The following is a 67,633-nucleotide window of genomic DNA, read 5'->3' as shown; positions in this document are numbered from 1 at the left end:
GGGGCTGTGGGGTTTGTGGGCGTTGGGCGGTGTGTGGGGGTTCTCGGGGGTGTGTGGGCGCTGGGCGGTGTGTGGGGGTTCTGGGGGGTGTGTGGGCGTTGGGCGGTTTTGGGGACTGTGGGGTTTGTGGGCGTTGGGCGGTGTGTGGGGGTTCTCGGGGGTGTGTGGGCGTTGGGTGGTGTGTGGGGGTTCTGGGGGGTGTGTGGGCGTTGGGCGGTGTGTGGGGGTTTTGGGGGCTGTGGGGTTTGTGGGCGCTTGGCGGTGTGTGGGGGTTCTCGGGGGTGTGTGGGCGTTGGGCGGTGTGTGGGGGTTCTGGGGGGTGTGTGGGCGTTGGGCGGTTTTGGGGACTGTGGGGTTTGTGGGCGTTGGGCGGTGTGTGGGGGTTTTGAGGGCTGTTGGGTTTGTGGGCGTTGGGCGGTGTGTGGGGGTTCTCGGGGGTGTGTGGGCGTTGGGCGGTGTGTGGGGGTTTTGGGGGCTGTGGGGTTGTATGCGTTGGGCGGTGTGTGGGGGTTTTGGGGGCTGTGGGGTTTGTGGGCGTTGGGCGGTGTGTGGGTGTTCTCGGGGGTGTGTGGGCGTTGGGCGGTGTGTGGGGGTTCTGGGGGTTGTGTGGGCGTTGGGCGGTGTGTGGGGGTTTTGGGGGCTGTGGGGTTTGTGGGAGCTTGGCGGTGTGTGGGGGTTCTCGGGGATGTGTGGGGGTTGGGTGGTGTGTGGGGGTTTTGGGGGCTGTGGGGTTTGTGGGCGTTGGGTGGTTTGTGGGGGTTTTTGGGGCTGTGGGGTGTGTGGGCGTTGGGCGGTGTGTGGGGGTTCTTGGGGGTGTGTGGGCGTTGGGCGGTGTGTGGGGGTTTTGGGGGCAGTGGGGTGTGGGCGTTGGGCGGTGTGTGGGGGTTTTGTGGGGTGTGTGGGGGTTTTGGGGGCTGTGGGGTGTGTGGGCGTTCGGCGGTGTGTTGGGGTTTTGGGGGCTGTGGGGTTGTATGCGTTGGGCGGTGTGTGGGGGTTTTGGGGGCTGTGGGGTTTGTGGGTGTTGGGCGGTGTGTGGGGTTCTCGGGGTTGTGGGGGTTTTGGGGGGTGTGTGTGGGTTTTGGTTGCTGTGGGGTTTTTGGTCGTTGGGCGGTGTGTGGGGGTTCTGGGGGGTGTGTGGGCATTGGGCGGTGTGTGGGGGTTCTCGGGGGCTGTGGTGTTTGTGGGCGTTGGGCGGTGTGTGGGGGTTTTGGGGGCTGTGGGGTGTGGGCGTTGGGCGGTGTGTGGGGGTTTTGGGGGCTGTGGGGTTTGTGGGCGTTGGGCGGTGTGTGGGGGTTCTCGGGGGTGTGTGGGCGCCGGGCGGTGTGTGGGGGTTCTGGGGTTGTGTGGGCGTTGGGCGGTGTGTGGGGGTTCTGGGGGGTGTGTGGGCGCTGGGCGGTGTATGGGGGTTCTGGGGGTTGTGTGGGCGTTGGGCGGTGTGTGGGGGTTCTGGGGGGTGTGTGGGCGTTGGGCGATGTGTGGGGGTTTTGGGGGCTGTGGGGTTTGTGGGCGTTGGGCGGTGTGTGGGGGTTTTGGGGGCTGTGGGGTTTGTGGGCGTTGGGCGGTGTGTGGGGGTTCTCGGGGGTGTGTGGGCGTTGGGCGGTGTGTGGGGGTTCTCGGGGGTGTGTGGGCGTTGGGCGGTGTGTGGGGGTTCAGGGGGGTGTGTGGGCGTTGGGCGGTGTGTGGGGGTTCTTGGGGGTGTGTGGGCGTTGGGTGGTGTGTGGGGGTTCTGGGGGGTGTGTGGGCGTTGGGCGGTGTGTGGGGGTTTTGGGGGCTGTGGGGTTTGTGGGCGCTGGGCGGTGTGTGGGGGTTCTCGGGGGTGTGTGGGCGCCGGGCGGTGTGTGGGGGTTCTCGGGGGTGTGTGGGCGCCGGGCGGTGTGTGGGGGTTCTGGGGGGTGTGTGGGCGTTGGGCGGTGTGTGGGGGTTCTGGGGGGTGTGTGGGCGCTGGGCGGTGTATGGGGGTTCTGGGGGTTGTGTGGGCGTTTTGCGGTGTGTGGGGGTTCTGGGGGGTGTGTGGGCGTTGGGCAGTGTGTGGGGGTTTTGGGGGCTGTGGGGTTTGTGGGCGTTGGGCGGTGTGTGGGGGTTCTCGGGGGTGTGTGGGCGTTGGGCGGTGTGTGGGGGTTCAGGGGGGTGTGTGGGCGTTGGGCGGTGTGTGGGGGTTCTTGGGGGTGTGTGGGCGTTGGGTGGTGTGTGGGGGTTCTGGGGGGTGTGCGGGCGTTGGGCGGTGTGTGTGGGTTGGGGGGTTGTGTGGGCGTTGGGCGGTGTGTGGGGATTTTGGGGGCTGTGGGGTGTGGGCGTTGGGCGGTGTATTGGGGTTTTGGGGGGGGTGTGGGCGTTGGGTGGTGTGTGGGGGTTTTGGGGGTGTGGGGTTTGTATGCGTTGGGCGGTGTGTTGGGGTTTTGGGGGCTGTGGGGTTTGTGGGCGTTGGGCGGTGTGTGGGGGTTTAGGGGGCTGCGGGATGTGGGCGTTGGGCGGTGTGTGGGGGTTCGCGAGGGTGTGTGGAAGCTGGGCGGTGTGTGGGGGTTCTGGGGGGTGTGTGGGCGTTGGGCGGTGTGTGGGGGTTCTCGGGGGTGTGTGGGCGTTGGGCGGTGTGTGGGGGTTTAGGGGGCTGCGGGATGTGGGCGTTGGGCGGTGTGTGGGGGTTCGCGGGGGTGTGTGGAAGCTGGGCGGTGTGTGGGGGTTCTGGGGGGTGTGTGGGCGTTGGGCGGTGTGTGGGGGTTCTCGGGGGTGTGTGGGCGTTGGGCGGTGTGTGGGGGTTCTCGGGGGTGTGTGGGCTCTGGGCGGTGTGTGGGGGTTCTGGGGGGTGTGTGGGCGTTGGGCGGTGTGTGGGGGTTCTCGGGGGTGTGTGGGCGTTGGGCGGTGTGTGGGGGTTTTGGGGGCTGTGGGGTTTGTTGGCGCTGGGCGGTGTGTGGGGGTTCTCGGGGGTGTGTGGGCGCCGGGGGGTGTGTGGGGGTTCTCGGGGGTGTGTGGGCGCCGGGCGGTGTGTGGGGGTTCTGGGGGGTGTGTGGGCGTTGGGCGGTGTGTGGGGGTTCTCGGGGGTGTGTGGGCGTTGGGCGGTGTGTGGGGGTTTAGGGGGCTGTGGGGTGTGGGCATTGGGCGGTGTGTGGGGTTTCTCGGGGGTGTGTGGGCGCTGGGCGGTGTGTGGGGGTTCTGGGGGGTTTGTGGGCGTTGGGCGGCGTGTGGGGGTTCTCGGGGGTGTGTGGGCGTTGGGAGGTGTGTGGGGGTTCTCGGGGGCTGTGGGGTTTGTGGGCGTTGGGCGGTGTGTGGGGGTTTTGGGGGCTGTGGGGTTTGTGGGCGTTGGGCGGTGTGTGGGGGTTCTGGGGGGTGTGTGGGCATTGGGCGGTCTGTGGGGGTTCTGGGGGCTGTGGGCGTTGGGCGGTGTATGGGGGTTTTGGGGGCTGTGGGGTGTGGGCGTTGGGCGGTGTGTGGGGGTTTTGGGGGTTGTGGGGTTTGTGGGCGTTGGGCGGTGTGTGGGCGTTCTCGGGGGTGTGTGGGCGCCGGGCGGTGTGTGGGGGTTCTCGGGGGTGTGTGGGCGCCAGGCGGTGTGTGGGGGTTCTGGGGGGTGTGTGGGCGTTGGGCGGTGTGTGGGGGTTCTGGGGGGTGTGTGGGCGCTGGGCGGTGTATGGGGGTTCTGGGGGTTGTGTGGGCGTTGGGCGGTGTGTGGGGGTTCTGGGGGGTGTGTGGGCGTTGGGCGGTGTGTGGGGGTTTTGGGGGCTGTGGGGTTTGTGGGCGTTGGGCGGTGTGTGGGGGTTTTGGGGGCTGTGGGGTTTGTGGGCGTTGGGCGGTGTGTGGGGGTTCTCGGGGGTGTGTGGAAGCTGGGCGGTGTGTGGGGGTTCTGGGGGGTGTGTGGGCGTTGGGCGTTGTGTGGGGGTTCTCGGGGGTGTGTGGGCGTTGGGCGGTGTGTGGGGGTTTTGGGGGCTGTGGGGTTTGTGGGCGTTGGGCGGTGTGTGGGGGTTCTCGGGGGTGTGTGGACTCTGGGCGGTGTGTGGGGGTTCTGGGGGGTGTGTGGGCGTTGGGCGGTGTGTGGGGGTTCTCGGGGGTGTGTGGGCGTTGGGCGGTGTGTGGGGGTTTTTGGGGCTGTGGGGTTTGTGGGCGCTGGGCGGTGTGTGGGGGTTCTCGGGGGTGTGTGGGCGCCGGGGGGTGTGTGGGGGTTCTCGGGGGTGTGTGGGCGCCGGGCGGTGTGTGGGGGTTCTCGGGGGTGTGTGGGCGTTGGGCGGTGTGTGGGGGTTTAGGGGGCTGTGGGGTGTGGGCATTGGGCGGTGTGTGGGGTTTCTCGGGGGTGTGTGGGCGCTGGGCGGTGTGTGGGGGTTCTGGGGGGTGTGTGGGCGCTGGGCGGTGTGTGGGGGTTCTCGGGGGTGTGTGGGCGCCGGGCGGTGTGTGGGGGTTCTCGGGGGTGTGTGGGCGTTGGGCGGTGTGTGGGGGTTTAGGGGGCTGTGGGGTGTGGGCATTGGGCGGTGTGTGGGGTTTCTCGGGGGTGTGTGGGCGCTGGGCGGTGTGTGGGGGTTCTGGGGGGTGTGTGGGCGCTGGGCGGTGTGTGGGGGTTCTTGGGGGTTTGTGGGCGTTGGGCGGTGTGTGGGGGTTCTCGGGGGTGTGTGGGCATTGGGAGGTGTGTGGGGGTTCTCGGGGGTGTGTGGGCGTTGGGTGGTGTGTGGGGGTTTTGGGGGCTGTGGGGTTTGTTGGCGCTGGGCGGTGTGTGGGGGTTCTCGGGGGTGTGTGGGCGCCGGGGGGTGTGTGGGGGTTCTCGGGGGTGTGTGGGCGCCGGGCGGTGTGTGGGGGTTCTGGGGGGTGTGTGGGCGTTGGGCGGTGTGTGGGGGTTCTCGGGGGTGTGTGGGCGTTGGGCGGTGTGTGGGGGTTTAGGGGGCTGTGGGGTGTGGGCATTGGGCGGTGTGTGGGGTTTCTCGGGGGTGTGTGGGCGCTGGGCGGTGTGTGGGGGTTCTGGGGGGTTTGTGGGCGCCGGGGGGTGTGTGGGGGTTCTCGGGGGTGTGTGGGCGCCGGGCGGTGTGTGGGGGTTCTGGGGGGTGTGTGGGCGTTGGGCGGTGTGTGGGGGTTCTCGGGGGTGTGTGGGCGTTGGGCGGTGTGTGGGGGTTTAGGGGGCTGTGGGGTGTGGGCATTGGGCGGTGTGTGGGGTTTCTCGGGGGTGTGTGGGCGTTGGGAGGTGTGTGGGGGTTCTCGGGGGCTGTGGGGTTTGTGGGCGTTGGGTGGTGTGTGGGGGTTTTGGGGGCTGTGGGGTTTGTGGGCGTTGGGCGGTGTGTGGGGGTTCTGGGGGGTGTGTGGGCATTGGGCGGTCTGTGGGGGTTCTGGGGGCTGTGGGCGTTGGGCGGTGTGTGGGGGTTTTGGGGGCTGTGGGGTGTGGGCGTTGGGCGGTGTGTGGGGGTTTTGGGGGTTGTGGGGTTTGTGGGCGTTGGGCGGTGTGTGGGCGTTCTCGGGGGTGTGTGGGCGCCGGGCGGTGTGTGGGGGTTCTCGGGGGTGTGTGGGCGCCGGGCGGTGTGTGGGGGTTCTGGGGGGTGTGTGGGCGTTGGGCGGTGTGTGGGGGTTCTGGGGGGTGTGTGGGCGCTGGGCGGTGTATGGGGGTTCTGGGGGTTGTGTGGGCGTTGGGCGGTGTGTGGGGGTTCTGGGGGGTGTGTGGGCGTTGGGCGGTGTGTGGGGGTTTTGGGGGCTGTGGGGTTTGTGGGCGTTGGGCGGTGTGTGGGGGTTTTGGGGGCTGTGGGGTTTGTGGGCGTTGGGCGGTGTGTGGGGGTTCTCGGGGGTGTGTGGAAGCTGGGCGGTGTGTGGGGGTTCTGGGGGGTGTGTGGGCGTTGGGCGGTGTGTGGGGGTTCTCGGGGGTGTGTGGGCGTTGGGCGGTGTGTGGGGGTTTTGGGGGCTGTGGGGTTTGTGGGCGTTGGGCGGTGTGTGGGGGTTCTCGGGGGTGTGTGGGCTCTGGGCGGTGTGTGGGGGTTCTGGGGGGTGTGTGGGCGTTGGGCGGTGTGTGGGGGTTCTCGGGGGTGTGTGGGCGTTGGGCGGTGTGTGGGGGTTTTGGGGGCTGTGGGGTTTGTGGGCGCTGGGCGGTGTGTGGGGGTTCTCGGGGGTGTGTGGGCGCCGGGCGGTGTGTGGGGGTTCTCGGGGGTGTATGGGCGTTGGGCGGTGTGTGGGGGTTTAGGGGGCTGTGGGGTGTGGGCATTGGGCGGTGTGTGGGGTTTCTCGGGGGTGTGTGGGCGCTGGGCGGTGTGTGGGGGTTCTGGGGGGTGTGTGGGCGCTGGGCGGTGTGTGGGGGTTCTTGGGGGTTTGTGGGCGTTGGGCGGTGTGTGGGGGTTCTCGGGGGTGTGTGGGCGTTGGGAGGTGTGTGGGGGTTCTCGGGGGCTGTGGGGTTTGTGGGCGTTGGGCGGTGTGTGGGGGTTTTGGGGGCTGTGGGGTTTGTGGGCGTTGGGCGGTGTGTGGGGGTTCTGGGGGGTGTGTGGGCATTGGGCGGTCTGTGGGGGTTCTGGGGGCTGTGGGCGTTGGGCGGTGTGTGGGGGTTTTGGGGGCTGTGGGGTGTGGGCGTTGGGCGGTGTGTGGGGGTTTTGGGGGTTGTGGGGTTTGTGGGCGTTGGGCGGTGTGTGGGCGTTCTCGGGGGTATGTGGGCGCTGGGCGGTGTGTGGGGGTTCTCGGGGGTGTGTGGGCGCCGGGCGGTGTGTGGGGGTTCTGGGGGGTGTGTGGGCGTTGGGCGGTGTGTGGGGGTTCTGGGGGGTGTGTGGGCGCTGGGCGGTGTATGGGGGTTCTGGGGGTTGTGTGGGCGTTGGGCGGTGTGTGGGGGTTCTGGGGGGTGTGTGGGCGTTGGGCGGTGTGTGGGGGTTTTGGGGGCTGTGGGGTTTGTGGGCGTTGGGCGGTGTGTGGGGGTTTTGGGGGCTGTGGGGTTTGTGGGCGTTGGGCGGTGTGTGGGGGTTCTCGGGGGTGTGTGGGCGTTGGGCGGTGTGTGGGGGTTCAGGGGGGTGTGTGGACGTTGGGCGGTGTGTGGGGGTTCTTGGGGGTGTGAGGGCGTTGGGTGGTGTGTGGGGGTTCTGGGGGGTGTGTGGGCGTTGGGCGGTGTGTGTGGGTTCGGGGGGGTGTGTGGGCGTTGGGCGGTGTGTGGGGATTTTGGGGGCTGTGGGGTGTGGGCGTTGGGCGGTGTATTGGGGTTTTGGGGGTGTGTGGGCGTTGGGCGGTGTGTGGGGGTTTTGGGGGTGTGGGGTTTGTATGCGTTGGGCGGTGTGTTGGGGTTTTGGGGGCTGTGTGGTTTGTGGGCGTTGGGAGGTGTGTGGGGGTTTTGGGGGCTGTGGGGTTTGTGGGCGTTGGGCGGTGTGTGGGGGTTTAGGGGGCTGCGGGGTGTGGGCGTTGGGCGGTGTGTGGGGATTCTCGGGGGTGTGTGGGTGCTGGGCGGTGTGTGGGGATTCTGGGGGGTGTGTGGGCGTTGGGCGGTGTGTGGGGGTTCTCGGGGGTGTGTGAGCGTTGGGCGGTGTGTGGGGGTGTAGGGGGCTGTGGGGTGTGGGCATTGGGCGGTGTGTGGGGTTTCTCGGGGGTGTGTGGTCGCTGGGCGGTGTGTGGGGGTTCTTGGGGGTTTGTGGGCGTTGGGCGGTGTGTGGGGGTTCTCGGGGGTGTGTGGGCGTTGGGAAGTGTGTGGGGGTTCTCGGGGGCTGTGGGGTTTGTGGGCGTTGGGCGGTGTGTGGGGGTTTTGGGGGCTGTGGGGTTTGTGGGCATTGGGCGGTGTGTGGGGGTTCTGGGGGGTGTGTGGGCATTGGGCGGTCTGTGGGGGTTCTGGGAGCTGTGGGCGTTGGGCGGTGTGTGGGGGTTTTGGGGGCTGTGGGGTGTGGGCGTTGGGCGGTGTGTGGGGGTTTTGGGGGCTGTGGGGTTTGTGGGCGTTGGGCGGTGTGTGGGGGTTCTCGGGGGTGTGTGGGCGCCGGGCGGTGTGTGGGGGTTCTCGGGGGTGTGTGGGCGCCGGGCGGTGTGTGGGGGTTCTGGGGGGTGTGTGGGCGTTGGGCGGTGTGTGGGGGTTCTGGGGGGTGTGTGGGCGCTGGGCGGTGTATGGGGGTTCTGGGGGTTGTGTGGGCGTTGGGCGGTGTGTGGGGGTTCTGGGGGGTGTGTGGGCGTTGGGCGGTGTGTGGGGGTTTTGGGGGCTGTGGGGTTTGTGGGCGTTGGGCGGTGTGTGGGGGTTCTCGGGGGTGTGTTGGCGTTGGGCGGTGTGTGGGGGTTCTCGGGGGTGTGTGGGCGTTGGGCGGTGTGTGGGGGTTCAGGGGGGTGTGTGGGCGTTGGGCGGTGTGTGGGGGTTCTTGGGGGTGTGTGGGCGTTGGGTGGTGTGTGGGGGTTCTGGGGGGTGTGTGGGCGTTGGGCGGTGTGTGTGGGTTCGGGGGGGTGTGTGGGCGTTGGGCGGTGTGTGGGGATTTTGGGGGCTGTGGGGTGTGGGCGTTGGGCGGTGTGTGGGGGTTTTGGGGGCTGTGGGGTTTGTGGGCGTTGGGCGGTGTGTGGGGGTTTAGGGGGCTGCGGGGTGTGGGCGTTGGGCGGTGTGTGGGGGTTCTCGGGGGTGTGTGGGCGCTGGGCGGTGTGTGGGGGTTCTCGGGGGTGTGTGGGCGTTGGGCGGTGTGTGGGGGTTTTGGGGGCTGTGGGGATTGTGGGCGCTGGGCGGTGTGTGGGGGTTTTCGGGGGTGTGTGGGCGCCGGGGGGTGTGTGGGGGTTCTCGGGGGTGTGTGGGGGTTCTGGGGGGTGTGTGGGCGTTGGGCGGTGTGTGGGGGTTCTCGGGGGTGTGTGGGCGTTGGGCGGTGTGTGGGGGTTTAGGGGTCTGTGGGGTGTGGGCGTTGGGCGGTGTGTGGGGTTTCTCGGGGGTGTGTGGGCGCTGGGCGGTGTGTGGGGTTTCTGGGGGGTGTGTGGGCGCTGGGCGGTGTGTGGGGGTTCTTGGGGGTTTGTGGGCGGTGGGCGGTGTGTGGGGGTTCTCGGGGGTGTGTGGGCGTTGGGAGGTCTGTGGGGGTTCTCGGGGGCTGTGGGGTTTGTGGGCGTTGGGCGGTGTGTGGGGGTTTTGGGGGCTGTGGGGTTTCTGGGCGTTGGGCGGTGTGTGGGGGTTCTGGGGGGTGTGTGGGCATTGGGCGGTCTGTGGGGGTTCTGGGGGCTGTGGGGTGTGGGCGTTGGGCGGTGTGTGGGGGTTCTCGGGGGTGTGTGGGCGCTGGGCGGTGTGTGGGGGTTTTGGGGGCTGTGGGGTGTGGGCGTTGGGCGGTGTGTGGGGGTTTTGGGGGGTGTGTGGGCGCTGGGCGGTGTGTGGGGGTTCTTGGGGGTGTGTGGGTGTTGGGCGGTGTGTGGGGGTTCTCGGGGGTGTGTGGGCGTTGGGCGGTGTGTGGGGGTTCTTGGGGGTTTGTGGGCATTGGGTGGTGTGTGGGGGTTCTGGGGGGTGTGTGGGCGTTGGGGGGTGTGTGGGGGTTTTGGGGGTGTGGGGTTTGTATGCATTGGGCGGTGTGTTGGGGTTTTGGGGGCTGTGGGGTTTGTGGGCGTTGGGCGGTGTGTGGTGGTTTTAGGGGCTGTGGGGTTTGTGGGCGTTGGGCGGTGTGTAGGGGTTCTCGGGGATGTGTGGGTGTTGGGTGGTGTGTGGGGGTTCTCGGGGGTTTGTGGGCGCTGGGCGGTGTGTGGGGATTCTGGGGGGTGTGTGGGCGTTGGGCGGTGTGTGGGGGTTTTGGGGGCTGTGGGGTTTGTGGGCGTTGGGCGGTGTGTGGGGGTTCTCGGGGGTGTGTGGGCGTTGGGCGGTGTGTGGGGGTTCAGGGGGGTGTGTGGGCGTTGGGCGGTGTGTGGGGGTTCTTGGGGGTGTGTGGGCGTTGGGTGGTGTGTGGGGGTTCTGGGGGGTGTGTGGGCGTTGGGCGGTGCTTGGGGGTTTTGGGGGCTGTGGGGTTTGTGGGTGTTGGGCGGTGTGTGGGGGTTTTGGGGGCTGTGGGGTTTGTGGGCGTTGGGCGGTGTGTGGGGGTTCTCGGGGTTGTGTGGGCGTTGGGTGGTGTGTGGGGGTTCTGGGGGGTGTATAGGCGTTGGGCGGTGTGTGGGGGTTCTTGGGGGTGTGTGGGAGTTGGGCGGTGTGTGGGGGTTTTGGGGGGTGTGTGGGGGTTTTTGGGGCTGTGGAGTTTGTGGGCGTTGGGCGGTGTGTGGGGGTTCTGGGGCGTGTGTGGGCGTTGGGCGGTGTGTGGGGGTTTTGGGGGCTGTGGGGTTTGTGGGCGTTGGGCGGTGTGTGGGGGTTTTGGGGGCTGTGGGGTTTGTGGGCATTGGGCGGTGTGTGGGGGTTCTCGGGGGTGTGTTGGCGCTGGGCGGTGTGTGAGGTTTAGGGGGGGTGTATGGGCGTTGGGCGGTGTGTGGGGGTTCTGGGGGTGTGTGGGCGTTGGGCGGTGTGTGGGGGTTCTGGGTGCTGTGGGCGTTGGGCGGTGTGTGGGGGTGCTTTGGGGTGTGTGGGCGTTGGGCGGTGTGTGGTTGCTGTGGGGTGTGTGGTCGTTGGGAGGTGTTTGGGGGTTTTGGGGGGTGTGTGGGCGTTGGGCGGTGTGTGGGGGTTCTGCGGCGTTTGTGGGCGTTGGGCGGTGTGTGGGGGCTGTGGGGTTTGTGGGCGTTGGGCGGTGTGTGGGGGTTTTGGGGGCTCTGGGGTTTGTGGGCGTTGGGCGGTGTGTGGGGGTTCTCAGGGCGTGTGTGGGGGTTCTGGGGGGTGTGTGGGCGTTGGGCGGTGTGTGGGGGTTCTTGGGGGTGTGTGGGCGTTGGGCGGTGTGTGGGAGTTCTGGGGGGTGTGTGGGGGTTTTGGGGGCTGTGGGGTGTGGGCGTTGGGCGGTGTGTGGGGGTTCTCAGGGCGTGTGTGGGGGTTCTGGGGGGTGTGTGGGAGTTGGGCGGTGTGTGGGGGTTCTGGGGGCTGTGGGCGTTGGGCGGTGTGTGGGGGTTTTGGGGGGTGTGTGGGGATTTTGGGGGCTGTGGAGTTTGTGGGTGTTGGGCGGTGTGTGGGGGTTCTCGGGGGTGTTTGGGCGTTGGGCGGTGTGTGGTGTGTGGGGGCTGTGGGGTGTGGGCGTTGGGCGGTGTGTGGGGGTTCTCGGGGGTGTGTGGGCGTTGGGTGGTGTGTCAGGGTTCTGGGGGGTGTGTGGGCGTTTGAGCGGTGTGTGGGGGTTTTGGGGGGTGTGTGGGCGTTGGGCGGTGTGTGGGGGTTCTGGGGGGTGTGTGGGCGTTGGGCGGTGTGTGGGGGTTCTGGGTGCTGTGGGCGTTGGGCGGTGTGTGGGGGTTCTGGGGGCTGTGGTATGTGTGTGCATTGGGCGGTGTGTGGGGGTTCTGGGGGCTGTGGTATGTGTGGGCATTGGGCGGTGTGTGGGGGTTCTGGGGAGTGTGGGCGTTGGGCGGTGTGTGGAGGTTCTGGGGGCTGTGGGCGTTGGTTGTTGTGTGGGGGTTCTGGGGGCTGTGGGCGTTGGGCGGTGTGTGGTGGTTCTGGGGGCTGTGGGGGTGTTGGGCCTTGTTTGGGGGTTCTGTGGTGTGTGGGCTTTTGCGGTGTGTGGGGTATTCTGTGGGGTGTGTTAGCGTTGGCAGTGTCTGGGGGTTCTGGGGGCTGTGGGGTTATGACGCAGTGGTGGCCGGGCCTAGCGAGATGTGACGCAGTTGTGGCCGGGCACGGTGAGGTGCACCGGCAGCTGCAGGGTGTGACGCAGTGGTGGCTGGGCCTGGCGAGATGTGACGCAGTTGTGGCCGGGCACGGTGAGGTGCGCTGGCAGCTGCAGGGTGTGACGCAGTTGTGGCCGGGCACGGTGAGGTGCGCCGGCAGCTGCAGGGTGTGACGCAGTGGTGGCCGGGCTTGGCCAGGTGTGACGCAGTTGTGGCCGGGCACGGTGAGGTGCGCTGGCAGCTGCAGGGTGTGACGCAGTGGTGGCCGGGCGCAGTGTGGTGCGCCGGCAGCTGTAGGGTGTGACGCAGTGGTGGCCGGGCGCAGTGTGGTGCGCCGGCAGCTGTAGGGTGTGACGCAGTGGTGGCCGGGCCTGGTGAGGTGTGACGCAGTTGTGGCCGGGCACGGTGAGGTGCGCCGGCAGCTGCAGGGTGTGACGCAGTGGTGGCCGGGCCTAGCGAGATGTGACGCAGTTGTGGCCGGGCACGGTGAGGTGCGCCGGCAGCTGCAGGGTGTGACGCAGTGGTGGCCGGGCGCAGTGTGGTGCGCCGGCAGCTGCAGGGTGTGACGCAGTGGTGGCCGGGCCTGGCGAGGTGTGACGCAGTTGTGGCCGGGCACAGTGAGGTGCGCTGGCAGCTGCAGGGTGTGACACAGTGGTGGCCGGGCAGGGCGAGGTGTGCCGGCAGCTGTGTGACGCAGTGGTGGCTGGGCGTGGGAGGTGCGTTGGCTGTGTGGCAGTGAGGGTGTGTGCGGATGGGTTTGAGGGGGTTTGTGGGCTTTGGGGGTGTGTGATGGGTTTGTGGGGGCTGTGGGGTGCGCGGGAGTTCTGGCTGCTGTGGGCGTTGGGTAGTGTGTGGGGGTTCTGGGGGCTGTTGGGTGTGTGGGCATTGGGCGGTGTGTTGGGGCTGTGGGGTTTGTGGGGGTTCTGGGGGGTGTGTGGGCATTGGGCGGTGTTTGGGGGTTCTGGGGGGTGTGTGGGCGTTGGGCGGTACATGGGGGTTCTGAGGGGTGTGTGGGCGTTGGTCGGTGTGTCGGGGTTCTGGGGGGTGTGTGGGCGTTGGGCGGTACGTGGGGGTTCTGGGGCCTGTGGGCGTTGGGTGGTGTGTGGGGGTTCTGGGGGCTGTGGGCGTTGGGCGGTGTGTGGGGGTTCTGGGGGCTGTGGGCGTTGGGCGGTGTGTGGGGGTTCGGGGGTGTGTAGGCGTTGGGTGGTGTGTGGGGTTTCTGGGGGGTGTGTGGGCGTTTGGGCGGTGTGCGGGGGTTCTTGGGGGTGTGTCGGCGTTGGGCGGTGTGTGGTGTTGTGTGTGTGGGAGTTGGGGTGTGCGGATGGGGCTCTGGTCTGGCCCGGCCCGGCGGGTCCTGTCTGTGGTCTGGCCTGGTGGGACGGTTTCAGGCTGTGGTTTTTCACGGCTGGTTCAGACTGTGGTCTGGCCCGGCGGGTCTGGGCTCTGGTCTGCCCGGCGGGTCTGGGCTGTGGTCTGCCCCGGTGGGTTCGGACTGTGGTCTGGCCCGGCGGGTTTGGGCTCCGGTCTGGCCCGGCGGGTTTGGGCTCCGGTCTGGCCCAGCGGGTGTGGGCTGTGGTCTGGCCCGGCGGGTGTGGGCTGTGGTCTGACCCGGCGGGTCTTGGCTTGGTCTGGCCCGACAGGTGTGGGCTCTGGTCTGGCGCTGTGCAGGGGGCTGGCACCTCTGTCTTTGCCTCAGTGCTGCAATGATGTGGTTGGATTCTCTCTTCCTGATCGATCGTGAAGAAATTCCTTCACCAGATTCTGAGCAGCGCCGGGGCCTACTGGGCTCCAGTTCCACAGCAGTCAAGCCCGGGCCGGGTCTTACCAGAATGGGGTGTGTGCGGATGGGGCTGTGGGGGTGTGTGGTGGGTGTGTGGGCGTTGGGCGGTGTGTGGGGGTTCTGGGGAGTGTGTGGGCGTTGGGCGGTTTGTGGGGTTTCAGGGGGGTGTGTGGGCGTTTGGGCGGTGTGTGGGGGTTCTGGGGGCTGTGGGCGTTGGGCGGTGTGTGGGGGTTCGGGGGGTGTGTGGGCGTTGGGCGGTGTGTGGGGGTTCTGGGGGCTGTGGGCGTTGGGCGGTGTGTGGGGGTTCGGGGGGTGTGTGGGCGTTTGGGTGGTGTGTGGGGGTTCTGGGGCCTGTGGGCGTTGGATGGTGTGTGTGGGTTCTGGGGGCTGTGGGCGTTGGGCGGTGTGTGGGGGTTCGGGGGGTGTGTGGGCGTTGGGCGGTGTGTGGGGTTTCAGGGGGGTGTGTGGGCATTTGGGCGGTGTGTGGGGGTTCTCGGGGGTGTGTGGGCGTTGGGCGGTGTGTGGGGGTTCTGGGGGCTGTGGGGTTTGTGGGCGTTGGGCGGCGTGTGGGGGTTTTGGGGGTTGTGGGGTTTCTGGGCGTTGGGCGGTGTGTGGGGGTTCTCGGGGGTGTGTGGGCGTTGGCGGTGTGTGGGGTTTCAGGGGGGTGTGTGGGCGTTTGGGCGGTGTGCGGGGGTTCTGGGGGCTGTGGGCATTGGGCGGTGTGTGGGGGTTCTGGGGGCTGTGGGCGTTGGGCGGTGTGTGGGGGTTCGGGGGGTGTGTGGGCGTTGGGTGGTGTGTGGGGTTTCTGGGGGGTGTGTGGGCGTTGGGCGGTGTGCGGGGGTTCTGGTGGGTGTGTGGGCGTTGGGCGATGTGTGTGGGTTCGGGGGGGTGTGTGGGCGTTGGGCGGTGTGTGGGGGCTGTGGGGTGTGTGGGCGTTGGGCGGTGTGTGGGGGTTCTGGGGGGTGTGTGGGCGTTGAGCGATGTGTGTGGGTTCGGGGGGGTGTGTCGGCGTTGGGCGGTGTGTGGTGTTGTGTGTGTGGGAGTTGGGGTGTGCGGATGGGGCTCTGGTCTGGCCAGGGCCGGCGGGTCCTGTCTGTGGTCTGGCCTGGTGGGACGGTTTCAGGCTGTGGTTTTTCACGGCTGGTTCGGACTGTGGTCTGGCCCAGCGGGTCTGGGCTCTGGTCTGCCCGGCGGGTCTGGGCTGTGGTCTGCCCCGGTGGGTTCGGACTGTGGTCTGGCCCGGCGGGTTTGGGCTCCGGTCTGGCCCGGCGGGTTTGGGCTCCGGTCTGGCCCGGCGGGTGTGGGCTGTGGTCTGACCCGGCGGGTCTTGGCTCGGTCTGGCCCGGCGGGTGTGGGCTCTGGTCTGGCGCTGTGCAGGGGGCTGGCACCTCTGTCTTTGCCTCAGTGCTGCAATGATGTGGTTGGATTCTCTCTTCCTGATCGATCGTGAAGAAATTCCTTCACCAGATTCTGAGCAGCGCCGATGCCTACTGGGCTTCAGTTCCACAGCAGTCAAGTCCGGGCCGGGTCTTACCAGAATGGGGTGTGTGCGGATGGGGCTGTGGGGGTGTGTGGTGGGTGTGTGGGCGTTGGGCGGTGTGTGGGGGTTCTTGGGGGTGTGTGGGCGTTGGGCGGTGTGTGGGGGTTCTGGGGAGTGTGTGGGCGTTGGGCGGTGTGTGGGGGCTCTGGGGACTGTGGGCGTTTGGCGGTGTGTGGGGGCTCTGGGGACTGTGGGCGTTGGGCGGTGTGTGGGGGTTCTAGGGGGTATGTGGGCGTTGGGCGGTGTGTCAGGGTTTTGGGGGCTGTGGGGTTTGTGGGCGTTGGGTGGTGTGTGGGGGTTCTGGGGAGTGTGTGGGGGTTTTGGGGGCTGTGGGGTGTGTGGGTGTTGGGCGGTGTGTGGGGGTTCTGCGGGGTGTGTGGGGGTTTTGGGGTCTGTGGGGTTTGTGGGCGTTGGGCGGTGTGTGGGGGTTCTCGGGGGGGTGTCGGCGTTGGGTGTTGTAAGACATTTCTTCAAACTACGCACAGAACCCTGGCAGGATGGAATTTTCTCACCAATGGTCACAGGAACGGACTAACAGACAGGTGACACTGTAAAAAACAAATGTGACTGAAGTTGAATTCCCAGGTGGATCAGCAGAATCTGTGGGATCTCTGGTTAAAGCTATTACACCTGTTCAAAAAAAGTCAAATTAAGCTCATTTATATACTTAAGATGGATAAATTCTGGAAGGTATTTAAGCCTGATGTATGGAGACACAAATCAAATACTGTACATTTGTGCTCTACTGAGTTCTATGCAGAGAGTAAGCAAATACAAGTTGTAGCTGCATACCCTCAGTGTGTCTCTCTGCTAGGACTGACAGGGACAACAGGTTGGAGCATGTCCCAAGATGAAAGACTGGGTGAGATATGTTAGTCTGTGTTTTCAGGTGTCCTTTCTAGGGGAGCTGTCCCCTCTGCTCGGTCTGCTGGGAGACGGGCCAGAGCAGAGCCACCTGTGAGCCGGTCGTTTTTTCACTTGGGTGGTGCTTTTGTGTCCCAGTAGGGGCGACAGCTGCGAGGGGACAGTGGCAGGTAACCCTCTCGCACACTCGCACCCCTCCCCAGCCTTCGTCCTGAGATCCTCAAAGGAACCTGTCTGACTCCCCCATGTGTGGCACACTAGACCACAGGCTGAGGAAGCCATATCAAAGGACGAGGTCACTGAGAGAACGCGGGAGCTGAAATTCACATCCCTCTACCAAATTCATTTGCAACTCTTCTTGTCTTAGAGCAGTGCTGGCATTGTGATTTGCTGTGACTAAATTCAATTCGATTTTAGGCTATAATTATAGGAATAAGAATGAATTGAAAGTCACAATGTTGTGGGATTTTGTGCTGTAGTCACATACATAGAGTTCCTTTGAAATGATCCAGATTTATTTCGACTTATTGTTCAGATAAGCTCTTATCCCATCAGGGGATCGGATAACACTGTATCACCAAATAACAGAAAGATTTACAGATTGGATCATGCTTCTTGCATTAAAAATTCCTCAAGAGTTACACGGTAATTGTAACAGCATTGCACACAGCACGTTCATATTTGCTATTAATAATTTAAGTTTCAAAAGACAAAGGTTACATTTCTTCACCCCCTTGTTGTTAGTATTCATCTGGCAGGAATTCTAGTGATGAGACCTCCTACAGTGAGCTCTGAGGTCCTGGCACTTCACAGGACCACCGTATGACCAGTCCTTCATGCAGACTTGCTCACACCCCTTCAGACCCTTTGGTTTCCCTCACTGAGCTGCCATCCTGAATCGGAATCACAGAGCTTCAGCTGGATTGAGCTCTGGGGATCGGGATGGGCAGGCGAGAGTGTCTGTTCTGTGTGTGATTAACCTTTCTTTTTCAATCTGGATGTGAGCTCTGGATCGCTGTCATGCTGGAATCTCCAGTTTTGGCCACACAAGAGTACTCCTGGCAGAAGAGCCAGGTGTCAGGCCAGTATGTCCAGGTCTGTGTTGGAGTCCATTTCCCCTGTCTTGTCTAGGGCTCCAGGACTCCCAGAACATAAGAGTGGTCAAGAGTGTTTTCTCTTACACCAGCTTCGTCTAGTTTTACACCAGACATAACGCAGATGAGCCAAAAAGCTCAAGTTTCATTTCATCTGACCACGAGACATTTGTTTCAATCGTCATTCAAATGGTCTTTTTGTCATTCACTTCTTTCTTCCAGCCCAGCTGTGAATACTACATTCATGCTGGCAGCTTCACACGGTAGTTTTCGACACTATGTATCCTGAAGAAGCCAGTGTGCATTGGGTATCCAGGTGTTACCTTTGTCCCAAACCTCTTCACAGCCCATGGTGGCAAGATACACTTGTGTCCTCTTCCACACAGGGTGACCACTATACCAGTAGCCTTAAATGTCTAATACTGGACACCACAGTGGAAAGGGGTTAATGCAGCTGTTTGTGGATTCTGTTATAGCCATCCCCCAACATCTGGAAGCCCATGATCATCTGTCTGCAGTGAAGAGCTCTCTGGCTTTAACCATCATGAGGCTGCAGCTGCTGAATGTTTTTGCGTCTTACCTCCTTTTGTACCCCAGGGAAGCAGGAAGCCTTCAGAGGCGTCTATACAGTCTCGTGGGCTTCCACTGCGGTTCCAAAGAACAGAGTGTTCCTGGAGATGTGTCTTTGCTGAATTTGATTTAAAGCAATACTTTTTTTTTACTTGTGAATAAATGTGGCCATGCTGTTCTCTGGAATTCAGTTATTTAGGACAGACTTGACTTTGTGTTTTTTTATTACAGTACAACATCAATAAGTGAGGCACATTATCCAATCTATAACCCATTATGCTCTACATTATGCTCATCTCACTGTCTCTTTTAGTTATTCTTACAAGTTAACCGCATGCTAAACCAGCCCACCTCTCTGCTGATTCTTTAATTCATATAGGATTGGTAGGATTGGTCCAGGTACAGCTAACTTGAACCTGCAAAATGTCCATATATACATCTTGTTCCAGGGTCAACTTTCATGTTTATGGTTGATTTAAGAGCAGTATGAATTTTTTGCCCTTTTTTAAAACACAACACAGCCTAAAGTGTCACTGCTCAAAGTTAGCTTGCTTCTGTCACCACATACTGTGGAAAAGTGACAGTAGTGTTTCATATATATCAACAGACAGAGAGATAGATAGACATAATCATAATGACATATGTGTTACATGGGATTAACAATGACACACATAAAACACCATCCGCCCATTTTCTGTTCCACTTCAATTCCAATTCAGGGTCACAGGGGAGCCGAGGCGATCCCAGCAAGCAAAGGGTGCAGGACAGGGTACACCCTGGACAGGATAACAGTCCATTGTAGGACAGACACACACACATACGCACACCAGGGACAATTTTCCCAGAAGCCAGTTAACCTACCTGCTTGTTTTTGGACTGTAGGAGGACGAAAATATCTAAGTGTCTAAGAAACAGCCATTGATAGTCACACTTTATCTGAGTAAAGGAGATCAGGAGATCTATAGATGGCAAAAAAATAGTGTTCACTTGTATTCTGTCTTGTGCAGCTCCATGTAGAGATTGCCTAAAGCTCTGAATACGTCTCCAATGCCAAAACAAAAGCCAAAAAATGTTCCTAATTCTGACTGTCACTTTCTACAGTGAGGAGAGTATTGCAATAACATTTTATGGAGCCCAAGAAGAGTTAGATAAGGAAGGAAAAGACACATTTCTACACATCTTTCACTTTTGATCCTCACTTCAAAATGCAATAAAATTCAGATTTTTTCTGAATTAAGGTTAAAGACTGCAGGTTTCAAAATCAAACACTTCCAGTCTAGATTTATTTCTGTTAATAGGAGTGATCACAATATTTCTTATTTGAAGAAAATGTTTTAAATTCTGTTTTAGCTATAAGGAACCTCAGTAAAGGATTTAAATCTTACACCTTCATGAAACAAATTTCTATTTTTAAGCCCTTAGCTTCCTACAGGAATTCATGCCAAGATTATTATTAAAATTATTAAACTATGTAATACTTGACTACAAATAATTTAATAATTTGAATATGTGGATTAAAAGAAAGAGGTGAGCCACAAAAAGTTCATCTTGAACCCCACACCCCACACATCAGTGGACTTGAGTTTATCAGCCACCTCAACACTCAGCACAAACATTGGCCTGTTTTCAGAGCTGATTGGCAACAATTGTCAAAGGATTACAAATGAGACTGTGTCCAACTGAGCTCATTAAAGGAAAACCACGGACTGAATAATAGTTCATTATTCAGTGTTGAGTTTAGTTTCTTGAGGTTTTATTGAGCGTTCCTTTTCAATAAAACCTCACGGAAGGAAAAAACAGCAGTATGGAAGTGAAACAAGTTTTCAAAAAAACTGAATCGTCACTTACTGCTGCCAGACATTATTACTGGATTATCCAGACAGAATTAGGACAAAGCCAGAAGGAAGGTTAACACCAAATTGAAGAACGGATGCTCTTCAATTACACAGCATGAACAATTACACGGTAAGATTTTTACTACCAATTGATCAGCACTTTGCAGGAAGAAATTAAATGAATAGTTCAGGTGAAAATAGGGGGAAATAATTAAGATCTTCAGACCTGCTTGTGTTTTCAGCCACATGTCTCTAATATTTCTCCAAGGCCTAAATGCTTTTAATTCAGGTTGTAATTTTACTTGATTGCCTGACTCAATAAGCTGGCTGCCAGAGGAATCGATTCACAACTTCCTGAATCAACCATTTTTAAACATCTTATAAAGCACACATTCTGATAACCAAATAATCACCTGTGCAGTTCAACTGTTAGTAAGATGTTAGTCATCTTTCATCATCTGTATTCATCTGGTAATATTCTACAGGTCTTACAACAAGTGCTCACAGTCAAATGCCATACATAATGACGGCTGAGGGAAACACATACCTTAATCCTCTAGCAAGCTCAACAGATTGTTTTAGTGGTTACTTGGGAATGCAAATGACAAATCATCAGTTTTCTTGTCTCCGAACACTCTGGTTGGCCTGCAAGTTACTTCATTCATACAGAATGAAGGGGCTTAACTCAGCACTCGTTTTGTCCTGATGTCATGTAGAACGTGTTGTGGTTTGTATGTCCTGTGAGATTTCATGTGTGGTTTACCACTGGCTGACAGTTCTTAAATGTAATACAGTGGCCTTAAAGTTCAAAAGAAATTCACTGCACACCTGCTAGGACATGAATCTTGTAACTTAAGATCTGACAGCACTTGTCAGGCTTTTTTGTGTCTGTAAAGCCAGAATTTCTGGTGACTCCAAGGCAGCATATCCCTAACAATAGAGGTCGTTTCTATCATGTTCTTCAACTTAGACATGGTCCTTACTACTGCAGGTAAAAGCCCCATGGATTCTTCTGGAATGTAGCAATTAACACACTTAATTTAAGATTCTTTCTTGTATGCACATTCTGAAGTTTGCTATCGGATTGCTGACATGAAATTATGTTTGTCTTAGGAGAACACACCTCAATACATCACTCACTCAGGGTGCATTTTCAAATGTACAAACTTTTTTTTGTGGAACGCAAGCTTAATATTGTTAAAATACACAAGTGCATATAATCCTAATAGAACTGCAAGTCTTGTTAAGTATTAATAGTAATGGTCAGGATTAAAGACACATGAATGAAAGCTTACATACAGTACGTTGTAGTGGACTGCTTCATTTTTTTAAGGGCACCAAGTTACATAAAGTCAATGGAGCAGAGAGCTTTTGTACACAATTCTACAGTAACAACATTTCATATCACCCAGCATAATTATCATCCAGGTGGGGCTGCACACTGGTGGTGGTGAGGGGGAGTCCCCATTACCTGTAAAGCGCTTTGAGTGGAGTGTCCAGAAAAAAGCGCTATATAAATGTAAGCAATTATTAATTATTATTATTATTAATTACAGAAGTCTGTTGTTTAATATATGATTGTTTAATTTGTGTTAAATTGTTGCAGTGTTTATGAACTAATATACTTTGTAAGGTTGGGATGAAAACTCTTATTGCATAGAAATGCTGTGAAAAGACTTTTTTACCTCTGACTGTAGTATGAATCAATTAACTCAATAGTAAGACCAGTCTTTCTCAGCGCTTGTGTAGTACATCATTTTCTGAATTTGTGCTTCCCTGTAGCATCCTAATAAGGCACAAGAATGATGTATTCATGCTATATGTGAATGGTGGTTAGTTCCTGGGAGTTTTCTTGTTTGAGTAGATGCACATGAAGTGATGTAATATCTATTAAAGGGTCCTATAACTTTCCACTCTAACAGTAATGTGAACTCTGCCCCATTTTTCCAGTATTAAGTGAACTATTTTACCTTAAGATTCAAGCCCACCTGTCACTTTATTCATATTCTGGCAAAAAACAACACAAAAAATACATCGTGTCTGGGGAATTATTGACATCTGCTTGACCACATTGCTGCAGGCAGATGTTTAAAAGTTAGAGACCAGACTCTGCTTCTTTTTCTAATTCCTTTATAGTGCATTTTCAACATGCCTGGCGGGCTTGCTGAGACACCCTTGCTTTAACTCAGCCAAGAAAAAGAATTTCCTGGAAAAGCTCAATATCCCAAAAGAACTGCAGTCATTATTTTCCCTGTGCTTTTTTTTAAAGCAGCAGGCTGCTCGGTTCCTCTCGTCTTCAAAAACTGAAACAACTGCACAAATGAGCAAGTGTGGGAAGAGACACAGCAGCACTAAAGGCAGGGTGACATTCACACGGCCAGCAGGGATTGAAGAAAGTTAAGAGGAATATTTTAAAAACACTTTTTATTTACAAATAGGAAATGCTAAAAAGCATCCAGATACAGTAGTTAGTTATAGGCAAAAACATACAATCCATAATACAAATCCTTAATTTCTGAGACATTCACAGCAAAAGCCACTTACAGATGATAAGTCACCCCAGCTCCAAAGTCATGTAACAACAGTGCATTCAAGTCAATTCGTAGCCATCATCTCCTAGACCTCTGCTCCCCCTCCCAGAAAAACATTTGGCAACAGCCATCTGCCTGCCCGACCACCTCTGTCGTCCGACATGTTAATTCAACTGCAACACCTTCCTTCTAATCACACTCACCAGCCCCTGGCCCCTTTCCTTCATTAGCACAGATTAGCAAAAGTGGAGACTGGGCTGCACAATCTTTCTTCTTTAAAACAAGTGCTAAGGAAACAGTACGACAGCAACAGAGCACAAAAAAACCTGGAAAACACTCGGTACATTTTTCTTTCCCAGTGTGACCAGGCTGAAACTTCACTGCCAACAACTTATGACCTCCCTCTCATCTCACTCCTCCTGTCCAGAATTCAGCCCTGGTTGAATTCTTTACGGCAATTTACAGCATGTACTCTTTTTAAAAAAAAGGCAAGCCAGAAAAAAATAAGTCTTTGAAACACATTTACCTCTTTCAAAAATGTGTACAACGCAAGCGGCTGGAGGCACAGCCAGCTGGCCCCAGCGTTGTTTGTTGGGGGAACCCCTCATAGCCCAGGTATAAGCGCGTGGGCTTACCCCAATAACAGAACAAGTCCACACATTGGGTTTTCCAAGTGTTACAGCCCAGCGAACAGACCGGGTTTTCAGTTTTTCAAAGTCCCTTTCTCCCACAATGGGGGGAAGGTGATCTCAGTCCGGGAACCGCGTGCTTTTTTCTGCGCGCCGGCTCCGTGCACACAGTCTGTCGCCCCCAGGAGCGGGGCTCCCTACACCTTGGTGGCCAGCGACTGCACCTCGGACTTCTGGGTCTGCGTGCTGAGGGTGGACGACAGCGAGCTCATCTGGCCGTGCATGGCCTTCTTCAGGTTGAGCAGGCACAGGCACTGCGAGCGGAAGCGCAGGTCGAAGAAGGCGTAGAGGAAGGGGTTGAGGCAGCTGTTGACGTAGGCCAGGCAGGTGGTGTACGGGTGGGCGTGCAGCAGGACGCTCAGCAGGGCGCAGGTCTGGGGAAGCACCTTCAGGTAGATGAAGGCATCCAGGCTCTTCAGCACGTGGAAGGGGGTCCAGCAGAGGGCAAAGACCACCACCAGGGTGGTGATGATCTTGAGCAGCCGCTGCTTCTTCTGGTCCTCCTTGCGGAGGTTGTTGAAGTGGCGGGTGACGGTGCTGCCGATGAAGCAGTAGAACGGTGACCTCTGAGTTTTTGGACAATGTGAGTCATTCAGCACATTCAGTGATGTCTGTGGTTGGCGCTTTGAGGTCTTGCTCTCCTTAATTCCTTCTAAGAGCAGCGGGTGGCTGAATTCCTGTCCTAAAGCTGTCGGGGGTTGGTGCATACACTCACACGTTTTATGCGTTTTTGGCAAAACCTGAAATTTGCTGTGGATCCAGTCAGGCTGAATGGCTTCCTGTTTGGCTGACTTGGGACTGGAACACACTGCACTTCTCGGCTCTAGTGTCTCGAGTTTGATTCTGTCTTGACGTGCTCTCCGTGTAGCATTTACAGTTTTTTTCTCTTGGCCATGTGGAAGCTCCAGGTGATAGATAGATACTTTATTGATCCCGTGAGGGAAATTGCAGTGGAACAGCAGCTTCATGCAGTCAACACAGCATAGTGTAACGAATGATACAATAATAATACAATACATACAATACAGTCAGTACAGTCAGTGAGTGAGGTGCTCCAGTTACCTTCCGTAGTGGAATGTAGGAATGTTGTCTGAGGCTACCGGGTAACTCTAAATGGTCCGTCCTCTGCCTGAGTGAACGTGTATCCCATCCATTATCTACACATTATCTATACCACTACAGGACCACACTGCATCGTGGTCCTGTATTGGTATAAACGGTCCCGAAAATGACCATGTGGTTGTCTGGACTATCAAGATGTCTCCTGCACAGCCCCCAGTGTCAGTGCAGTTACAGTGGACCTTGGCTGCCCCCTGTTCGGCTAATGCAGTTTGCTGTTCCACCAAGACTTGCCGTTCTTGCCGCCAAGTCTTGGTGGAACATTCATTCTTGCCGTCTGCCATAAGACTGTACAACGCATCCACCTTGCGTCTTGGCAGAGGCAACATCGACAGTGACCTGTTTCTGGACTAAACGCATCTACACATCTACTGCTACATCTGTTCTCTTTCTTTTTCTTTTTCTTTTTCCCGTTTACAACCACTTTTTGTGCAATATATGCCAGGGACCTGTGCAATACATTTATATTTATATCTATAGTTACATCTATATTTATATTCATATGTGTGATACGATTTTCTGTGTACTGTTCTGTTCTAGTTTGTTCTTGTGCGTCCGGACTGTGAGTAACTCTTGTACTGTATTGTATGTATTGTACTATTATTATATATTTCGTTACACTGTGGCTGTGTTGTGTGTGTTAAGCTGCTGTTGCACTGCAATTTCCCTCACGGGATCAATAAAGTATCTATCTATCTAAGACAAGTTATTATTTTAAAAAACTCAGTATCGTTGTCGCATAATTTGAGTCAGTCATTTCTTTTCACTCTTTCAGGACCACTCACGAGTTCCTGTTTGGAGCCCTAGCTGAGCTTGTGAACAACGCAAGGTACAAATCCTCTTTCTAGCCTGCTTTCTTCCTTTCATCCTGGCTCGCTGTTTGTGTAGATGTTCAGCTTAGCGCAAGGTTCTCAAAGGGAAGGTTGGTATGTTAAGCTTAGTTAAGTTTAGTTCCGTTCATAAATCAGTTGAGGTAGTGCAGAAACTGTCATTTGTAACCACAGAATATCTATCTGCTGCCTCTTCCACTTCCCACAGAGCATATCTAATGTTGTTTTGTCTTTGCAGGGATGCGGATGCTAAAAGAATAGACATCTACACAGGTAGTTTTCACATACTGCGCTCAACCATCTGTTTCTGGTACTGTGTCTTCAAACAGTATGGTCTGTTTGTCTGACAGCTGAGTATGGCGGTTACTCTGACTTGTGATCTGAACCGAGAGGAAGGTGTTTTGGTGTTTTTATGTTTCCTCAGGCGCTGGCTGTGCTGTAGTTATTATGAGGACCGCCGCTGCTTGCAGAAAGAGCAGAGTAATGTGATGTGTTCATGAAAGAGCTCTCAGCAAAGGGAACAGCTGCAGAAGTACAGGAGCCCTGAGAGCGAAAACCGTATTTGCAGATTTTTTGTCGAAAATATTTCGAAAAAAAGTTTCTTCTATGCCTCTTTTAAGTTTGTGGCCACTTATCTTAGCAAGCAGTAGGAAGGGTTCTGACTAATAAATGGAAAGTATGTTGTCAGGACATAAGCCTCCATCTGTTTGTAATGTGGAATCGCCTGTTGCTGTCACCATCTTCTTCATGCCTCATTTCATCAGGTTAATTTAGAAATATAAAGCTCAGCGGCTCACAGTCTTGAACCTTAGCAATTTGGTAGGTTTATGTTTTTGCTGTGCATACCTTAGCAAATTAAAACTCTCACTCTCACTCTCAATGGATTTTAAATCCAATTTTGCTCTTGCCAATCGTTTTATTGTTCTGGCCAGATTGTGGGGTGCTTCTATGTTTTATTTTAAACTGACTTTGAAGTCACCTGTTGACTTTTGTTCTGTATATATTGCTCCAGTTAATCACGTTTGGAGAGATTCATCCCCGTTTCCAAATGAGGCAGAGGGTTCATAGCTCTAATTTTATGAAAATATTTAATTTGCAAGTCTTAATGCATCTATCTTACGAGTTTTCGAAAGTGGGTAACGTATTTTAAATTGCTAGGTGCTCACCTTCTGAGTAGCTGAACTGGCTAAAACAAGCAAGTTCACATAAAAGGCCAGAATCGTAGGTCATTTTCGGTACGTGTATGTCAAAAGTGGGTAAGCCTCATCCGTAAGCTCCTCATGCTGTCAGGAGTAAGTGTCTGTCTCTGTAGAGCAGGGCGGTGTTATCTCTCTGGCCCACTTTCTGTCCTCTCCTCTCCAGAGAAGAAGCCGGAGCTGCGTGGTGGGTTCATGCTGTGTTTCCTTGACGATGGGACTGGAATGGACCCCAGTGAGTACAAGCCTTGCTGTGGATTTAATCCTCTGTTTGTGTGTAAAACAGTTACCTGTCAGCATTCATAATGGATGTTAATTGTATGAAAATCTGCACATATACAAATATGTTCAAGTAAGTAGCTGCGTCAGCAAATAAACCTTTACTTGTTCCATATTCAAATATGTCATGGATATCCCAGTGACGCAGTTTTTAGTATTGATGCCTCATAGCACGTGGGTTTCCTCTGGGTGCTCCATTTTCCTCCCACAGTCCAAAGACATGCTGGTGGATTCATTGGATTCTGGGAGAATTGTCGCTTGGCATGAGTGTGTGTGAGTGTCCTGTGATGGACTGGCGACCTGTCCAGGGTGTGCCTTGTCTTGCACCCGCTGCTTGCTGGGATAGACTCCGGCTCCTCTCTGACCCTGTACTGGATAGATCGGTTAGAAAAGGGGGGGATAGGTGGAAACATGCCACATGCTCATTTCTCTTGTGAGGTTTGCCGCATTCGTTTTCGGTTGCAATGTTGTGTTTTGTCAGTTCATTGAAAGACTGAGTTGTCTTTATACATGTGACCCAGCGGTGAGTTACCGTTAAAAGAACCCGAAATTACTAGGGAGTTGTAACGGTATATACGGTGTTGTTGCCCTATTTACACCCTAAATACCCGCTATATAAATGCAATTATTGCTACTATCCATGCAGTCCTTCTCTCTGTTTGTAAATGTACCCAATTTCCCCAGCCTTTGTGATGCACAGGGTTTATTTTAGTTCAAAGGAATCCTGGGTCGTGGTTGTTTGCCTGTTGGCCACAGGGGGGCGCGTGTCTGCGGAGCAAGGGGGTGTGAGCAGAGTCGGGGAAGAGCGCAGTACACTCCCTCCACCACCACGCTGCCCTCCGCTGTCTGCGCCCTGAGCTCCGTCACTCTCCCACTCTTCTGATTCACCGCAGGCGCCGAGCCGGTCACCTTCGTCTTCTTGGGCTGCGGCTCCTCCTCCTCGCTGTTCTCTGCCTGGGGGGGGGGGCTCTCTTGCGCTGGCTCCCTGCGGGCGTTGCCTGCTTTGCTGTGCTCTGTGCGGCGGAGGGAGAAGAGGGGAGAAGGGCTCATACAAGGCTCATACCTCTTTGCTCGGGAGCCGACAGCAGCTGGCCGTCAGCGGGAACGCTCCCCCTCTGCATGAGCAGGCTCGTACTCAGCTTGTACGCCGCAGTGTGTCAGAGCCGTCACAATCACCTACAACACATACTTCTTACACACCCAAGGAGCACTCAGTAAATCTGATGTGCTTTTGCGGTTTCGATTATCCAGAGCTGTTTTTGACATATTCGGTATTTTGTATGTGACCCAGCGGTGAATAGCGGCCTGTTATGCCAAATCCACTAGATGGCGCTACCTCTTAGCTGGCGGCTCCTGTCAGGTGAGTTCAGCGTTCTGCGCATGGGCAGTAGGGACTCAGAAGCAGTGAGTTACCGTTAAAAGACCCCGAAATTACTAGGGAGTTGTAACGGTAAATACGGTGTTGTTGCCCTATTTACCCCCTAAATGAGTATAAAGGGGCACTTCATAGGATTGAGACAAGAGTAGCGAGATGGATATTAGATTTTAACGGAGTACACTGAGGCGGTAGCCAGTTTTTAGACAACTACTCGGGCTGGGGATATCTGTTTATTGATTTGTAAGTAATGGGTTTCACATGCTCCTTGTATTTTCTGTTCCTTCGTTCTTTACAGAGATTTATGTTTAGCACCGTTTGTTAAGTGTACGCAATTGTAAGTATGATACTAATTATGGTCGTAATGTAGTTCTCAGGGAGGGCTGAGAGGTGACCCGCGCAGCCTGGGAGCGGCTTATTTCTGCCCGCGCTGCGTGGTGAGTTGTTTGAACTTCAACTGTGATGTAATTTATTTATTTTTTTGTTGTTCAGTGTAGATGCGTTTCTGTAATGGTCAGATGGAATGTAAAAAACTGTAAAACTAAACATGTTTTCTTTGTTTTCCCCTCTGCGTGAAAGAACCACTGCCGTATTGTGTGTATATAAAAATATTGTTATATGTCATTTCTTTTGTTATTTTATTTTTGTTTTTTAAACTAAGAACAGATCAGACCACATACTCACCTAGAAATAAAGAACCCCAAAATTATATTGGTGTCCTGTGCTGATTATTCTTTGCCAGGCTACACAATTTTGGTACCAGGAGTGGGGTTTCTGATAGTCTGGGGGTTCTGACTCTCACAGTAAAGCGGTGGTGCATAAAATACGGTAGTGGTGAAGACAGCTGTCCAAGGAGGCTGATAACGGACGGAGAAGGCCAGGTCCAGAGGTCCAGTGGCCAGTGTGCTGGGAACCAGACGACACCAACGGCCAGTGGAGGACGTCTTCTTGTCTCTTCAGACTCATCTGCTGAACTGTGGTATTCCAAGATTGATGTTTGCACAGAGACTGTGTTTGTGAACAGTTCCCAAAATGTCAGGTGATGACAGGGATGATGGTGCAGCAGTTGATGGTCGTGTAGTTACGGAGAATGGTAATGGTGACAACCTCCATGACTTGAGGTCTCAAGTAGAAGACCTAGTTAGAAAATATGACCAAGCCATGGCCACTATTGCTGCACTGGGTCCTGAACCAAAACGTTCATATGTGTATGTACCTAGAGAACGTAATGTACAGCCTTTTAGTGGTGATATAACTAAAGATGGTTGCTCCGTTGACGAGTTTATCGAAGAAGTTGAACGAGTAATCAGAGCCAGGGAACAGACTCCTGCTGAGCAGTATGACCTTGTGTTATCATTGTTGAAGGGTCCGGCCCTAGAAGAAGTACGTTTACGTATGGGTGGTGAATCTAGACAGGTCAGTGATATATTCAGTTACCTCAGACATGCTTTCAGGGAGAAGCGCAGTGTTTCCCAACTGTTGCAAGCCTTTTATGGCTGTAAGCAAAGGGAGGGGGAAGATCTTTGCAATTACTCTCATTCTCTCTCTCGCATGCTCGGCGCTGTGTTAAAGGTATCGCCTGATGTAGTGTCGGATGAGAAGCGAGCTATCCGAGATCAGTTCATAGAGGGGGTTAGGGATTTATCTCTATCGCCCAGGACGCTGCAACACTGCTGCTGATGCCCTCTCTAGGCAGCCATTTGCAGGGGAGCCTGAACCTGACCCTGATGATGTCGAATATGATGATTGTGTGGCTATCTGTAATGTTGTCAGCAGAGGCACACCCCTGGAGCCAGATTTGGTGGCAGCCGGTATGAAATGCTGCAAAATAAGACAGATCCGTGTTTTGGAAGCGGGAGTGGATTGTGATAACTTGAACAAGTCACAGAGTAACACCCAAACTTTCCCAGGGTATACAAAGAAGGAGCTCCGTCGGTTTCAAGATGCTGATCCCTCTCTCAGTGCTTTCCGGATGTTCTGGAATAAGTAGAGAAAACCAGGGAATAAGGAGAGATCAAAGTTGCCTAAATCTACCTTGTCTTTGTTGAAACAGTGGCACCGGGTGCGAGAGCTTGATGGGCTATTGTACAGGGTGATCGAAGATCCTCATGTTGGTGAATGTTTCCAACTCCTCCTGCCTGATTGTATGAAAGATCAAATATTGGAAAGTGTACATGACCAGATGGGTCATCAAGGAATTGAACGCACTCAGAATCTGTTGAGACAGAGATGCTTTTGGGTGGGCATGTATAATGATGTGGAACAGTGGGTCAAGAAGTGTCAATGGTGTATCCTGACCAAAATGCCACAGCCAAAAATCCAGGCACCCATCAAACCATTTATAGCTACTAGGCCTTTAGAGGTTGTCGCTGTCGACTACACGGTCCTCGAGCCAGCCTCTGATGGGCGGGAGAACGTGTTGGTAGTTACTGACGTGTTTACCAAGTTTACACAGGCTTTCCCGACTCGTGATCAGAAGGCAGACACTACAGCAAAAGTCCTCCTGAAAGAATGGTTTATGAAATTTGTATGCCCTGAAAGGTTGCATCGTGACCAGGGAAAAACCTTTGAGAGTCAGGTAGTTGCAGAGCTGTGTAAACTTTACGGAGTGAAGAAAACACGCACCAGTCCTTTCCATCCTCAAGGAAACCCACACTGTGAACGGTTCAACAGGACCCTACATGACCTTTTACGCACGTTGCCTCCTGAGAAGAAGCGCCGTTGGCCAGAACATCTGCCGGAGTTAGTCTATGCCTACAATGTGACACCTCACGCTAGTACGGGATATTCGCCTTACTTCCTTCTGTACGGAGTGCATCCTCACTTACCTGTTGATGCGTTACTGGGCCAGGAGGAGGTGCTGGATAAAAGACATGATTGGCTGGTGGTCCACCAGGAACGGTTGAACGAAGCACATGCCCGAGCTAAAGAGTACGCAGAACAAAAAGCTGCGGAAAGAGTTGCACTGCAAGAAGACAAAGTGTTCTTTCCCCCAGTCAGTGTAGGTCAGCTGGTTTATCTGAGACACAGACCGTTGGGCAGAAATAAGATACAGGATGCTTGGGGACCTACTGTGTATAGGGTGGTAGAGGTGCAGGGTACGACACACACAGTGGAACCATTGGAAGGTGGTCCTATAAAGCGGGTACACAGGGTTAATTTAAGGCCATGTGTGGGCCCTGTCCCAGCCCCCAGGTGTGTTAGAAACCAGTCCCCCACAGGAACGTCTGTTAGTACCCTTTCAGAGTCTCCGCCAGAGTTTGTAGTGTTGGAGGAGGTTTCGCTTCCAAGATTAACTCGGGAGGTGTTCCCTGAGTCATTAGATGTTGCTAGTGATGAGGATCTCTGTGGTAGTGAATCAGAAGTGTTCTCTGAGCCTCTTAGGTTTGAACCTGCTCCTGAATCTACAGGTGCTGTGCAGGTTAGGACTGAGTCTGACACCGAGCCTTCTAGGGCTGAGCCTACTACCAGCTTCTCTCCTTGTGACCGTGTAGTAAATGTACCTACTCCTGTTCCACGCAGAAGTCGTAGGGCCAATGCTGGGGTGCACACTAATCCTTTTCATGAACCCAAGTCTGTCTGTAATGCGATCTCCTTAACTCCAGAAGTCTTTTCCCAGATGATGGCAAACTTAAGTGCTGTCCTTTTTAGGGAGGCAGTCAAGGGGGTGAAGGGTTGATAGGCACCGGGACGTTGACTATGCAGCAGGGAAGCCTGGCAAAGAATAATCAGCACAGGACACCAATATAATTTTGGGGTTCTTTATTTCTAGGTGAGTATGTGGTCTGATCTGTGCTCCTTGGGTGTGTAAGAAGTATGTGTTGTAGGTGATTGTGACGGCTCTGACACACTGCGGCGTACAAGCTGAGTACGAGCCTGCTCATGCAGAGGGGGAGCGTTCCCGCTGACGGCCAGCTGCTGTCGGCTCCCGAGCAAAGAGGTATGAGCCTTGAATGAGCCCTTCTCCCCTCTTCTCCCTCCGCCGCACAGAGCACAGCAAAGCAGGCAACGCCCGCAGGGAGCCAGCGCAAGAGAGCCCCCCCCCCCAGGCAGAGAACAGCGAGGAGGAGGAGGAGGAGGAGCCGCAGCCCAAGAAGACGAAGGTGACCGGCTCGGCACCTGCGGTGAAGCAGAAGAGTGGGAGAGTGACGGAGCTCAGGGCGCAGACAGCGGAGGGCAGCGTGGTGGTGGAGGGAGTGTACTGCGCTCTTCCCCGACTCTGCTCACACCCCCTTGCTCCGCAGACACGCGCCCCCCTGTGGCCAACAGGCAAACAACCACGACCCAGGATTCCTTTGAACTAAAATAAACCCTGTGCATCACAAAGGCTGGGGAAATTGGGTACATTTACAAACAGAGAGAAGGACTGCATGGATAGTAGCAATAATTGCATTTATATAGCGATTTACATGTTTCCAGGAAACCCACTTTATCACCCACTGAAGTGCTGCACCTTCTTGGGTGATGCCTCTCGCCCTTTTTCAACACTATGCGGCAGATCAGGTAGAGATATGAGAACTCCCTTCTGTGGCATTAAGGGGGTGTTTTAAGACTAAAGACTAAATTAAGAACACAAGATGACAGACTTTGGGCAAAGGAGCCCAGTCGTTGTTTGGTTTTAACTGGACTTTTGCTTAGTTTTCACCTGTGTCTTTTGAGGTGTGTTTCACTGTTCATTCTGATGGATTTATGGAAATGGTTGAAAGCCAGAGTGAAATTTAGCTAGGACATCACGGGTAGCATCCCTGCTTTTAAGCACAGTGCCTCTGCATCTTTAATGACCAGCTCGTCGGGATGTCTGCTTAATATCTCATCTGAACGATGGACTTTCCTGCAGCGCGGTGTGCTTAACCAATGGAAATGTTAAAGGCGTCGCAGTTGGACCTTGAATAATGATAATATTATATCAACGTGGGGAAGGTGAGGGCCTGAGGTTTCTGCACATCCCTAAGCTCCCCTGTCTGTTCTGGTGGCGGGTGTTGTACTGGACTGCCCCTTCTCCGGAGTCACGTGCGATGTGCTGTCCTTGAATCTGCAGAGCGCTGGGAAGCAGATGCCTGGCTCCAGACGGAGGACACTCCCTCCTGCTGAGAGCACGGAGGAGGAGGAGGAGGAGGAAGAAGAGAAAAGGCCAAGCTCTGGCAAAAACAGGCTGGCGGCTGCAATTGCGCCCCAGGTGTTCAGAGCAGCGGCCGAGCCAAGCGCTCGGAGAGCCCAGAGCAGTGTGGTGGTGGAGGTACGCTGATCCCCCGACGGGGCGCGGTTCCGAAAAGCCCTCTAGGCGGTAGCCTCCTTCCCCCAGCACAGACAGGCGGCGGTGTCTGGTCTCAGTCGCTGCAGCAGAGCCTGGCGTGTGGCTCGTCCTGCAGCCCTCTCTCTGGCAGGCAAGGCCCGCAATTCTGCAGTTCTGTGGGTCTCAAGCTGACGTCATGCGATACTGGAAACGTGGACGCGCTATCGCAGTTTTTTAGCCAAGATTGGCAATGATGTCGGTAGCTAAAACATTTCTGTTACAGCTTGGTGCACCTGACACTTTCCGTGTCTAGAGGTGATGACATTTTATAGCTTTGCTTCGCAAATTTTCCTTTGTGATGATGACTCCTTATGATGAACCACTGCCTTTTGCCAAAATGATGTACTATACAGCAGTAAAAAAAACATAAAGCCAGAAAGAAAAGATCTAGTTGGCTGTGGCAATTGTTTTGGGGAGCAAAACATCCCAAATACTACACATCCGGCACTACACATGCATCCGGCGCCCTGATAAATTATCTAGATATGATAAAGGTTCTTGGTATTCATACATCTGAGTATCCAGATTGTGGTGTATTTAGATAAAGAATTTGATGAATTCTTTGTGCTGGTGAGAGAACGCCAGCTTTCGCTTTCTCTAGCACGCGGTGTCCTATCCGAGCTCTGAGCTCTTGGTTATTTAATTGAACCTGAAGTTTAAACTAATTGAAGCTTTTGATGCATTTCTGTTCTTGAACGTCGGAAGATGGTAAGAACAAAAACAAAAGTAACTTGAAACCTGTACCCATTTGGAGTGCATTTAAAGGCATTTTTTAGCCCTCCTCTCCTCGTAGTCGACAGGATCTGATGAACCAAATTATTACCTTCACTTAGGGTTCAGTTAAGCAGCTGGAGAGCTCATCTGGAGTGGAAACCTGGAGGCTCTGGGGCTACGGTGGGGAAAGATTTGCTCTGGCGTTTGAGACATCAGCTAGTGGTTTCATTTCCAGAGCCAGACCCTGCTGTGCTTAATGCCAGGCTTGTCTCTTGTGTTGGCAGATCACGGACAGCAATGAAGAGGAAGAAGAAGCAGGAGTGGATCTCAAGGCAGCAAAGAAAGGTGAGCAGCTCTAGAGAGCTGTAGGAATCCACAGGAGGAATGTTAAGACACTGCAGCCCAGCCAGTGGGAGAGCCTGGCCAGAGTGACTCAGACCAGTAAACCTTTGCTTTAACTGAACATTAGATAGTGTAACATGTTCTTGTACAGCATACTTTTAAATAGATTTAAAAGCCATGAATGGCAATGGAGCAGGTAAAGGGTGGGCAAATTGCTCATGGTGGGTCTTGTTTGTGTTTCAGATGCTTTAACAATTTTTTTTAATACTCGTACGTTTTAAAAAGTAAATTCTAAAATAATGCTAACCATGTAAAAAAATAATCTGTAAGATGCATACATAATAAAACAAGGTAAAAATAAATACTACATAGATTTAAAATTCAGGAATACCAATGGAGCCCTAATGACAATAATAAACTTTATTTTATATCACTCCCTTACAATTGGCTTGTCAAAGCGCTTTACAGAAAAACAATGAGAGGAAAAGCAGAATTACACAAGCTACAATGAGGGATTAGAATACAGCAAAGGGGCACACAGAGCCTAGTTAAATAAAAGCCCTTCTACATCAGTTGCTTACACGGGTGTTAGTTGCGTGTTGTATATGTATTTTTTGTCATAGCATATTTTGAGAAAAAAATGAAAAAAAAACATTCATGATTAAGCAGACATTTGGCAATAACAGACACCTCTTCTCATTTATTAGCCCACTGAGCTGAGGGTGTACTGTAATATAAGAATTCTGCCTCCACTGCGGCATCCTCGTTTGGACCGTGCGTGATTGTGCTCGCAGAGGTGAAGGGCGCGAGTCATTGCAGGGTCGCTCTTTCAGGCCGCCTACAGTGTCCCCTTTGTCTGCTGATAGAGGCTTACTAGTGGAAGTGAAGGTGAACAAGGAGTGGTTCACCGGCCGCGTCTCGTCTGTGCAAGCTGGCAAGCAGGGCGTTCTCTGGAAAGTGAAGTTTGACTACGTGCCCACTGCCATCACCCCTCGTAGCAGGTGGTAAGTATCCTTTTCCCTTCGGGAAGGCTTTCCCGAGTTCCTTACAATATGGTTGGAGTAAACCAGCAGGTAGACGGATAACGGTGTCGGATTGCCATCTCCGATTTCAGGGATTTCTTCAAGGTTTTTCTGCAGAGCACTGGTTCACAGTAGGGGAAATGGTAAAAAATGACCTGTTCCGAGGTTAACCCTGAAATATTTGAACCCTGCTGCGGAACGTTTTGGAGGCCACGCACACAAAGCAATGCATTGTCACTTCACACAAATAGAAGCAGCAGGCAATGGTGTGGAGTTTATTCTCATGGCACACTTTCTTTGACCTTTTTGCACATTTGGGCAAGAGCTTCTTTGAATAATTGAATTCTTTCCATTTCTATAAAATAGTCATGCTGGTTACATTAATCAAGGTCTTTTTGACAAGGGTAATGTAAGCAACACAGTGCTTTCTGTAATATGTCCATAACAATTACTAATCCAGTTGGAAAGGTTTTAGAATAACCTGATATTCTAGTTTTCTGTGGTGTACAGATGAGCTGTACGTGAAAAGTGATTTAAACATGCTGCCATGTTGAGGCTAGATATGCAACCACGATCCTGAGGATAGGCAACGCTGATCTAGCTGATCCTGCTCGCCAGGCGTTGATCGGCAACCCTGAGCCTGCTCACTAGGAATTGTCTAAGGCAAGGTGCAATTGGTGGACAGACAATTTTCAATAAAACGGAACGTGTCTTGGCGGCAGCAACAGCACAACTGTCTTGAATGTACTTGAGCTGCCTGCCTTCCAAAGCGGGGTATGAAATAGCCAAAGAAAAGAAGTGGTTACCAGTCCTCCAGAGCCCAGGGATGTTGTCCGTGATGCTGCTGCCCTTCTCACGGTCTTGCTGGCAGGGTGCTGAAGGGCAGTGATGATGTGCGGCTGATGCGTCCTCCAACGCCCGAGTCCCAGAGTCCCAACACCTTGGAGGACATGGAGAAGGAGGAAGGAGCCCCCACCCGAATGGAGCCCGACACCACCCAGCCCACGGCCAGCCGGGAAGTCATCGAGAGCCTGGTTGTGAGGATGAGGTAGGCCAGGGGCTGAGTAACAGGCTGCGGAGAGGGTATCCGACCGATCCTGGGGCTTCCGGACCTCTGTGGCATCCTCCCCTTTTCTAACCACTTTATCATCAGGGTCACAGGGCAGCTGGGGCCTATTTTGGCAGGCAGCAGGCAAAAGGTAGGGTACAGTCTGGACCCAGTCCATCGCAGGACACACACAGACACACACTCACACCAGGGCCAGTTGACCTACCAGTATGTCTCTGGACTGCGGGAGGAAAACCATGCAAACACTGGGAGAACATACAAACTCCACGCAGACAGCACTGTAGGAATTAAACCGGGGCAGCAATGCTAATGATAACCACGGAACAAGTAAAGGTTTATTCCATTCTTTACTTGTTCCATTGCAGCCTAAGCATGCTGTTGTAGCACCCTACTTGAAAGAATGATAACCATGCTGCCCCTTCAGCGGTTTTTTATTCCTTTTATCCCCATCCGATTTGGAAGTGCCAGTAGTAATTTCTGCACTGTGCAGGACCCATGAGGAAGGACACGCTTGTTCCTCTGACGCGCTCGTCCCTCGAGCGGGCCACCTTGTGGCACGAGGCACAGGGCCTTAAGGGAGAGGGCTAGTGCACATTGCCTCCCTGACTAACATCACCGCCGGCTTGCAGCTTCCCATCGCTGGAGGCGCTGATCCGCGGAGAGATTCTTCTCCGCCTCACCACGACGCCTGAATCGTCTGCACTCGGAGCATCTCTCTGTACCGGTTCAGCTGTGCAGGAGTGTCTGGCTCCCGTATATATAGAGATGTACAGGGCGATTGCAAAGTTAGTTCGCCTCTTCAAACACAGTTACCCTGCAGACTGTTCTGTGAAGCCTTGGTATTTCATACACCTACAAATGAGACCACTGGGGACTCGTGTTCTCAGGTAATCCACATTTTTTCAATGGACTAGTGAAAAGTGCTCTGATTATTCCAAGTTCGGAGAACCAAGTGTTTATGTACTTTTCCTTCAGTCTTCTCCATAGCATATTAATATCTTTCCTGTACTTTAAAGATTCTTATGGTTGCAGACACAATTCTGTAACATATTTCCCTTTGCCTTAATCCTTCCAGGATGTTGCTACGGTACTTTTTCCCTCCGGATTTCCAGATCCCTAAGGATGATGTCAACACCATGACTGCAGAGGAGCTGGTGGCTTTCCCAATGGTAGGGAGCACTCTGGGATTGAGCAGAGAGCCTGCTGACACGAGGCTGCCGTTAGATAACCATTCATCAACAGGGCATGGGGGGACGTCCAGGGTTCACCAGGGAACACTGGAAGACAGCATTGTTGGTTATATAATTGACTAGCGGTTATTACACCTTCTTACATATTCTAAATATGAAAACTCTAGAAAGTTGAATTTAACACATAAATATTTGTGTTTGTGAGGAAATTGTAAGCATAAGTTAGATATTATATCTTAATACGCGACGGTCTCGGGTGGGGCAGCTGGGCTGACGCCTGCGCCGTGCCCTGCCTCCACAGAAGGAGTATTTCCAGCAGTACGAGCTGGGGCTGCAGACGCTGTGCAATTCCTACCAGAGCCACGCAGACGCGCGGGCCCGGGCCGTGGTGGAGAAGAGCAACAGCGCCGAAGCCAGGCTCCGCGAGACGGAGGAGAAGCTGCAGAAACTGCGCACCAACATCGTGGCTCTGCTGCAGAAAGTGCAGGAGGTGAGAGCAGCGCTGCAGCCAGGGCTGGGCTCCCACGCGCTGTTCACTCGCTGCCTGGACACGGGACAGCTCGTAAGAATTATCAGGCCACTGCTGGGAAAGTGGCACCCACTGTATCCAAGGTTTAGACCTATTCAGTTGGCGTGAAGCACCTTGGATATATCTTTCAGGCTGTCCAGCTGAATTACCTTGCTGGGGCAAATGCTACTGCTTTTAAAGTAAATAATAGTTTTATTTTCTTTGTTCATCGAATGTTGTTAGCAAGCACACGTTTCTGAAATCCCTAAAGGGTATTTTCTCCCTTTACGAGACGCACCAGACTGTACTCTTGACTGTCAGATCCGATACTTTTGTTTGGAAGTGACTCTTTTCACTTCACATTACGAATTCAAATGTAGATTTTCAGCAGTTCCGCTATAATTTTTGGCTGCATTGTGCCGAATAGCAGGCACCACAGCTTTGGCTTAATTTAATCCTCTACCTTGCGGGACATCGATATCAACACGGATGATGAGCTGGACGCCTACATTGAAGATCTGCTTACTAAGGGAGATTAAGAGACGCCTACTTCTTACGTCAGCCAAAGGGACTGATCACAGACAGCATAGCTGGCTTGGGCCCGTTCACCCTGTTCCACTTCCTGGAGTCGTCTGTTCTTCTCTTACATTGTTCTGCATTCCTAGAGACCAAGGCGTTTGTGGGCAGTGGCACTGGAGGGTCCAGGAGAAGGGGGCATCGCAGTGGTGGGTCAGTGGCTGGTTGCAGCAGCACTTTGGAAGCAAAGGAGCAGAAAGACTGCTTTTTTTTTTGCAGAAGCTCTCTCCTGCAGGGAACAGGGCTGGCACCACCCTCCCTGTGTGGGCAGTGCTCACCAACCCACCCCGAGCCTGAAAGCGAATCTGCTTTCGCTAATCTGTGGCTAAGCGGGGATGGAGGAATAACGCTAAATGGCATTAATTGTACCAAGGTAACAAAAACTACACTGCATTCAACTTTTAAGGACAGCCAATTGAAAGGGCAGAGGAGGCTGGAGGATGCTGTTTGGTTGTGGACCAAAGTAGCCTACGGAGATTGAGCTGAGCTGGGAGAACCGTCTTCTGCTTCCAAAGAAACTAAGATACCTTGCCTGGATGGCTGTGGTGTTCTCCTGGACCCAGGGAAAATGTGACTTTTACAGCTGAGCTCCAGTCTGTTAACATATTTCTGTTGGACGACTGTTTATGAAAAGCGCATCACCTTCCCCACGGTTTTTAAATTCCTAATTTTTAGTTATCACAGTTCAAAATTTCTACATTTTACCTAAAATAACGTAAGCTTTCTTTGGACTGTTTGTTGTTGTCTGTGACAACTTCACGTCAGGTCTTGCTCAGACTAAAGCTAAACCAGTAATGACCATTGTCAGAAAGTCACTATCGCACTCCCATTGTTGCATCTGCTGTTAAAAAAACAGATTTTCAAAGTAAGGTAAGACTGCTTTGTATATACCACAGGGTTTTTAAATAGCCATACAAAAACAGAGCAGGTAATAACTGCGAACTAATCATTCTGGATTTTTTCCAACTGTAGCTGATTTCAAGGATGTTAGCCATCATAGTCTACTGTGATGATGTGCATAAGATAACAGGGTTTCTTTGAGGCTGTCGTCTTGTGAAATACCATCTGTACTCTGATTTTTATTCTTGATGCAGTCACCTGTTCTCCAAATTAAATCCAAACTTTTAACTAAATGCAGGGTGCAATTTCCCGCTGGTTTTTTGACTGCTGTTTTCCGTTTGTCAGAAGCTTTTACTCCTCACTGCGGAAAGCAGCCTTCGATCTAGATGGGGAAATGTCTGTGAACAGGTGGATTGAAGTCTGGGTTTAATACAGGAAACTTCTACACAGTTTTGTGCTATAAATCCACTTGCAGATGAAAGGATCATTGTTAGTTTCCCAGCTTTAAATTATAGTTTTTCTAGCTACGTTTGAGCCCAGCAGGATCAGATTTTGCTCTTTTGGGGTCTGTTAAAGGCACAAGAAATAGTGCCACAATTGTTCCCTTAACAAGATTAGAGCATGTATATGAATAGGTCAGGAAATAATACTATCTGTAAAGTGTAAACTGTATAACTAGTGTTAACAGTCCATCTTTGTTGTTGCCTGTTCTCAGTTTTGATTACAGCCTGTTAACCGTTGTAATCCAGCCTGATTGACCCATATACGTTTCTTGGGTTCTGTGATTTGCAGCCTGAACAGTCTGCCTGCTGGGATCTGTTAACTGTCCATGTTCATGTTGAGAGGACAGTTCAACACCTTCAAAAGAAATACAGTTTATCAACCAAAAGTGTGGGCTACCTCCACAGGGATGCCCTCAAGCCAAAGTGTTTACTGGATTATCAGTATAATGTTTTTATTTCAGTCCAATCTGATTAATACACCAAATTCCAACTCATGGTTGTGTTCAACACATTGAAGGAGGATCATTTCAATTTCAGATTACCCAGAAACAGGCTAATGTGCGTACAGTTCAGTATACAATTTTTTCTGATCCTCTGCCTTCTCTGAAACAACAGGTTTTGTTTTTTTTAGAATTATTTTAACAATGTTAAAGAAGAAATAAGTGGTTTATTAAAAATGGTGGATTGATTTTTTTGAGATACTGTGATGGACAGATTATTGGAAACACTGAGCTGTAAAAGTTAAAACCCTAAACCTAAAAACTCTAAGGAGGGAGAATCAGTTTCATGTGTGATTTCTTAGTGTTTCAGTATAACAGCTCACCTGGCTTCACTTTTAAAAATTAAATATGTTCATTGTTTTATGATTTTCCTTAAAAAGACAACTCTGTACATTCTGAGAAGACATTTTATTGGATAAAAATAGGCTTTAGTTTTTATGAGAAAGGAAAGGTGACTGCCAGAGCACCAGAGGTATTTTAGACAGCTTCAGGGTTGGCAGGAACCTGTTTCTGTTTTACAAGTGATTATGCATCTTACAAATCTTAATTACAGCTCTGAAAACAAAAGCAGAGGGCATGTGTCCTGCGCAAGGTAGTCTTTACATTTTCAGTAATTCTGTTTCTGGATATGAAATGCACATGGAAAACTACTGTAGAAGGAACAGAAAGGAGCTTCTATCCATGTGCAAACATGTTCCAGACATGGAATGTACTGAAGTTGAGAACATAACTCAATTTAGAATGATTATTAAAGGGATGACAACAAAAAAACATTTAACAACATAAAATAAATATGGTGAAACAGTTCAAATGTGCATGAAAAAAAGTTCAGAGGCACAGGTATTTCTATTATTTGATGCAAGCATTTTAAAGTATAGGGTGACAATTCCAAAAGACACGGCACGAGAGAATAAGAATTTATTGTTAATACACATTCATATCGGTTCTTCATGTGCTTTATTCAAAACTTCATGTCACCAGTAAACATCACAAGCACTACGCAGACTGCTTGTACACAACACAAGGACTTGTGCTAGTGGCTTTGTTTACTGAACACAATCATTGTGAACCCACTTCACCCACCCCCCACTCCCCCAGAAAGTTGCACGAGTATCTTCCGTATACCTCCTCATTTTTTAGCCCTGCTGAAACTGCACACAGCAGCCTGCGGCAGCTGGAGATTAATTCAGAAAGCACTAGTATGCTTACACTGTAACTTGTTCCAAAATACAAGTAGTTGGTTAATAGTTATTTGTTCTTGTACCACTATGGTTACAAGGGTTGTGATGCACTGCTTTCCTTTCTAGATTTCATAGTTGCTAGAGTCCCAGCTGCCTGAAGTTATGTTTTCAGGCAGTGCTGCCAAGCACTCTATCGTCATGAATTTGGGTTGAGATAGTGGCTGTTTTCACGAGAACATTACATTTATTCCAGAGGCTCTTGAGGCCCTGGAGTCTGGGACCCATAGGTGGGGTAGGCGATTGTCCTCTGATCGCTTACCAAATTGTTATAAAATAATCATTTTCCCACCCACGGTCGGGCCTGTTAAGTTACATAACTTGAGTACATACGTGGGATAAAGTTAAGGAACACCAATAACACAGAGCTTACACTCAGAGACAGACTTTAACAGGACATCACAGTCTAATACCAATACCAGCTTCATAAGAAAAGGCACCGAGGTGGAAGGTCCCGACTTCATTATTTATACGCAAAGGCGCTTGAGGAAAGACAAAAAAAATCAGAAATGTCAAACTTTCTCTACTCCACTACAAACAAAATAATTTAGACATGTTCTTCTATTGAGCACCCTGATTCATTTTAAAAAGTACAAGAAAGAGGCTGCTGAAATGAGACTAGCAGAATTGATGACCTGTTCCTTAAATTACAGACCTGTCTCTTAGTTTTACTTGAGTGCTGTAATACTTGCATTCCACCACAAGAGGGAAGCATTGGTTATTTTTGGTTACAATCAAATAACAGTTCTTGAATACTGCACTTCAAACTCAGGTTAAAGCTCTGCGTTGTATAAATATGGCACTTCACTACACGTATCAGACTGCTGTTGAAAGAGGGTTTTTTTCTACACCCACTCCCCTTGTCTCTATAACTCCAAAAGATCTAGAATCGTCGCACCAGTACAATTACCTGGGTTTACAAAGCAAACCCTTTTTTTCCCCAGAGCATGTTTTACTTCCCCTCTGCCCTGGGAATGAAGCAATTCTGATTATTTAAAGGCCGGTTTAGGTTAAGCAGCCAAAAGACTCCTGTGCTTCACAGTCGACAAACAAAAACAATAAATATGTGGCTAAGATCACGTAGGATTCAACTGACGATAATTCAGAGAAAAAGGAAAAAAGGTGCAAAGATGTAGGTACCTGAGTAGTAACCACTCTTAAGTATTGTTTAAGACTTCCAGCGCTTAAATATTCATAACTAAGTAGGAAACAAAATACTCATCTTTATTGGTGTGTCACAGAGAAAGCAAGCAGGCAGGTACAACTGTAGAATGAACTACTGGTACCTCACAGCTGACACTTTCCTAACTAAAACATGTTCAACGTGCAGTAAATGCAGCCTCTGAGAAAACAAATTTGTCAATGAGACCTCTCTGAGTTTACTGAACAGTGCTACCCTAGTGTAGCAGGACCCCTCAGGCCTGCTTCAGAGTGCCTGCCCGATCCAAGAAGCATCCCCCTGCGCTGGCCCTTCACGAGGAAAACCTATTGAGTTACCCTGCACCCTGGTATAGCTGTGTTCTTGGCAATGGACTGAAGATAAAACACTGGTGTTTGCAAAAGTCCCAGCTGAAGGGCTGGTCGCCAAAACCTAACACTTCGAGACAGAAGCCAGAAATCAAACCGTGTTACTTGGTTTCCTGTTTTCCACAGAACTGTTACAATAAGGTCTCAAACACCAAAGCCTTGAACTTCAGCCCAGTAATTTGTAAACCCATTTTACCAAAAGTAATACCTGGGGTTGAAGTTTCAGAAGCGAACATCCAGACGCCCAGGCAGGCCACGCCCCTGAAGCTAGCTCTGACTCGGGGGCTCTGTGCATGTGAAGTTCAGGGGGACCTTGGCCTGGATTTCCTCCACCTGCGTCTGCACTGCCTGCACCCACCGCGCCAGGTCTGCCTGCAGGGCCTGCGCCCCCTCCGCCAGCTGCTCCTGCCGGCTCGCCACCTCCGCCAGGAGCTGCCGGTTCTTCCTGGCCCTCCGAAGCCCCTCGCAATCCGTCTCCGCGTCCCGCGGGGCCGCGCGCTTGCCCTGCATGTACCCCTCGAACTCCTCAGCGCTCAGGTTCAGGGCCGGGCCGTCCAGCTTCTCGATGAAGGCCACAGCGGAGCACTGCCGGGAGAGCAGAGACCTGGCTTCAGTTTTAAACAGTTTCTGGGTGAACAGACAGGACGCGACATAGACATATGATACACAAGATGATAAAAGGAACGTCAAATGGTTAATTTTTACAGGACTTGCTTACAGTGCACATGTGGTTCATTAATTTTTAGTTTCTTGTTGCATATACAGTCTCGTGAAAAGCATCCTGCATTTTCTTCCTATGGAATATTGACAGTGCTTCATGTGGGTCCTAATGATGTATACAGACAGTCTGAGTGAACAAATAACACCAACATTTGGTACTTGTTTCATTAATTTCAGGAACAGTCATCCAACTTCTAGTGTCCCTGTGTGTAAAAGTCCCCCCTAGTTCAATCAATTCAACTAAAAGGCATAACTAAGGCGGTCTGTGTGAATACTTGATTAAGTAACCGGGGCTTATTTGCATCAGCCCTGCTCGGTGTAAAAGAAACTCAGCTGTTCATCATCGTCATCGTCACCAGTGAAGCCCCACCCATACAGACCCTCAGAGCCACGCCACGCCCCGTTCAAAAGAGATTCCTGAAGGTCGTCGCGGGAGTGCGCCAGTCTGGGGACGCTCTGGGGAAGCTCTGGGCCGCAGAGGCCCGCGGTCCCGCAGCTGGACTCACCAGGTTGGTGAAATAGTAGCCGGACGCCCCGGCCATGAGGCTGTGCGGCAGGCCGAAGCGGGTGATGTACTGCGTGTTGGAGTGCAGCCGGGGCGGGCTGGCCTTCAGCACCACCAGGATCATGCCGGACAGAAGTCGTCGGCGCTCGCCGGCTCCGAGCTTCTGGAGGCCAGCACCCGGAAGACACTCTGGTTGCACTTGGAGACGCAGGCCAGCTTGTCCTGCGGCGCTCGCCGGGCGTCCATCTCGATTATCGCTGCCGAGAGCAGGGGGCGAAATGCCTTCATCGTACGGCCACTGGGGTTCGGGAAGTTTCAGAATCTCTCTTCATCCACTAATGTTCTAATCGCTGCTTCCAATTCCGAGTCACAGGAGGAGCTGGAGTCTATTCCAGCAAGGAACAGGCACAGGGCAAGATACAGCCTGGACCGGACACGCACATACTCACAACTGGGCCAGCATTCCCAGAAGCCCGTTAACCTGCCAGTATGTCTTTGGACTGTGGAAGGAAACTGGAGCACCCAGAGGAAACCTAAGAGAGCATGGGCAGGCACTCCACACAGACAGCACCCCAGGCCTGTAATTGAACCCAGGGCCCCAGCATTGTGACGCAGCAATGCTGACCATTGGTAGAGTATAAGAGTGGCTAACTAGCTACAGCCCCATGTAGGACAGTGACAGCTACTCAAAGTGTTGACAAGACAGGTGATCCTGGTGTTCAGGACTATTACACATTCAAGGCATAGATACATTTGAAGGCGTTCCAGGAAGTGAGTTTAATCAGAACTCTTGAGCACAGATCGCTTATGTGCTCAATGAAAAGTCATGCTCAGTGGCCTGGCCAGACATGATGCCCTGATCCTGTCTGACACTGGTAGAGAGCCACTGGGGTCACTGGGTTCCATGAATGTGCAGGCCTTCAAGTGGTCGTCTATCAAAGACTATTATACAAAGCTGTCTGGTTTTGTGTGCACTTTACCCTGTTGTTCTGTAAAAATAAATTCAAAATAGCACAATGGAACGTACCAGCTGAACAAAATAATTAAAAAAGCCTAAGATATCGAACGGAGATGGTGAGGACAGAACAGCATAAGGCATAGCATCTACATACATTTCAGTGCACAACAACAGAGCCATATTCTGTTATTAATCAGTGAGAAATTAAAAGTTACCTTCTTAAAAAAAAACTCACCTGTGATGGCAGGCAGGAGGGCGTCACTGTTGACCTCTAACCTCTCCTCTTTAATGGGAACATGAAGCATCTGAGGGGTCACCCAGCTGAGAGATCTGTGGAAATAGCAGTGGCAAAGATCAGCTTAGTAACTAGTTAGGCAGTGTAGATGTAATAGTAAAAGGCTGCTTCAGACATTCCTAAACCTAATACAGAAGGAAAGACCTCTGTCCAATTATAGTCCACTTCATTAGAAAAACTCATGTGGTGATTTTCTGGACTCTGGGCCTAACCTTCAGTGGTTTAGCAGGTATGCAATCTGAGATACAAATTTTGTTTTAACCCACATGGCTTAAGGAATGATATCTTGCCTTCCTACACCCTGTAAGCCTGAATGAGATTTTGACTTTAAGGAATAATTTCAGCCTATTTGTGTAAATTTCCTCCAGAGGATTAGCTGTCCGCTTGGTGATGTATTCTGGGATTTTCAGCATCTGTTATGAACAACAGCCTATAAAAGGATGACTGTTACTGAGCTGTACTCAGCGGGCTTCCAGGTCTGTGGTCCGAGTCTCACCGGATCCTCCTCTGCAGGGCCAGGTCTTTCTGCTCATCGTCAGAGCTGTCGTGGCAGAACACCCACTTGTGCAGACGCGTCATGATCAGCTTTTCAATGTGCTCCATCATCTGCACCGTCTGCTCCTCGGAGAGGCCTGCAGGACAGAGGGGGGGCAGCAGCTCGAGCCCGAGGGAATCCCACACCCTTCCTCCAGCTCACTGCATGTGCACAACCAAGCCACAGCCAAGCGCTCTTTCAGGCGTGCAACAGGCATTCCTCTCACACGTATCGGTTCTGTGCTCCACAGAACCTTTGGGTTCAATCGGTCAGTCTCTCTCTATGGGTACAGGCAACACGGCAGACTAGAACAGCACGAAAAAGACTTCTATCCCTTTCTTGACCAGAACAAATCCCAGATCTCAACTGTACCGAAAACTGTGTAACAAACTGTTTCAGCAAAGGTCTGGATCCAACACATCCAGCCCAATTTGCTGCAAAATCTGGCCCTTGTGTCACTACGCTACTGACAATCAACCAAACAAGACAGTTTATACATAAGGCCATTCAGTCCCGTCAGACACACAGCACATGAGACCATTCAGTTGTTCTTTAGTTAAATAATGGGGGCCAACCATAAGATACACAAGTTCATACAAAATTGTATTATACACCTCCAACTGCTTTTTACTCACTGCTGAAGTGTCCGGCGATACTCTGATAAAAATCCTGCACCAGATCCCACTGTTTCTGTACCAGCAGATCCTACAAAGAGACAGACGGGGGATCAGCCAATGCCAAGTTCTTCCAGGTTCTAAGCTCTTCATCTCAGTGACACTAGAAAGAGGTCTGCTGCCTCACCTTCTCAGAGAAGCAGTGTGAGAGGGCACTGGACAAAGCGTTAGCAGACCTGGGGCACAGTGGGCTAGAGGAGGAAGGAGAGAGTGGGGAGGGTGAGAGGTGGCAGGAGACAGGCTGTGAGTGACAGGCAGTCTGGGAGCAGAAATACAGATGGGAGACTGGCAGAGACGTGGACAGAGACAGGTAGTCGGTGAGAGGGGCTATTACATGGTAGGCCTCCATGGTGTTGACAAAGGCCGTGCAGCGCGACTACAGGCTCTGGGAGAACGGCTTGCACAGCAGCTTGAGGAAATTAGTAAAGTCTCCAGGCTGGAGGCTCTGAAACGCCTTTAGGGCAGCAGACTGGCTCTCTGTGGGCTCTGGGGACAGAGAGGAGACAGATATTAGTAAAACCAAAAACCCTGCAAGGGGATGAAGGAGCTTGACTGGTAAAGCCCAGGCTCAGAGAGCCGCCCATTGATAAAAACAGAACAGCACAACTGACACTCACTTCAGAGCCAAACTAGATTTCACAGGAAATCTGTGAAACAAACACTGTCCTTAGTTTACTAGTCAGGTGATGGGTGAATTTAAAAGCCTGTGGCTCATTTTGAGAAAATGACGCCTTTGTGTTTTGAGCTATGTAGAGGACCATCTCACCGTTGGGTTTCTTCGGAGAGGAAGAAGGGCCCCAGAAAAGCCTCTTCATGGTGTTGACTCGTCGCCCCTTTTCTGTGCTCTTCTTCTCCTCGAACTTGGAGAAGGTGATGGCTGAGCCCCCTTCCACACCGGGGCTAGGGCTGTGGACACAAAACAGCAACCCCACACACGCTTAGCCATCGCAGAGCGAAGATCTACACACCCCAGGGCACACCGGCCACGGGAAGTCAGAAAGCAACGAGCGCATCCTGTAAAGTACTGGCAAGATCTAGGCAGGAAACTAATTCAGGGCAAACCAAACCAGCAAAATAAGTATCGGAGAACAAGAAAAAAGGGTGGAAGGTATTTGGAACAGAGAACCTAGCCATATACATGAAACAGATTCCCTGGGATCTTTTAAAAAAGGGTTGAATGAGATGATGTTCAATGCTGTACTAGCAACCAAACAAATGATGAGCCCAATGGTCTCTTTTCACTTGTCACCTTGTACCAAAAGCACATGCTTTCTTCAAATGTACACAGGCTGCGCACTGAAGCTCACATGTACACACAATCAATTAGTGCACACGTGAACCCCAATCTCTCTAATGCACAAGAGATAAATACACTCCTTATAAGAACACGGCACTGGAGGGATACAGAATTATGTCATCTTTCTCCAATACAGGGTTGAGGGGGAGCCGGAGCCTATCCTGTCAAGCAACAAATGCAAGTCAGGTCGCCAGTCCACCACACAGACACAAACACGCACTCACACCAGGGCCCGTTTTCCCAGAAGCCTAGCAGCTTGTCCTAGCAGCAGGTCTTTGGACTGTGGGAGGAAACCGGAGCAGCTGGAGGAAACCCACAAGAACGCAGGCAGGGCAAACTCCACAAAGAAACTCTCCTTGAATCGAACCCAGGGCCCCAGCTCTGCGAGGCAGCAACGCTGACCACTGCACCACCCTGCCGTCCAAACGTACATTCAAGATATATACAAGCTGACAGACGTGCTTGAAAAACACTTGAAAAGGTCAACACAAAAATCTTGTTCTGGGGATAAGTAGGGTCAACACAGGTGGAAAATTAGGAGAGGACAAGTAAGAACTGCTTACACATAAATGTAGCTTATCGCAAAAAAAATATCCCTGTGTTCTCTCCTGTGCCTTAGGTGTTTCCATATCATTTAGAAATGAAAATGTAAGCCAGTGTGGCAAAGTACATGATCACATTTAAACCCAGAGCTGCTGTACTGGTTTCATGGCTCCATGAAACTGATAAAAAATTGCAAAGGTAGCTGCATGCTCTCATCTGGAGGATTTCAGCGTACAAACGCGTACATTTCTTTACTAAAAACCTAGAGGGGAGCAGGGATAATATCAAATATCCAAGACCGTCCAGCTATATATGGGAGAGGCCGTAATAAATATATCTTAACGATGACCCACGTAATAGTTCACTGGACTGAATAATTCAACTATTCTCTATTTCTTCATGCTGTACTAAGAACGGGATCAGCTGGTCTCCAACCTTGTTCCACAGGTTTTTTTGCTGCACTTGAGTGTGCAGCTGGGGATGGTGCCGAGACTGTACCATACCAGTAATACTCAACTTAGTACGCAGCTCTGTAACAAATCTACAAGTTCACTGCGATTGACCTATTTTTCTTTTTTTTTTAAGTGAATGTGAGATGCAATTCCATAGGAAACACTTAAGCTCGGTATTTAACCAACATTTGTACATTCAAAACAATCGCCAAGCCCTGAAGAATGAACAGATCCCACCAAATACCATCTGCACAATTCAGTTAGTCCACATCGTGTGCACATATTGTGCCAAGAATTTGGGAGCAGCTGCAGGTGGTCAACAGCATCACAGCTGAAGAAAAGCAGCATTTTTTTTGATCACGAGCTTTAGAATGTTTTCACAAGAACACAGAAACATGCAAGAAGGACGGTGATACACCACTGAAAGCTTCCTGAAAACGACTCTTTTTGAGTCGTGCGACGCAGTTATTAAAGGCAGGGCTCGGGGACACGGCCCCGGGACGTGTACTCAGGCAGTGCGGTCCGCCGTGGGCCCTACCTGCTGTGCTGCCTGCAGGCCTGCGCCCTGCGAGACCTCTCTCGCCAGCACTTGGAGCAGCAGCCCTGCCACGCGGGGTTGCCATAGTAACCACAGCCATCTTTGCACAGCAGCTCCGACTGGTCCACGTGAATTCCCCTGGGTTCCGCCCACATTCCTCCTGGCCTGGAAACAGGGGTCACGGCTTGTTAATGTCACAGCGAACTGTAGTTTCACAAGTGGCAAGCTTTGTCCTCAGATAAATAAACTGAATTGAATCAAAACTAAAATCCAGAACAAAAACACCAGGTTATGGGTTAAGTAACACATGGGAAGCTTAAATGTTGAGCGTACAGTGTACTATAAGTAGGGCAATACCTAGAGCATTCCTGCGTCACGGGACAGCCTGAAGTCATGCCTTGCTCGCTAGATGCCTCAGATTTACAGGAAGAGAGGACAAGAAATGTAACAATACTCATATAAGGAATCTTTGTAAACCCCATCTTATCCCTTCTGGTTTATCTTTTTGGAATGCAATATTTCAAAATATAAACTGGAAGTTAGTTTGGACAACTCCTGATAGATATTGGGATATTTATTTGATAGGTATTACAAATAAAGTTAGAGATATCGTTTAAAATTGTTCATAAGTTTTATTCAGTTAAATTAGTGCTCTCTAAATTTAAACCTGAGCAGGATGATCTGTGTGTTTTTTGTCGGGCTGAAAGGGAATCTTTTGTGCACTTATTTGTAAGGTGTGTGTTTGTGAAGTTGTTTTGGACGGACTTCCAGAGTTTTGTTTGCAGGCAGTTAAAGGTGTTTTTTAGATTTAAGGATTTTGATATTTTATTGTACTGTTTAATAGAAAATTTGGAAAAAGAGCATTTATTTATAGTCAATTTATTAGTCATTTCACATCCATAAATCAAAATGGTCTAATAATCCCCTTTTTAGTACTTTTGAGGTGGAGCTGAAACACTATTTAAATTCTATACAAAATCTGAGAAATAATAAAGCAAGGAAAACATATGATATATGTAAAAAATACAATTTGATCACACAATTTACTTCATTACCTCTGGCGGTTGAATGTTTTTTTTTCTGTTTGGGTTTTTTTCTATTGTACCTGTTTTTGATCCTCTGGTTGTACTTGTATTTGTAAATTCTTTATAAGTTTAATAAAAAAAATTATGAAAAAATATTTATTACAGGAAAAGCGATGAGTTTTAGAAAAAAAAAACTAAAGCGACTCAAACTCCACCTTGGTGTAGGCCTACTTGCCAATAAATCCCGGATTCGTTTAATCACCAGATTCTAGCAGGTTAAAGATGAACGTCACTCTCTTACAAGTACTTTGAATTTCACAAATTAACCTGCTGCGTCATATTTTTCATAAATCAGTGAAGGAAAGCTGCCCGCACTGATCTCTGAACGCCTTTCCTCCGCACATCAGTGTTGATAAGGGTTTCATCTCTGGATAGTGGCAGCACTCTGGAAACGTGTCAGCAATGCAATTTTCTTAATGCAATAAAAGTCATCAACGAACAAAGACAGCAACGCGTATAATCGTTACTTCAACGAAAATTCCTAAAAGTTCGAAAATCGAAGATATAAAATACTCTTCAAAAAATATATTTTCGTTGTAAATTACCTGCACAAAGCTGAAGCTAAGATTACACCAATCGCCGCCCGTATGCGATCTCGTTGTAGGAGACGAGTTATATACTAGACTAGTTATCTTTATTTAAGTTTTCCATATTTAACTAGTTTTCAAATAGGCTTTATATCCGCCGCCCTAGGCACCGAAAGTGAGTGATGCCCTGTTGTTGTACAATCATTTTTAATAACTTAGAAAATAAAATCGATCAAACCCAGACATTTTCTCCCCCGGATCTCAAATGCAAATTAAAGAGAAAAACAGCCTGTTTTTTCTTGGAGTTTTTTTTTGCTAGATGCATGTCGTCTTTTTTTCCGGCGTTTTACTGCTATCAGCCCAGACAACTTTTGCTTGTTTCCCGGAGTTTCCGCAAATGCCGGTGCGTGATGTCTTGATGTTTACAGAGGCTGTCAGATCCGATTTCCCACCCCACTGTCCCAAACACAGCAAAAAGAGGGTTGAAGGGCAACTCATCGGGCTGGACGGCAGCAGTGCCTACACTTTACTGCAACACCGGTGTATGAACGAAGCTGACAGATAAATCAAGTTCGAGATAAAGTACGATTCACCCTCTTCTGTCTCTTGGTGCTTCGTCCGTAACCCGGAAATGCTACACTAAGCGTCACGAATGATCCGGAAGTGTATGCAAATAGCCGAATTTCAATCAAAGTAGAAGACTTTCAGCTGCCACAGTAGCATATGAGGAGTATAGCAACATTAAGCGAAGTGACAAGCAGCTGAAACACCTGCTTTGTTATTTCTTCATGGTTAACTGTAATTCCTTGAACATTCAGCTAAAATTTGAGAGGGTCCTTTTTTCATTTTAAATCGCCTCCACTAATCTCCACGTTTGACAAATCTAAGATGATTCATTTTTTATGAATTTTACAGCACCTTTCTTCCATTTATACTACTGTAAAAATTGTCATCGCTATATTTTTCCTAGAAATGTTTTTTTTTCTGTTCAGTGAAAAGGGTTTTAAGATGCAAGCTTTTAAAGGAGCTGTATCTGAAATGTGTTATTAAATCAAATTATTATATTTAAATTCAATCGTTTTTTTAAACTATAACCAGGGACAAAAACTTTTTTTGCACCACCAAAAGTGGTGAGACATACAATGTTAAGACAGTCAGCCAATAGCAAATCACCCTTCTTCATTCCCTTTTAAGTCTTTATTAATATTTTTGGTCTGGGTGGATCACCTCTAGAAAAACTGCAGTGCAGAATTGGATGGGGAAAATTTGTGCCTCTCCACAGGTGGATGGAATCTATTGCACAGACCCTCAGCTAATAGTAAATCACCTTGTTTTTGGCAGCTAGGTGTCTCTGTCAAAACTGCTGGGGTTTATAGAGCACCTCCTATTCCCAGACTGGGACTGTGCAGCGATGGGCAGGGAGCAGTCTCACTCCCCTCCCAGCCAAACAAAAATGTGTGCCTCTTCAAAAATATTTCAGATCTACTCTACAGATCCTCAGCTAATTTAGTACATCACCATGGTTTTCTCAGATAAGTGTCTCTGCTAAAGCTGCTGGGGTTTATAAGACCACTTGCTGTTCCCAGACTGGGACCGTGCAGTGATGGGCAGGGAAAAGTGTCAACAACAACCGTGATCCCATCCAAAGTAATGCTGACACTGAAGATCATAGTATTGCGACCAAAACCATAGCTGTGACAGGGAGTAAGCGTACAATAAAAAAACAGTTCTTAGACACAGAGTGGATGACTGGCACTGTTTTGAAAAGGCAGAAACCGTTATGCATCTAAATCACCCAACAGCCAAAAAAAACAAAGGTGGAGTGCGATGCTTGCACTGAGCAGCTTAACTTTGTGTAGGTATGACACAGAATGACAGAGATACTGAATCTGTAGGGTTTCTGTGTTGCTCAGAAAATTGTGATGTTAAAGCCATGGCATTAAAAACTGGGTTCACTTTAATGAACAAATGTGAAGCACTCAGCAGTTTAATACATAATAAGTCAGATGTAACCAAAAAAAAAGTAAAATTGATGTGTCACATGTCAGCATTGGTGCTCAAACAGCGCTGGATTATCTCAGTTTTGGGGCTTATTGTGGTAAGACAGACAAACAAATGGTAGTTCAGGTGGGTAGCTGCGTCAGCATGCGTAGGCTGCAAAGGAACAAGTAATTGTTTTCTTTCTTTTTTCCCCAGCATGGAATAAACCTACGTTTCGACCGTGGAGCCTTCTTCAGGTGTTAACAGATGGTGTCCAGCGGGGTCAGTGCTGGGGGTCACACTGCCCTGAGGTGTCCAGGGGGGTCAGTACACTGGACCACAGTCCCCTGCCGCAGGGAACACCTGGCCTGGATCGGACTGCTGCGCACTTGGAATCTACAAATCAACAACCTACATAGTGAAGTTTTAACGCAGTGAAACTAAAAAACAAGCGAGAATTACGCCACTTCCTCGGCACGTCCTACACTGCCACCCTGCGCCCTGAGGCAGCTTCGCTCTTGCAACAGTAAAGACAGAGATCCGTCTTGAACACAAACACCTGTACGCGTAACCACCTATCGCGTCCCGCCATGTGCGCCCCCCTCCCTCAGCCTTGCTCATGCATATTCATGAGCCGAGGCTGCGAGCCGGCCAATCAGGGGAGGCTGACGTAACCTCGCGAGAAGCCGGAATACAGAAAAGGAATCGGGAGAGCAAAGCTCAGGTTTGAATCAAGATGGCGACTTACTCTATGAGGTACGGTGTAGCGGCGCCGGCGGCTCGTTTACCTGCCTCCTGTGCTGGATTAGACGAGGCTGCGGCGGCTGGGGGTCTGTCCGACCACGGAGTGTGCAGGGAAGCTGGCGGTGCTGCTCTCTGTCCTCCAAGGTCTGCGGGTTCCCCGAGCCGGCGGTGCCGGGTGGAGGGGCTCCTGGGCGCCGGGTCTGGGGGGATGGAGGAGGCGGTTAGGCCGCAGATCAGGGGTTTAGTTTCGCTGGCCCGGCCAGTGTTATGCGACGCCAGCCGGCGAGGGGGAGGTCGGGTTGGGCCTGGTTGCATCACGCAGCCCGGGGTCTCGGCGGGCTTCCCGGCTCTGAAAATAATAATTGCTTACACTTCTATAGCGCTTTTCTGGACACTCCACTTAAAGCACTTTACAGGTAATAGGGACTCCCCTCCACCACCCCCAATGTGCAGCCCCACCTGGATGATACCGGACCATTCGGGCCCGGACTACCAGACTCGGAGACAGTTTTCCCCCGCACTATCGAACTATTAAACTCCCAGCCTCTCTCACTCTCACCTATGATCTGAACCTCACAGTACCTTCTTTCTTACCAAAAACTTAAACACACATTGAAAATCTACCTCTACCATACATGTCAAAAGCTCACTCCCCATAATTTCATTCCGTTAATGCATGTTCTTGCACATAACCTGTTACCTTTGTTGTTTTGCACACTGCCTGTTGTCCCTGTCTTTCTTATGTTAAACAATTGAATTGTTTTTTTGTACTACTTATTGTCCGAGAGCTAGCTAAATAGCATTTTGTTATACCATATACAGTGGTGTGAAAAAGTGTTTGCCCCCTTCCTGATTTCTTATTTTTTTGCATGTTTGTCACACTGAAATGTTTCAGATCATCAAACAAATTGAAATATTAGACAAAGAGAACACAAGTAAACACAAAATGCAGTTTTTACATGAAGGTTTTTATTATTAAGGGAAAAAAAATCCAAACCTACATGGCCCTGTGTGAAAAAGTGATTGCCCCCCCCTGTTAAAACATAAATCAACTGTGGTTTATCACCTCTTTGGAAAGCTGAGTTCAATTTCTCTAGCCACACCCAGGCCTGATTACTGCCACACCTGTTCTCAATCAAGAAATCACTTAAATAGGACCTGCCTGACAAAGTGAAGTAGACCAAAAGATCCTCAAAAGCTAGACATCATGCTGCGATCCAAACAAATTCAGGAACAAATGAGAAACAGTAATTGAGATTTATCAGTCTGGAAAAGGTTATAAAGCCATTTCTAAAGCTTTGGGACTCCAGTGAACCACAGTGAGAGCCATTATCCACAAATGGCGAAAACATGGAACAGTGGTGAACCTTCCCAGGAGTGGCCGGCCGACCAAAATTACCCCAAGAGCGCAGCGACGACTCATCCAAGAGGTCACAAAAAACCCCACAACAACATCCAAAGAACTGCAGGCTTCACTTGCCTCAGTTAAGGTCAGTGTTCACGACTCCACCATAAGAAAGAGACTGGGCAAAAATGGCCTGCATGGCAGAGTTCCAAGACGAAAACCACTGCTGAGCAAAAAGAACATAAAGGCTCGTCTCAGTTTTGCCAGAAAACATCTTGATGATCCCCAAGACTTTTGGGGAAAATACTCTGTGGACTGACGAGACAAAAGTTGAACTTTTTGGAAGGTGTGTGTCCCATTACATCTGGCGTAAAAGTAACACAGCATTTCAGAAAAGGAACATCATACCAACAGTAAAATATGGTGGTGGTAGTGTGATGGTCTGGGGCTGTTTTGCTGATTCAGGACCTGGAAGACTTGCTGTGGTAAATGGAACCATGAATTCTGCTGTCTACCAAAAAATCCTGAAGGAGAATGTCCGGCCATCTGTTCGTGACCTCAAGCTGAAGCGCACTTGGGTTCTGCAGCAGGACAATGATCCAAAACACACCAGCAAGTCCACCTCTGAATGGCTTAAGAAAAACAAAATGAAGACTTTGGAGTGCCCTAGTCAAAGTCCTGACCTGAATCCGATTGAGATGTTGTGGCATGACCTTAAAAAAGCGGTTAAGGCTCGAAAACCCTCCAATGTGGCTGAATTACAACAATTCTGCAAAGATGAGTGGGCCAAAATTCCTCCACAGCGCTGTAAAAGACTCATTGCCAGTTATCGCGAACGCTTGATTGCAGTTGTTGCTGTTAAGGGTGGCCCAACCAGTTATTAGGTTTAGGGGGCAATCACTTTTTCACACAGGGCCATGTAGGTTTGGATTTTTTTTTCCCTTAATAATAAAAACCTTCATTTAAAAACTGCATTTTGTGTTTACTTGTGTTCTCTTTGTCTAATATTTCAATTTGTTAGATGATCTGAAACATTTCAGTGTGACAAACATGCAAAAAAATAAGAAATCGGGAAGGGGGAAAACACTTTTTCACACCACTGTACCTGTATATGAGTATAATGACAAACTTGAACTTGACGATGCGACATCAGCCACCGTGCACCAGAACGCTCACCACACATCAGCTGTGGTGTCAGGACCAAGTCAGGACCTCGGTTTTACGTCTCAGCCGAAGAACGGTGCCTGTTTACAGTATAGTGTTCCCATCGCTAGTGGGGGATTAGGACCCACGTGGACCACAGGGTGAGCGCCCCCTGCTGGCCCCACTAACACCATTTCCAGCAGCAACCTTAGTTTTTCCCAGGAGGTCTCCCATCCTGGTACTGACCAGGCTCACACCTGCTGAGCTTCAGTGGGCTGCCAGCTGTGAATTGCAGGGTGATATGGCTGCTGAAAATAAGCGCACAGCACAGCACCCGTCTCCCGGGGACACGCAGGGCCGAGCCTCCAGCTGCGCTGTGCTTTAATCCCAGATGTGGTGCCTCCGGGGGAAAGGATTATATAATAGAGACAAAAGTACTCACACTACACTCTCTTCTTTAATTTTCGTGGAGTTTTTCTCCATTTCTCCAGTTCCTCCGTCTTCCAAGCCAGTCCACAATCCGTTCTCTCAATCCTTATTCAGTCCGAGTTCCAAAGTCCGTAAGGTTCCACAAATCCGCGCCATATCCAAATCACAAACCGTAAACTGTAATCCTTTATTTCTTCCATAAATCCATTATGCTTAAATCTGTACCAACACCAACCAAATTCACCTACTGGCTTCTGCACTGGTTCACTGTTTCCAGGGCATATATATTTTGTTTCCTGATGAGACACACCTGTGTCTTGTTGTTTTTCGGACTGAGCCCTTTCCATCTGCGGGTCAGCTGGTTTCTCTTAGCGGCCATCTTGGTCAGGTCTACGTCGAGTAGATACCTGTCCTGGATGACCCTTCCCCTGGTCATCTTACATAGATTAAAATATGGAGCAATCTCCTCTCTGTGTTTCTGCATTCGCCCGTCAGTTCAAGGTGCTTTATTAGCATGACCGATGGGTCCAATCAGTGTTGCCTCTGGGACTGTGGGGTCAGTCCCCTGTCTCTCTCTCTCTGTGTGGCTCTGGGACCGTGTGGTCAGTCCCCTGTCTCTCTCCCTTTATTGCAGGATACTGCGTTTCTGTCTGGCAGGACTGACTCTCTCAGCCCTCTGGCTCCAGCTGGTACAGGCTGTGCATCGCACTAACTTCAAGACCTGCAAGCAGAGCTCCTTCTGCAAGTGAGTGTGAACTCGTCCATTCTCCTGCCTCTGCTGAGATCCTCACACCAGTCTGAGCTGGTCAGCAGAAAGAGCCCCAGTGTCGTCTCTGCGACCACCCAGTGAGACTCTCTGGTGTGTGCATGTGCATGTACGTGCGCCTGTGCTCACGCTGTCCCTCTGTCCCAGGTGCCAGTGGGCTGTCCAGCCTGGCCAGTCCCTCTACAGAGCCCTACTGGACACCCAGCAGCTCAGCGATTCCAGACTCTCCCTGCAACTGCTCAACGAGAACAACAAGGTGAGGAGCAGGTCACCCCAGCCAGTGCCGGGGCTGAGCTGGTCAGTGTCAGTGCCGGGGGGGGCAGAGGTCACTGGGCGGGTGACCTGGTCAGTGTCGAGTGGGCAGAGGTCACTGAGGAGGAACTGACCGGTGAGGCAGGTGACCAGGTCAGTGTTGTGGACGGAGGTTGCTGCGGTTGACCCATGCTGTGTCTCCCAGGTGAAGCTGCTGCCGGAACTGTACAGGCTACAGGGCAACATGACCCGGATCAAGATCAACGAGCTGAAGCCACTGAGGCCCCAGATGGAGGTTCCTGATGTTCTGATCTGTGACCCACCTGCTTACCCGTGAGTAAGACCCGCGCAGGCAGGACCCCAGTTCGGATCCTCACGTCCCTTCTTGCATGTGGGACTCGCCAGCACCTCTGACCCGGGACGGCGAGAGGGTGGGGGGGTATCTGTTCTGTTTGGCTGCCCTGCTTTCCCTCCTGTGAAGCCTCTTGTCTGTTGCTGTGGAAACCACCTCCCTGTAGGAAACCACCCGCCCCGTAGGGGGCGCCCCCTTTGTACATAGCGCTCGTTCACACCACTCACCCCCCCCGAATCTCGTTGCTACAGTGACACGAAGAAGGAGGAGGAGGGAGCGGAGACCCAGGACGGCGGAGCACAGGTGGGAGAGAAGGCAAGTATCCCACAATGCACTGGAGCAGCACGTGCTCGATTGTTGTTTAACGAGGCAGTAAACAAAAGCAATATATTTTACGTTTGAGTTTAATTTCTGAGGGATACAGAAAAGCCGAATTAGAAAGCTAGAAGTGATAGAAACATGATCAGCATCCTTTAAACTCGATTGGTCCGGATCCTGCTGGATCCTGGGATTGTGCGTCCCAGGTTCCGGTGCTCTGGGGCTCCTCAGTCAGTGACGCCTCGATAACGCTTGCCCCCCTCCCCCCCCCACGAAGCAGCAGCAGGAGAAGGAGGAGGACCAGTCAGGAATGTGGGAGACCTTCAAGACCCACAGTGACAGTGCCCGCCGCACTCTCGGCCTGTTCTGGCTCAACGTGGCCCAGACCTGTGTGGACATCGTCTCCAACACCGCCGGCAGGAGCCCTGGGGTGGGGGGGTGTGCAGATGGGGCTGTGGGGCTGTGGGGGTGTGTGCGGATGGGGCTGTGGGGGTGTGTGCGGATGGGACTGTGGGGGTGTGTGCGGATGGGGCTGTGGGGGTGTGTGCGGATGGGACTGTGGGGCCCGGCGGGTTCAGGCTCTGGTCTGGATCGGCGAGTCTTAACTCTGGTCTGGCCCGGAGGACTCTGGTTGTGGTCTGGCCTAGTGGGTCTTGGCTGCGGTCCGGCCCGGTGGGTTCGGACTGCGGGCCGGCCCGGCGGGTTCGGACTGCGGTCCGGTCCGGCGGGTTCGGCTCCGGTCCGGCCCGGCGGATTCGGACTGCGGACCGGCCCGGCGGGTTCAGACTGCGGTCTGGCCCGGCGGGTTCGGACTGCGGTCCGGTTCGGCGGGTTCGGACTGCGGTCCGGCCCGGCGGGTTCAGACTGCGGTCTGGCCCGGCGGGTTCGGACTGCGGTCCGGTTCGGTGGGTTCGGTGGGTTCGGACTGCGGTCCGGCCCGGCGGGTTCAGACTGCGGTCTGGCCCGGCGGGTTCGGACTGCGGTCCGGTTCGGTGGGTTCGGACTGCGGTCTGGCCCGGCGGGTTCGGACTGCGGTCCGGCCCAGCGGGTTCAGGCTCCGGTCTGGCCCAGCGGATTCGGACTGCGGACCGGCCCGGCGGGTTCAGACTGCGGTCCGGCCCGGCGGGTTCGGACTGCGGTCCGGCCCGGCGGGTTCGGGCTCCGGTCCGGCCCGGCGGGTTCGGACTGCGGTCCGGCCCGGCGGGTTCGGACTGCGGTCCGGCCCGGCGGGTTCAGGCTCCGGTCTGGCCCGGCGGGTTCGGACTGCGGTCCGGTTCGGCGGGTTCGGACTGCGGTCCGGCCCGGCGGGTTCAGACTGCGGTCCGGCCCGGCGGGTTCGGACTGCGGTCTGGCCCGGCGGGTTCGGACTGCGGTCCGGTTCGGTGGGTTCGGACTGCGGTCCGGCCCGGCAGGTTCAGGCTCCGGTCTGGCCCGGCGGGTTCGGACTGCGGTCCGGTTCGGTGGGTTCGGACTGCGGTCCGGCCCGGCGGGTTCAGACTGCGGTCTGGCCCGGCGGGTTCGGACTGCGGTCCGGTTCGGTGGGTTCGGACTGCGGTCCGGCCCGGCGGGTTCAGACTGCGGTCTGGCCCGGCGGGTTCGGACTGCGGTCCGGTTCGGTGGGTTCGGACTGCGGTCCGGCCCGGCGGGTTCAGACTGCGGTCTGGCCCGGCGGGTTCGGACTGCGGTCCGGCCCGGCGGGTTCAGGCTCCGGTCTGGCCCGGCGGATTCGGATTGCGGACCGGCCCGGCGGGTTCAGACTGCGGTCTGGCCCGGCAGGTTCGGACTGCGGTCCGGTCCGGCGGGTTCGGACTGCGGTCCGGCCCGGCGGGTTCAGGCTCCGGTCTGGCCCGGCGGGTTCGGACTTCGGTCCGGCCCGGCGGGTTCGGGCTCCGGTCTGGCCCGGCGGATTCGGACTGCGGACCGGCCCGGCGGGTTCGGACTACGGTCCGGCCCGGCGGGTTTGGACTGCGGTCCGGTCCGGCGGGTTCAGGCTCCGGTCTGGCCCGGCGAATTCAGACTGCGGACCGGCCCGGCGGGTTCAGACTGCGGTCTGGTCCGGCGGGTTCAGGCTCCGGTCTGGCCCGGCGAATTCGGACTGCGGTCCGGCCCGGCGGGTTCAGGCTCCGGTCCGGCCCGGCGAATTCAGACTGCGGACCGGCCCGGCGGGTTCAGACTGCGGTCTGGTCCGGCGGGTTCAGGCTCCGGTCTGGCCCGGCGAATTCGGACTGCGGACCGGCCCGGCGGATTCGGACTACGGTCCGGTCCGGCGGGTTCAGGCTCCGGTCTGGCCCGGCGAATTCGGACTGCGGACCGGCCCGGCGGGTTTGGACTGCGGTCCGGCCCGGCGGGTTCAGGCTCCGGTCTGGCCCGGCGAATTCAGACTGCGGACCGGCCCGGCGGGTTCAGACTGCGGTCTGGTCCGGCGGGTTCAGGCTCCGGTCTGGCCCGGCGAATTCGGACTGCGGACCGGCCCGGCGGGTTCGGACTGCGGTCCGGCCCGGCGGGTTCAGGCTCCGGTCTGGCCCGGCGAATTCAGACTGCGGACCGGCCCGGCGGGTTCAGACTGCGGTCTGGTCCGGCGGGTTCAGGCTCCGGTCTGGCCCGGTGAATTCGGACTGCGGACCGGCCCGGCGGGTTCGGACTGCGGTCCGGCCCGGCGGGTTCGGACTGCGGTCTTTGCCTCAGTGCTGCAATGATGTAGTTGGATTCTCTCTTCCTGATCGATCGTGAAGAAATTCCTTCTGAGCAGCGCCGGGGCCTACTGGGCTCTAGTTCCACAGCAGTCGAGTCCAGGCCGGGTCTTACCAGAATGGGGTGTGTGCGGATGGGGCTGTGGGGGTGTGTGGTGGGTGTGTGGGTGTTGGGCGGTGTGTGGGGCTCCTGGGTGCTGTGGGCGTTGGGCAGTGTGTGGGGGTTCTGGGGAGTGTGTGGGCGATGGGCGGTGTGTGGGGGTTCTGGGGGGTGTGTTGGCGTTGGGCGGTGTGTGGGGGTTCTGGGTGCTGTGAGCGTTGGGCGGTGTGTGGGGGTTCTGGGGGCTGTGGGGTGTGGGCGTTGGGCGGTGTGTGGGGGTTCTGGGGGGTGTGTTGGCGTTGGGCGGTGTGTGGGGATTCTGGGTGCTGTGAGCGTTGGGCGGTGTGTGGGGGTTCTGGGGGCTGTGGGGTGTGGGCGTTGGGCGGTGTGTGGGGGTTCTGGGGGCTGTGGTATGTGTGGGCATTGGGCGGTGTGTGGGGGTCCTGGGGAGTGTGGGCATTGGGTGGTGTGTGGGGGTTCTGGGGGCTGTGGTATGTGTGGGCGTTGGGTGGTGTGTGAGGGTTCTCGGGGCTGTGGTGTGTGTGGGCATTGGGGCGGTGTGTGGGGGTTCTGGGGGCTGTGGGCGTTGGGCGATGTGTGGGGGTTCTGGGGGCTGTGGTATGTGTGGGCATTGGGCGGTGTGTGGGGGTTCTGGGGAGTGTGGGCGTTGGGTGGTGTGTGGGGGTTCTGGGGGCTGTGGTATGTGTGGGCGTTGGGCGGTGTGTGAGGGTTCTCGGGGCTGTGGTGTGTGTGGGCATTGGGGCGGTGTGTGGGGGTTCTGGGGGCTGTGGGCGTTGGGCGGTGTGTGGGGGTTCTGGGGGCTGTGGGCGTTGGGCGGTGTGTGGTGGTTCTGGGGGCTGTGGGGGTGTTGGGCCTTGTGTGGGGGTTCTGGGGTGTGTGGGCTTTTGCGGTGTGTGGGGGTTCTATGCGATGTGTTAGCGTTGGGCAGTGTGTGGGGGTTCTGGGGGCTGTGGGGTTATGACGCAGTGGTGGCCAGGCCTGGCGAGGTGTGACGCAGTTGTGGCCGGGCACGGTGAGGTGCGCTGGCAGCTGCAGGGAGTGACACAGTTGTGACCGGGCACGGTGAGGTGCGCCGGCAGCTGTGAGGTGTGACGCAGTGGTGGCCGGGCCTGGCGAGGTGTGACGCAGTTGTGGCCGGGCATGGTGAGGTGCGCTGGCAGCTGCAGGGTGTGACGCAGTTGTGGCCGGGCACGGTGAGGTGCGCCGGCAGCTGCAGGGTGTGACGCAGTGGTGGCCGGGCCTGGCGAGGTGTGACGCAGTTGTGGCCGGGCACGGTGAGGTGCGCCGGCAGCTGCAGGGTGTGACGCAGTGGTGGCCGGGCGCGGTGAGGTGCGCCGGCAGCTGCAGGGTGTGACGCAGTTGTGGCCGGGCACGGTGAGGTGCGCTGGCAGCTGCAGGGTGTGACGCAGTTGTGGCCGGGCACGGTGAGGTGCGCCGGCAGCTGCAGGGTGTGACGCAGTGGTGGCTGGGCCTGGCGAGGTGTGACGCAGTTGTGGCCGGGCACGGTGAGGTGCGCCGGCAGCTGCAGGGTGTGACGCAGTTGTGGCCGGGCACGGTGAGGTGCGCCAGCAGCTGCGAGGTGTGACGCTGTGGTGGCCGGGCCTGGCGAGGTGTGACGCAGTGGTGGCCGGGCGCGGTGAGGTGCGCTGGCAGCTGCAGGGTGTGACGCAGTTGTGACCGGGCACGGTGAGGTGCGCCGGCAGCTGCAGGGTGTGACGCAGTGGTGGCCGGGCGCAGTGAGGTGCGCCGGCAGCTGCAGGGTGTGACGCAGTGGTGGCCGGGCCTGGCGAGGTGTGACGCAGTTGTGGCCGGGCACGGTGAGGTGCGCTGGCAGCTGCGGGGTGTGACGCAGTGGTGGCCGGGCCTGGCGAGGTGTGACGCAGTTGTGGCCGGGCACAGTGAGGTGCGCTGGCAGCTGCGGGGTGTGACACAGTGGTGGCCGGGCAGGGCGAGGTGTGCCGGCAGCTGTGTGACGCAGTGGTGGCTGGGCGTGGGAGGTGCGTTGGCTGTGTGGCAGTGAGGGTGTGTGCGGATGGGTTTGAGGGGGCTTGTGGGCTTTGGGGGTGTGTGATGGGTTTGTGGGGGCTGTGGGGTGTGTGGGCATTGGCGGTGTGTGGGGGCTGTGGGGTGTGTGGGGGTTCAGGGGGGTGTGTGGGCATTGGGCGGTGTGTGGGGGTTCTGGGGGGTGTGTGGGCGTTGGGCGGTACGTGGGGGTTCTGGGGGCTGTGGGCGTTGGGCGGTTTGTGGGGGTTCTGGGGGTGTGTGGGCGTTGGGCGGTGTGTGGGGTTTCTGGGGGGTGTGTGGGCGTTGGGCGGTGTGTGGGGGTTCTGGTGGGTGTGTGGGCGTTGGGCGGTGTGTGGGGGTTCTGGGGGGTGTGTGGGCGTTTGGGCGGTGTGTGGGGGTTCTGGTGGGTGTGTGGGCGTTGGGCGGTACGTGGGGGTTCTGGGGCCTGTGGGCGTTGGGTGGTGTGTGGGGGTTCTGGGGGCTGTGGGTGTTGGGCGGTGTGTGGGGGTTCTGGGGGCTGTGGGCGTTGGGCGGTGTGTGGGGGTTCGGGGGTGTGTAGGCGTTGGGTGGTGTGTGGGGTTTCTGGGGGGTGTGTGGGCGTTTGGGCGGTGTGCGGGGGTTCTTGGGGGTGTGTCGGCGTTGGGCGGTGTGTGGTGTTGTGTGTGTGGGAGTTGGGGTGTGCGGATGGGGCTCTGGTCTGGCCCGGCCCGGTGGGTCCTGTCTGTGGTCTGGCCTGGTGGGACGGTTTCAGGCTGTGGTTTTTCACGGCTGGTTCGGACTGTGGTCTGGCCCGGCGGGTCTGGGCTCTTGTCTGCCCGGCGGGTCTGGGCTGTGGTCTGCCCGGCGGGTCTGGGCTGTGGTCTGCCCCGGTGGGTTCGGACTGTGGTCTGGCCCGGCGGGTTTGGGCTCCGGTCTGGCCCGGTGGGTGTGGGCTGTGGTCTGGCCCGGCGGGTGTGGGCTGTGGTCTGACCCGGCGGGTCTTGGCTTGGTCTGGCCCGACGGGTGTGGGCTCTGGTCTGGCGCTGTGCAGGGGGCTGGCACCTCTGTCTTTGCCTCAGTGCTGCAATGAAGTGGTTGGATTCTCTCTTCCTGATCGATCGTGAAGAAATTCCTTTACCAGATTCTGAGCAGCGCCGGGGCCTACTGGGCTCCAGTTCCACAGCAGTCAAGCCCGGGCCGGGTCTTACCAGAATGGGGTGTGTGCGGATGGGGCTGTGGGGGTGTGTGGTGGGTGTGTGGGCGTTGGGCGGTGTGTGGGGGCTCTGGGGGCTGTGGGCGTTGGGCAGTGTGTGGGGGTTCTGGGGGATTGTGGGCATTGGGCGGTGTGTCAGGGTTTTGGGGGCTGTGGGGTTTGTGGGTGTTGGGCGTTGTGTGGGGGTTCTCGGGGGTGTGTGGGCGTTTGGGCGGTGTGTGGGGGTTCTGGGGGCTGTGGCCGTTGGGCGGTGTGTGGGGGTTCTGGGGGCTGTGGGGTGTGTGGGGGTTCTTGGGGGTGTGTGGGCGTTGGGTGGTGTGTGGGGGTTCTGGGGGGTGTGTGGGGGTTCTCGGGGTTGTGTGGGCGTTGGGCGGTGTGTGGGGGATCTCGGGGGTGTGTGGGCGTTGGGCGGGTATGTGGGGGTTCTGGGTGTTTGTGGGCGTTGGGGGGTGTGTGGGGGTTCTCGGGGGTGTGTGGGCGCTGGGCGGTGTGTGGGGGTTCTGGGGGGTGTGTGGGCGTTGGGCGGTTTTGTTGACTGTGGGGTTTGTGGGCGTTGGGCGGTGTGTGGGGGTCTTGGGGGCTGTGGGGTTTGTGGGCGTTGGGCGGTGTGTGGGGGTTCTCAGGGGTCTGTGGGCGCTTGGCGGTGTGTGGAGGTTCTCGGGGGTGTGTGGGCGTTGGGCGGTACGTGGGGGTTCTGGGGGCTGTGAGCGTTGGGCGGTTTGTGGGGGTTCTGGGGGTGTGTGGGCGTTGGGCGGTGTGTGGGGTTTCTGGGGGGTGTGTGGGCGTTGGGCGGTGTGTGGGGGTTCTGGTGGGTGTGTGGGCGTTGGGCGGTGTGTGGGGGTTCTGGGGGGTGTGTGGGCGTTTGGGCGGTATGTGGGGGTTCTGGGGGTGTGTGGGCGTTGGGCGGTATGTGGGGGTTCTGTGGGTTTGTGGGCATTGGGGGGTGTGTGTGGGTTCGGGGGGGTGTGTCGGAGTTGGGCGGTGTGTGGTGTTGTGTGTGTGGGAGTTGGGGTGTGCGGATGGGGCTCTGGTCTGGCCCGGCCCGGCGGGTCCTGTCTGTGGTCTGGCCTGGTGGGACGGTTTCAGGCTGTGGTTTTTCACGGCTGGTTTGGACTGTGGTCTGGCCCGGCGGGTCTGGGCTCTGGTCTGCCCGGCGGGTCTGGGCTGTGGTCTGCCCCGGTGGGTTCGGACTGTGGTCTGGCCCGGCGGGTTTGGGCTCCGGTCTGGCCCGGTGGGTGTGGGCTGTGGTCTGGCCCGGCGGGTGTGGGCTGTGGTCTGACCCGGCGGGTCTTGGCTTGGTCTGGCCCGACGGGTGTGGGCTCTGGTCTGGCGCTGTGCAGGGGGCTGGCACCTCTGTCTTTGCCTCAGTGCTGCAATGATGTGGTTGGATTCTCTCTTCCTGATCGATCGTGAAGAAATTCCTTTACCAGATTCTGAGCAGCGCCGGGGCCTACTGGGCTCCAGTTCCACAGCAGTCAAGCCCGGGCCGGGTCTTACCAGAATGGGGTGTGTGCGGATGGGGCTGTGGGGGTGTGTGGTGGGTGTGTGGGCGTTGGGCGGTGTGTGGGGGCTCTGGGGGCTGTGGGCGTTGGGCAGTGTGTGGGGGTTCTGGGGGATTGTGGGCATTGGGCGGTGTGTCAGGGTTTTGGGGGCTGTGGGGTTTGTGGGTGTTGGGCGTTGTGTGGGGGTTCTCGGGGGTGTGTGGGCGTTTGGGCGGTGTGTGGGGGTTCTGGGGGCTGTGGGCGTTGGGCGGTGTGTGGGGGTTCTGGGGGCTGTGGCCGTTGGGCGGTGTGTGGGGGTTCTGGGGGCTGTGGGGTGTGTGGGGGTTCTTGGGGGTGTGTGGGCGTTGGGCGGTGTGTGGGGGTTCTGGGGGGTGTGTGGGCGTTGGGCGGTGTGTGGGGGTTCTCGGGGTTGTGTGGGCGTTGGGCGGTGTGTGGGGGATCTCGGGGGTGTGTGGGCGTTGGGCGGTATGTGGGGGTTCTGGGGGTGTGTGGGCGTTGGGCGGTATGTGGGGGTTCTGGGGGGTGTGTGGGCATTGGGCGGTTTTGGGGACTGTGGGGTTTGTGGGCGTTGGGCGGTGTGTGGGGGTCTTGGGGGCTGTGGGGTTTGTGGGCGTTGGGCGGTGTGTGGGGGTTCTCGGGGGTCTGTGGGCGCTTGGCGGTGTGTGGGGGTTCTCGGGGGTGTGTGGGCGTTGGGCGGTGTGTGGGGGTTCTGGGGGGTGTGTGGGCGTTGGGCGGTGTGTGGGGGTTTTGGGGGCTGTGGGGTTTGTGGGTGTTGGGCGGTGTGTGGGGGTTCTCGGGGATGTGTGGGATTTGGGCGGTGTGTGGGGGTTCTGGGGGCTGTGGGGTTTGTGGGCGTTGGGCGGTGTATGAGGGTTCTCGGGGGTGTGTGTGCGTTGGGCGGTGTGTGGGGGTTTTGGGGGCTGTGGGGTTTGTGGGCGTTGGGCGGTGTGTGGGGGTTCTCGGGGGTGTGTGGGCGCTGGGCGGTGTGTGGGGGTTCTGGGGGGTGTGTGGGCGTTGGGCGGTTTTGGGGACTGTGGGGTTTGTGGGCGTTGGGCGGTGTGTGGGGGTTCTCGGGGGTGTGTGGGCGTTGGGTGGTGTGTGGGGGTTCTGGGGGGTGTGTGGGCGTTGGGCGGTGTGTGGGGGTTTTGGGGGCTGTGGGGTTTGTGGGCGCTTGGCGGTGTGTGGGGGTTCTCGGGGGTGTGTGGGCGTTGGGCGGTGTGTGGGGGTTCTGGGGGGTGTGTGGGCGTTGGGCGGTGTGTGGGGGTTTTGAGGGCTGTTGGGTTTGTGGGCGTTGGGCGGTGTGTGGGGGTTCTCGGGGGTGTGTGGGCGTTGGGCGGTGTGTGGGGGTTTTGGGGGCTGTGGGGTTGTATGCGTTGGGCGGTGTGTGGGGGTTTTGGGGGCTGTGGGGTTTGTGGGCGTTGGGCGGTGTGTGGGGGTTCTCGGGGGTGTGTGGGCGTTGGGCGGTGTGTGGGGGTTCTGGGGGGTGTGTGGGCGTTGGGCGGTGTGTGGGGGTTTTGGGGGCTGTGGGGTTTGTGGGAGCTTGGCGGTGTGTGGGGGTTCTCGGGGATGTGTGGGGGTTGGGTGGTGTGTGGGGGTTTTGGGGGCTGTGGGGTTTGTGGGCGTTGGGTGGTTTGTGGGGGTTTTTGGGGCTGTGGGGTGTGTGGGCGTTGGGCGGTGTGTGGGGGTTCTTGGGGGTGTGTGGGCGTTGGGCGGTGTGTGGGGGTTTTGGGGGCAGTGGGGTGTGGGCGTTGGGCGGTGTGTGGGGGTTTTGGGGGCTGTGGGGTTGTATGCGTTGGGCGGTGTGTGGGGGTTTTGGGGGCTGTGGGGTTTGTGGGTGTTGGGCGGTGTGTGGGGTTCTCGGGGTTGTGGGGGTTTTGGGGGGTGTGTGTGGGTTTTGGTTGCTGTGGGGTTTTTGGTCGTTGGGCGTTGTGTGGGGGTTCTGGGGGGTATGTGGGCATTGGGCGGTGTGTGGGGGTTCTCGGGGGCTGTGGTGTTTGTGGGCGTTGGGCGGTGTGTGGGGGTTTTGGGGGCTGTGGGGTGTGGGCGTTGGGCGGTGTGTGGGGGTTTTGGG

The 67,633-nt window shown here is 54.0% G+C and overlaps 3 protein-coding genes and 1 pseudogene across 14 annotated transcripts; 2 read left to right on the top strand and 2 right to left on the bottom strand.

Annotated features, from left to right (window-relative positions):
- Positions 1-22,611: 22,611 nt before the first annotated feature.
- LOC148810817 (apelin receptor A-like) lies at positions 22,612-23,181 on the bottom strand. The gene has a single exon (XM_088908847.1). The coding sequence runs from the start codon at positions 23,179-23,181 to the stop codon at positions 22,612-22,614; it is 570 nt and encodes a 189-aa protein (XP_088764973.1).
- A 2,608-nt stretch (positions 23,182-25,789) lies between these two features.
- Positions 25,790-39,120, top strand: LOC148810816 (ATPase MORC2A-like). Of its 11 annotated transcripts, none has more exons than XM_088908856.1 (7): positions 27,270-28,252; positions 31,101-31,213; positions 32,312-32,509; positions 33,565-33,625; positions 34,489-35,692; positions 36,789-36,882; positions 37,205-39,120. In XM_088908856.1, the coding sequence occupies exons 5-7, from the start codon at positions 35,547-35,549 to the stop codon at positions 37,538-37,540; spliced, it is 576 nt and encodes a 191-aa protein (XP_088764982.1). In that variant the 5' UTR covers positions 27,270-28,252; positions 31,101-31,213; positions 32,312-32,509; positions 33,565-33,625; positions 34,489-35,546; the 3' UTR covers positions 37,541-39,120. The 11 variants fall into 11 exon arrangements, with proteins under 11 accessions (XP_088764985.1, XP_088764982.1, XP_088764980.1 ...); XM_088908854.1 differs by having other exon boundaries at positions 30,925-31,213; XM_088908853.1 differs by having other exon boundaries at positions 27,270-31,213; positions 34,489-34,626; positions 35,516-35,692.
- A 1,103-nt stretch (positions 39,121-40,223) lies between these two features.
- LOC148810815 (rab5 GDP/GTP exchange factor-like) lies at positions 40,224-51,372 on the bottom strand (annotated as a pseudogene). The gene is made up of 9 exons (XR_016086585.1): positions 50,743-51,372; positions 49,113-49,277; positions 47,049-47,188; positions 46,617-46,768; positions 46,244-46,313; positions 45,570-45,705; positions 45,014-45,108; positions 43,822-44,077; positions 40,224-43,180 (listed from the first exon to the last, which is right to left on the bottom strand). The product of XR_016086585.1 is annotated as a rab5 GDP/GTP exchange factor-like (transcript).
- A 1,985-nt stretch (positions 51,373-53,357) lies between these two features.
- Positions 53,358-58,671, top strand: LOC148810814 (neutral alpha-glucosidase AB-like). The gene is made up of 5 exons (XM_088908886.1): positions 53,358-53,460; positions 57,000-57,110; positions 57,279-57,387; positions 57,589-57,716; positions 57,987-58,671. Exons 1-5 carry the CDS (start codon positions 53,441-53,443, stop codon positions 58,135-58,137), a joined length of 519 nt encoding a protein of 172 aa, XP_088765012.1. The 5' UTR covers positions 53,358-53,440; the 3' UTR covers positions 58,138-58,671.
- Positions 58,672-67,633: the final 8,962 nt, after the last annotated feature.

This window comes from Atractosteus spatula (assembly GCF_055471065.1).
Source record: "Atractosteus spatula isolate fAtrSpa1 chromosome 17 unlocalized genomic scaffold, fAtrSpa1.hap1 SUPER_17_unloc_4, whole genome shotgun sequence".
In the NCBI taxonomy this organism is placed as follows: domain Eukaryota; kingdom Metazoa; phylum Chordata; class Actinopteri; order Semionotiformes; family Lepisosteidae; genus Atractosteus; species Atractosteus spatula.
Note: the sequence above shows the minus strand (reverse complement) of the source record. Positions and strands in the feature narration are given on the sequence as shown.

Bases quoted from the DNA above. Each gene is read 5' to 3' on its own strand.
- LOC148810816 (XM_088908859.1), top strand. From the start codon at position 35,547: ATGCGTCCTCCAACGCCCGAGTCCCAGAGTCCCAACACCTTGGAGGAC. The intron at 35,693-36,788 runs GTAGGCCAGGGG...TAATCCTTCCAG, and splicing joins AGCCTGGTTGTGAGGATGAG to GATGTTGCTACGGTACTTTT. The intron at 36,883-37,204 runs GTAGGGAGCACT...CTGCCTCCACAG, and splicing joins AGCTGGTGGCTTTCCCAATG to AAGGAGTATTTCCAGCAGTA.
- LOC148810817 (XM_088908847.1), bottom strand. From the start codon at position 23,181: ATGCACCAACCCCCGACAGCTTTAGGACAGGAATTCAGCCACCCGCTG.
- LOC148810814 (XM_088908886.1), top strand. From the start codon at position 53,441: ATGGCGACTTACTCTATGAG. The intron at 57,111-57,278 runs GTGAGTGTGAAC...CCTCTGTCCCAG, and splicing joins AAGCAGAGCTCCTTCTGCAA to GTGCCAGTGGGCTGTCCAGC. The intron at 57,717-57,986 runs GTGAGTAAGACC...TCGTTGCTACAG, and splicing joins TGTGACCCACCTGCTTACCC to TGACACGAAGAAGGAGGAGG.